The sequence below is a fragment of the Papilio machaon genome, chromosome 1 (assembly GCF_912999745.1).
Source record: "Papilio machaon chromosome 1, ilPapMach1.1, whole genome shotgun sequence".
NCBI classification, from domain to species: Eukaryota; Metazoa; Arthropoda; class Insecta; order Lepidoptera; family Papilionidae; genus Papilio; species Papilio machaon.
The window spans coordinates 7,881,228-7,935,213 of record NC_059986.1 but is presented as its reverse complement, the minus strand read 5'-3'; the positions used below and the strand labels follow the sequence as shown (position 1 = coordinate 7,935,213).

At 32.6% G+C, this 53,986-nt stretch overlaps 6 protein-coding genes and 2 non-coding genes across 8 annotated transcripts; 2 read left to right on the top strand and 6 right to left on the bottom strand.

The window, feature by feature from the left end:
• Positions 1-1,853: 1,853 nt before the first annotated feature.
• LOC106713737 (protein FAN) lies at positions 1,854-9,264 on the bottom strand. The gene is made up of 13 exons (XM_014506584.2): positions 9,043-9,264; positions 8,077-8,683; positions 7,525-7,596; positions 6,864-7,066; positions 6,417-6,660; positions 5,956-6,078; positions 5,620-5,881; positions 4,923-5,340; positions 4,141-4,229; positions 3,932-4,064; positions 3,203-3,410; positions 2,706-2,856; positions 1,854-2,025 (listed from the first exon to the last, which is right to left on the bottom strand). The coding sequence occupies exons 1-13, from the start codon at positions 9,054-9,056 to the stop codon at positions 1,925-1,927; spliced, it is 2,625 nt and encodes an 874-aa protein (XP_014362070.2). The 5' UTR covers positions 9,057-9,264; the 3' UTR covers positions 1,854-1,924.
• Positions 9,265-9,769: 505 nt separating this feature from the next.
• Positions 9,770-11,622, top strand: LOC106713691. Its single transcript, XM_045680208.1, has 6 exons — positions 9,770-10,141; positions 10,215-10,362; positions 10,562-10,696; positions 10,798-10,864; positions 11,096-11,369; positions 11,479-11,622. The coding sequence occupies exons 1-6, from the start codon at positions 9,770-9,772 to the stop codon at positions 11,620-11,622; spliced, it is 1,140 nt and encodes a 379-aa protein (XP_045536164.1).
• Positions 11,623-11,765: 143 nt separating this feature from the next.
• On the bottom strand, positions 11,766-13,211 carry LOC106713754 (proteasome subunit alpha type-7-1). Its single transcript, XM_014506604.2, has 3 exons — positions 13,010-13,211; positions 12,472-12,942; positions 11,766-12,009 (listed from the first exon to the last, which is right to left on the bottom strand). The coding sequence occupies exons 1-3, from the start codon at positions 13,109-13,111 to the stop codon at positions 11,833-11,835; spliced, it is 750 nt and encodes a 249-aa protein (XP_014362090.1). The 5' UTR covers positions 13,112-13,211; the 3' UTR covers positions 11,766-11,832.
• A 408-nt stretch (positions 13,212-13,619) lies between these two features.
• LOC106713780 (coiled-coil domain-containing protein 43) lies at positions 13,620-14,596 on the top strand. Its single transcript, XM_014506639.2, has 4 exons — positions 13,620-13,789; positions 13,860-14,078; positions 14,161-14,306; positions 14,389-14,596. The coding sequence occupies exons 1-4, from the start codon at positions 13,625-13,627 to the stop codon at positions 14,459-14,461; spliced, it is 603 nt and encodes a 200-aa protein (XP_014362125.2). The 5' UTR covers positions 13,620-13,624; the 3' UTR covers positions 14,462-14,596.
• A 6,668-nt stretch (positions 14,597-21,264) lies between these two features.
• LOC106713758 (ultraviolet-B receptor UVR8) lies at positions 21,265-22,712 on the bottom strand. The gene is made up of 3 exons (XM_014506607.2): positions 22,658-22,712; positions 21,711-22,584; positions 21,265-21,506 (listed from the first exon to the last, which is right to left on the bottom strand). The coding sequence occupies exons 1-3, from the start codon at positions 22,673-22,675 to the stop codon at positions 21,265-21,267; spliced, it is 1,134 nt and encodes a 377-aa protein (XP_014362093.2). The 5' UTR covers positions 22,676-22,712.
• Positions 22,713-26,816: 4,104 nt separating this feature from the next.
• LOC106713791 (hypodermin-B-like) lies at positions 26,817-29,776 on the bottom strand. Its single transcript, XM_014506652.2, has 5 exons — positions 29,608-29,776; positions 28,554-28,757; positions 27,919-28,148; positions 27,600-27,790; positions 26,817-27,027 (listed from the first exon to the last, which is right to left on the bottom strand). The coding sequence occupies exons 1-5, from the start codon at positions 29,669-29,671 to the stop codon at positions 26,817-26,819; spliced, it is 900 nt and encodes a 299-aa protein (XP_014362138.2). The 5' UTR covers positions 29,672-29,776.
• Positions 29,777-47,005: 17,229 nt separating this feature from the next.
• On the bottom strand, positions 47,006-47,077 carry Trnap-agg. The gene has a single exon. It is a non-coding gene; the product is annotated as a tRNA-Pro (tRNA).
• A 239-nt stretch (positions 47,078-47,316) lies between these two features.
• Positions 47,317-47,388, bottom strand: Trnap-ugg. The gene has a single exon. It is a non-coding gene; the product is annotated as a tRNA-Pro (tRNA).
• Positions 47,389-53,986: the final 6,598 nt, after the last annotated feature.

The window sequence follows — 53,986 nt, the reverse complement described above, 5'->3', positions numbered from 1 at the left end:
AAACGAGCGAGCGGCCACCTGAAATAGCGAAGCGACCGCCGCCCATAAACATCCGCAATTGCCGTTGTGCGTTGCCTATCTCTAATCGATGGAGAAAGGGACGCTCAAAATGAGAATATTGCCAATGGGCAATATTGGAATAGGAATGCCTATGCATCGCTGATCCGTCAAAACCACTTCCCCTTCCCATCCTTTCCTTATAAGAAAAGGGTGGGTAGGGAAAGAGGACTATAATTAGGCTTCCGGCACCACACTCAGTAGACCAAACGCAGAATTTCTTCCACTAAACGACTGTCTTCTGTGTGGCCGTGGTATTTCACCAGCCGAATCGGTCAATTCGTGCAACGGATTTTGTTTTGGCTGGCGTCTACCACTGTTAAAATATTACATCTTCACGAAATACTAATTTTTTTTTTTCGATATTACATACAGGCACGCCAATTTTATTTATTAGTAAAAACAGACATAGCTAAAGTTAGTTGCGTCCACAAGAAGGATGAATTTCCAGAAAACCCGAAATAGGTATTTAATTATTTGTAGTGAAAATTGTTTAATTTTTTAAATAATTCTGTTGAATTTAAATCTCTATGCAAAAATTTGGGACGAGAATAAATTCCCCAAAAATTTTTACTAGACGTCAATTTTTTAAAACTAGTATGTTTGAAGATTCTAAAATCTTTTATGGCCTTTTTTTGCGAAACAAAAGGCATTGTTATACGATACGTCGCTTGTAGTTTAGGTGCATATGGGTTGTTGTGGGGGTCGCGGCCCTGTCGATATCACCCACCCTACTCCCTTCCTAGCGCTTGTAATCATAATGTTTGACGTAGCGTGTGACGTAGGATAAAAAAATAAATGCAAGAAATACTGAAATATTTATTTATCCTTAATGAAATTAGTTAAAAATAATCGCTGTTTGGTACAAATTATGTACATAAGAAATAACTGATCCAAAATATCGAACTCTATTGCATGTATGTCGGTAAATTAATAATCTTACTAATATTATAAATGCGAATTTTTAGATGTACGGATGTTTGTTTGAAGGTATCTCCGGAACGGCTCAACAGATCTTGATGAAATTTGGCAGAGATATAAAAAATAGTCTGGAAGAACACATAGGTTACTCATTGAGACTTTTTTAATTCCGCGCGGTTGGAGTCGCGGCCAACACTTAGTTATATAAAAAAATATACTGGCGCATAATGTAATCGCTCACCTTATGCTTATACTTAGTTGATATGGGTATGGGTATACAATAATAATTATTTTAACTGATTGGAATCATTGTTTTCCGCTAATTCGTACTGCCGAAAAATTCATATAAAACATTTTCTGAAAAACAAGGACTACTTATATCTTAATATAAGTTTCGGTAGTGTAAACACAATGTATTTTATGTAGCGGTTCGTATATTTTATCAGTATTTAAAAATTATTACTTCAATAAATTAAATGAACAATATAAGTAAGGCATTCTATTTTATAACAGAATTCGCTGCCAGCAGCGACTCCGTCCGCACGTTATTAAAAAAAAAAAAAACTAGTAGCCTTTGTGTTCTACATCCATGCCAAATACACAGAACACTACAACATTCGTATTGAGTATGTTATCTCTTTCATAATAAACTGAATTAAATATATTTTAGTTTGTTTCAATTAAGAGTTTACAAAATTAGGGCGGGGCGATAATTTATATATTACAGCGCCATCTATCATTAAGCCAAAAAAACTTACCGAATTCTCTGAGGTTGCTAGTACTGTTTTGTATCCACTATAAAACTTTTTATGTTACTGGCATTAAATAAAACAAAATACAATAATAATACTTTATTGTCATTTCTAAGAAATAATTAGTTTTTATATTATATCCTTAACATTACAAGAAGATCAATAATACTATATAATAAGACCAGAGACAAACGTCAAGAACTTTTCAACAATTGCCAGACTTTTACGGTTTTGTCCTCACTGGCCGTGACCAAAGTGTTGGAATCCACGTCCAGGTAAATCCATGTGATAGAACCTGGAAATAAGACTAATCGTTGGTTTTGGAGACGAAAATCTCTGTATAAAAAATATTTTTATCTATGTTCTTTCAAAGATAATGAGAGGGATTACGATATAAGAGTTTATATAGTGATTTCAGTCCGAGAAAAAAAAACGATAATAGATTCAATACCAATATTGACACAAATAATCCAACTAAATAATAAAGGTACACAAAGTTTTATGATTTTCATACAATACTTGCATTCAAGAAAAAAAAAAATAAGGGTAAGTAAAACAGATATTTTTACTCCAATTGTACGGTCGAGTCATCTATCTTCCGGTGCATTGTAATTTGATACAACATGAGTCGAGCAGTTGTCATAGCAACATAAATCTATATATATAAAAGAAAGTCGTGTTAGTTACACTATTTATAACTCAAGATCGGTCGAACTGATTTAGCTGAAAATTTATGGGGAGGTAGCTTAGAACTAGGAGACGGCCATTGGAACTTTTTTATCTTGTGTGCATTTTTTTTATTCCGCGCGGACGGAGTCGCGGGTAAAAGCTAGTATGTCCTAAATTATAGTTCCTATGGTAGCAGTTTGCTGTATTATATACGATCCTTAGTGGGAAGTGAATTTAATTCTTTGACTGTACGTATAAAAAAGTTCAAAGAGATGGAAATGGGTAATAAAACCTATATAAATATACCAGTATGAGCTTGTAGTTGATATAATTGTGTGACGGTGAGCATGTTCCAGTGCAGCAGGCGGCCAGCGCTGTCGCCCAGCCACAGTGCACTGCCGCCAGCAGCGTTCCAGTACAGCGCTGTCGCCGCCTCGCACAGCTGCTTGTGGTACACCTGATAACATTCACGCTACTAACACAAGGGGTACACAGAGAAGAAAGATTGGATCCTTACACATATTTCTCACTTTTATAGCAATTAAATATCACATATATGGTTACGTAAATACACTGTTATATAAAAATACTTTCCTATATTTTTAGAATAAATTAAATAAAATAAAATTATAGGGCTCTTGCCTTTAAGTATTTTATTAAATAAATAACTTTGTAATTTTCCACAAGTCGATATTAAGCTTACAAAGTAAGATGAACCCTATTTTAACAGTAGTAAGTACTTAATTTCAAATAGCAAATTTATTTAATTTGCCTCTTGCATTTAAATTTAAAATAAATCCTACCGAATGGCAAACTCCTAGATCGGTGACATAAAGATGTCCATCATCAGTTGAGGTAACGATCCTATCTTTGGAGAGTACGAAGGACAGAGCTGTGAGTGGCGCAGCATGCACGCGCACTTTGCTGCTCAGTTGCCGGCTGCTCAGCTCCCAGATGAACACCTCGCCGTCACTACTGCCCGCCAGCACGTCCAGCTCTGGACCACGATATCTGGTAGTAATAACAAACAACTTTGCAATAGATGGCGTCAAAAAAAAAAAATCTCAAACCTTCAAGAAATCAAGGAACAAATTATGTCTCATCTCATGGTCAATGATAGTCACAATTATGTGGCAATTTTGTTAGAACAGAAATATTAAGACCTCATTATATTCAACTTACTAATATTATAAATGCGAAAGTTTGTATGGATGGATAGATGAATGTTTGTTTGAAGGTATCTCCGGAACGACTCAACAGATCTTTATGAAATTTAGCACACATGTATAACATAATCATGAAGAACAAATAGGCTACTTATTAAGTTTTTTTTAATTCCGCGCGGACGGAGTCGCGGGCTTCAGCTAGTAAATTAAAATTTAGTTTCCACTACATGCATTCTTAATCAAGTTAATGATGTGAAGTGTAACAAAATATGAATGTAAAGCCATTTTTTATATTTCTTTTATTTTCCGTCTATTCAGTCTGTTACCTAGAATACTGAAATTAATTTAAAAAAATATTTTACAGACCTATATGTGAGTGTGGTTATCTTTCCATCATGGTCGAACTCAGCCTTCAATCCACGCAGTGCCTGTCCTGTCTTACCCACGTTACCCCACACACGGACCACACCGTCCCAACCACCGGATATTAATAAATGTTCTGAAAAAACATTGTTACATATATTTTAATTTGAAAAAACTTATTAATAAATTACATAATTAATTTTAATTTATACCTTTCGTTATCCAAAGTAAACAGCTGACTGAATCGTCATGTGCTCGAAAACTTTCTACAATCCGTCCATATTCAACATTGTATAAATATCTGAAATAACATAATAACTCAGACAAGGCAAACATGTTTGAAACAATCTAATAATCTACTGATTATATTTGAAAAGTTATTTTTACTTCTATCTATCTATCTATTCAGCCTCGTAACGCCCACTGCTGGGCATAGGCCTACCCCAAAGATTGGCACAATGATCGGTCGAAATACTCCCGCAACCTTGACCACCGGGTTATTTTAACTTATGAAAACCTAATCATTAAGAATGGTTATAGACCATTTTATATCACACTTCGACTCTTAGGTGCTGAGTCGAAAGAAAAAAAACTTTTAGCGAGAACAATGTATGCAGTTAAATTATGCAATACTAGCTGTTTCTCGTGACTCCATCCCCAAATTTTCAAATATCCAGACTATGTTCTACATCTTTGCCAAATATCATCAAAATCCGTTGAGTCGTTAGGGAGATACCTTCAAAAAAACATATATCCATCCATCCATCTAAACATTCACATCTATATATATATACAAGAAAGTCGTGTTAGTTACACTATTTATAACTCAAGAACGGCTGAATCGATTTGACTGAAAATTGGTGGGCAGGTAGCTTAGAACCAGGAAACGGACATAGGATAATTTTTACCCCGTTTTCTATTTTTTATTCCGCGCGGACGGAGTCGCGGGTAAAAGCTAGTTTATAATATTAGTAAGATGTATAAATGAACTCACATTTCATTATCCCAGGAGCCAGCCGCTACAGTGTTATCATCAACCATCACACAAGAACTTAGAGGTGTGGAACACAACACTACACTTCGCATTTGCTTCCCTTGCAACATATCATACACTTTCAATGCCCCGTCTTTACCCACAGATATTATTCTATTTCCAACACGAACTACGCATGTCACAGCCTCTTTATGTAGTTTTATTGTATCTATACATTCTATTCTCTGTGGTTTCTGTTCATCAATACGGCTTAATGGTATTTGCATAGTTTGTTTCACTTTTCTGACGTGTGGCTTAGTGAATAGTTGCTTAGGCACTTGACCAAACTCCATTATTTGTACTTCTAGTGCATGCCTGTCGTTCATATCGTATACACATTCTAGATCGATAGAACCTTCGTAGCATACATGATGGAATACTGAAAGAATATATAACATTTTTATATATACACCAATTTTTTTTTCTACTTTCCATTGAACATAGTTTTGTTAAAAATGCCATCTGTTGATAAAAAAAATCATGAGAAGTTTTCTTCAAATTTAGCACTAAAAAAATCTTAAATTGTAGAACCCTTAACAAGAAATTTATTAGTTAAAAGTAAATTTAAAAAAAAAATTGAACAAGGCAAAATTATTTGATAATGTGAAAAAATTAATTTAACTGGTGTTTCAGTAATTAATAAAAAAAAATTAAATACCATTATTAGCTTTGACAGCATTTTCCCCTCTTTGTTTATAACCGAATATGAGATCGATCCATAAATGTAAATGTGTAGATACATAATCTGACTCGAGAGCTTCGCGTAGTGTGGACACAAAGTGTTGAGGTGAGGTGGCCCATGGTGGTAACGTCACATCTTGTACCACAGACCCATCATAGCGCTCTCCAAAATCTATCTCATACTTATTTATTAAGAAATCACCTTTATCACTTGTATCATAGAATTCTGGCACTAATTCCTACACAAAAAAAAAAAAATTATTAATTTTATCTTTTAACACATTTACAATCTATAAAATGGTTTGTTTCATACCTTAAAATCAGACATATTTCTTAAACAGTTATTGTAGACATCCTTCACTGAATTGAACATTCTATCCGGATGGTCAAATTTACCATTCTGAAGACACAACATGTACCTGGGATATTTTCTAACCTGTAACACAAACACACATACAAATAAAATTACTTCTTACTAATATTATATGGCCTATGCCCAGCAGTGGGCGTTACGTGGCTGAAAAGAATATTATAAATACGAAAGTTTAGATGGATGGATGGATTGATGGATATTTATTATTAGGTATCTCCAGAACAGCTAAATGAATCTTGCTGAAATTTGTCATAAATGCAGAATATAGTTTTAAAGTACACATAGGCTACTAATTAAGTTTTATTTTTTACTTCAAATGATTAACAGAAAAGTGGTAACCTTGGGTCTCCATTAAACAAACAAATTAAAAAAAAATGAAATGCTGTCGTAAAACTACTTACAAGATAAAACAACACAAGTCCGGGTGCGGAATAATGTGATCCATACAAAAATTTCGGTTCATTCATTTCATTGTATCTGTCTTTCAGTTTCTCCAAACGTTCCGGATTCAATGCACCCATTGGCTTGGATAAGTCGCGGAAAGTATCAGCATTGTTCAAATCCAATTTCTCTGAAGTATAATCTGCTACAACCCAAGGAAACACTGGATATTGTGTTAGATCATTTTTACTTCGATCTGCAAGACTAAAATAATATTTAGAATAACTCTATGTTCACGGAAGAATGTTTGTTGAATTTGAAATATGGCTATTTTAAATATTAATTGCTATGAAAGCTATTTTAGTGAAATTTTACAAGAAAGAGACATGAAATTTAACTATGTCAATAGTTGCTAATGCTCTTTGTTCTTTAATTTATAGATATGGATATCTTTTAACAGTACCCACCAGTTAAGATACATCAAATAATCATAATTAGAGACAATGCCATTTTGCCACTGCAGTGTCATCTCTTCAACATGTTGTCGTTCAAGTTTGACATTTGGTGATTGTTCTAGAGTTTCATATATTCTATCTCTATGCTTTTCCGACGGAAAGGTAAGATATATATGGGACATAGATCTTTCTTCTTCACCATATATTTCAAGACCCTAAAACCATACTGGCAATTTATTATACAATGATCTAAATATTTTATTTTATTGCAACATTGAATACTTATACACAAGCTTTAGCAACATAATTGATATTAATTAATAATCAATTTAAATTCAATTAAGAATAGATATAAAAAACAGCATCATACTCATGCTACATAAAAAAAACAACATATTATGTCTTTGTACAGGTTTCGGCAGTGAAAATACACTGTTAAATTTAACACAACACATTTCAAAATCATAAATAAACAAAAGTAAGCTAAGCCAACTAAATATGCATCACTAAAATTATCAAAGATTAAAACACAACAGATTTAAATTGAAAGTGGCATAATTTAGATACAGTAATGATTAATACAATACAAGAAAACATTTCTGTTTTATAATACAAATTGAAATTTTTATATATAAAACTACATAAAAATAACATAAAGTAATGTGATACATACAACTTGCCTTAATAAAAATCTCCTTTTGTACATTTTCCTCATCTCATCCAACTTCAGCTTGAATATTGGACTCTGTGAAACAAATATTTTGCATAAACCTTCTGGCTCTCATCACCATCAACCTGCTCTTATCCCTAGGAGGGTCCCACTAGGGAGGAGGGATATTATATATTCCTCCATACATCTGTATTATTCCTAGTATTTATTTCCGTCATATCAGAATTTACCCAGTTCTCACCCATATCCTCTTTCACACAGTCTATCCATACTTTCTTTGGTCTTCCATAAACCTTCTGGCTCTAATACCAAATTATTTTACCATTGTATTAAATACATTAGGAACTGAATAAGCGAGTCCAAGAGATAGCTATATTTTTCTTGCTATTAGAGGTTTCTCTCAGTCTAAGTTTCTCACTTATGTAGAATCTCTATACAGACTGGACAATGACTCTCGCTTATAAAGGTTTCTCGCTTATCCAGGTTTACATATGATGATAATCATGACAATTGTTAAAGGAGAAAGTAAGAAAATATGTTAATAAATATTCTTACACTTTCAATATTACTGAATGGCTGGAAGTATAAAGTTGTGGGAGTCAGTGCTAATTTTCCTTGATGTCTCACAAGTGGTGATATTTTTTCAGCTTGCATTTCACATATGATCTCCTCAGTGAAGTCATCCATCATGACAGGGTCAAATAACATTCTCATATAGCGTGAATGTAATATAGTAGCCACCATACTGTTGTGTTCGGGTGCATGTAATGTAGAAGCTCTCTGTAATTGTTGCATTTGACTCAAACATTCTTCCGCTGAGGCAAAATCAAAGAAGAAATAGAAATCTTGTTTTTCATATTTAAATCTATAAGGTGCAATTATATTTTCCTCTAACATTTCTGAATATTGTTTAATTGTTACTTTGATTACGTTTTTTGTTTCGCTTTCTTTTTTCTCCGCAATGCTGATGTCGGTGCAATCTTTAAAGTGTAATTTTGTAAGAGGATAAGTCCATTCTATTGGTTCAAATACAAGTGATTTAGAACAAAGTTTCAGATGACCAGTTCTAATTTCACCTACTGTTTTAGAATTTTGTGTGTTCATTATACATGAGAAATCTTCAAAATAAATCTCACCAGGTTCTAGCACCAACATAGAAAATCTGTAACAATTTAATTAAAAAAAATACAAACAGTTACTTGATTATGGAGTAAACTGATGTGAATGTATATTAATATCACTAAGTAATAAGTAAACTATAACAAAACTGTCCATTCCTGTAAAGAAAGGAAATATCAAATTCTTTGTATGTAATTTCCCTGTCTAAAATCTAAATAAGTATGACCAAAATTGGTGTCTCGAGTTAACATAATAACAAAAACACCTTCCAATTGGGTGGCGTTTAAACCTTACAATAATAAATTATATTTTGTATAATAACTGAACTTGTTTAACTACACAGCTCAGTATAGCTCCGCTATCACTAGATCTAGATGAAGAAAAATTACTATGAAACCGTACCTTGCCTTATTCATTGTGTATTATTTATATTTCTAATTTGAAGATGAAAGAGGGTTTTTAACAGAGGAAAACAATTTAATTACACTATCCAAACAAGTCAAAAATAATATTTTTATATTTTTCATTACTTTTCGAAATCTAGGTCACAAATGTACAACTACAACAAACTGGACGAACAAAGAAATGGACGGTTATAACAATATTCGCCAAAATAAACTAATTCGAATTCACACAAAAAATAATTTTGACACTGCCGTCAGTTGTCAGTTCATCTACTGTCATCTGCCAACGTCAAGATGGCAGTTAAATTTTTACCGTCACAATTTATAACTGACCAATAATTTCGCTGCTTCGAAATTAGAGCTTTTAGTTGGTTTAGTTCCGATTTAAAAACACATGTTAATGACGGTAAATTCTATGTCTATTATTAGTTCACCAGTGCGTAAATAAAGAAAATCAAACATGCACATAATATCATCACAGCTACAGCTAAAGCCCACTCAAGTCATCCCACGTATATAAATAGATGATTAAATAGATTTAGCTCCATCCTTTCATTTAAAAATAGTATTATGAATTTCAGAATTGATTTCTATGTTTTTCATTTCTCAATATAAAAAAGATAAACAACCAAAAACAAGAAAAAACCATAGATGGACCATTGGTGTGAGGTTTTAGGAAAGCGCCATTTTTAAAAGTGTTGTAAAATTCATAATTGTTAATAACTATGCAAGAAGATAAAAATGCTATTTTTCAAATGCGCTTTCCTCATAAGTTGTGGTACCTGCTTAATATGCGCACTGATGCAATACTGTGGGGTGGTAGTGGTAGAACTATTCTCCTTAATTATAGAATACTTCACAGTTATCTGCAATGCGATAACTCTATTTTTAAAACAACCAATATTTCAAGTTTTGTTAGACAACTTAACTTGTATGGCTTTCGAAAAGTTACTTCGCATTTACAAGACCCACTTTGTAATTCAAGTAATCCTTACATGCATGAATATATTCATGACTTTTTTCAATATGGCAGACCTGAATTATTAAATAAAATTACAAGAAAAGCGCTGACGTTAAAACGAAACTCAAAACCCAAGGTAATATAACTTGTTGCAAGTAGAATTGTTAAATCTTCAAGCGCTCCTCTAATATTTCTTCTATTCCTTTTAGAACATTTTTAATTGTACTGACCAAAGTGCATTCATAACTCCACTTCAAAAAGCGCGAAGGGCACTAAGAATTGCACTGAAGAAAGCTGCACAAGAACTATTTATGCAAAGCTCACCGAAACAGTTTAATGTCACAAACGAATTTGAAGGTAATAAAAATTATATCTTTTCATATATATTTACTAAAATTATAATCAGAACTAATAAGTGTTTTTAAGGCCTATATCCAATAGTCAAAATGATACAGGTTGGTGAGGAAATCTCGAGTCTAATAGTGAGCAGCAAAACATCTAAATTTCTTGCTATTTCTTGTACAGATAATAAAAAAACTTTATGTTGCGTAAAAAGGTATCCTAATATTACAAATAACATGGTGTTTTGTAGATGTACAAGATGAGTTTGGTGATGACGATAGCATCTCTGGGGACTGGTTAATACCTAATAGTGAAAACAATGATATGCAGAAAGAACAAAATTTACCAGGTTTATATCCTAATTCCCATCCTACAATAATACTTATTTACCTATTATCTATTTTCCTTTACAAAATTATTCCTAAACAACTATTCCATCTCATCCTTTAGTCCTATCAGCAGAAAAACCTCTGGAAAATAATTATATTAGTATTGGTGATGGATTCCAGAACTTTGGGTAAGGTTTAAAATTATTTTATTATTCATATTTTCATACAAGTACGAGGGTAGCCGAACAATTTACTATTAGCAAAGCGAATTAGCCTACAGCTTTTTCATTTGTTTGTTTTTTTTTTCTTAGTAAATTAAGTTAACACAAAATTCTAAAATTAGGCTTGTTTGTTTTTTTTTTATAGTAAATAGATTTTCTAATTCTAATTTATTTTTATTAATAAATGAAACTTTACAGAGATAAGTCACAAGATACATTGATGGGATTTAGTGATGACTCATGTCAGCAGAATGTTGATAATTTCCCCGGGCAGTTTCTAAACATGCCTGACCTTGATCCTGTACCATCTGAAAGTTCGGGAGTTGAGCTTTTAGCTGAATTCAATATAGGTGATGAGAATAGACATGATATTGCAACAAAAATGGTAACAAAGCCAATTGATCACCAGTTCTTAAATTGTGTGCTTCCTTCCATTAGTAATGATCAAAATGATGATGTGTCTATGACTGAGGTAAGCTTTCCATATTGGTGTTAAGAAACTTAGTCCAAATAATTATTGGTTTGTATATTTTTTTCTTAAAAATAAAAAGCAGACATCAAGTTCTTTATAAATTTTTCAGAGGCATGACGAAAATATGACCCACTATCACAGTGAATGGGATCAAATGTTTAATGATATAATCATAAATAAAAGTTCTGCACCAGAGTCTTCCTCTAATTTAAAGGAATTATATACTCAAATTTCACAAACTATCCATTTGTAAATATTGATACATTTTTAGTAGTGATACTACAAAACATTATTACTCAAAAAGTTAGTGTTAAGTAGTATAGTGTTCTTTTTTGCATCTTCAATAAAGATAATTAGGTTTTAACAACATATTCTTGTGTTTACATATAAAATTTATATTGATTAAAACTACCTTTATTAGCCATAACTTTATTTGTGGAAACATAAAAATACAGTGTTCTTACTACTTTTTCTGTTTTTTCTTTTCTGCTTCCTCCTCCTTTTCTTTTTCAATAACTGAGACATATGAGTTGATAGTGTCAATATCAAGCATCTGCATTAACTGGTTACGTCTCATTACTGCAATCTCCAAGTTCTTTTGTCCAGACTGTACAACTTCAAGAAGAGCTCTGATGGCCAGCTACAAAAGTTAAAAGTACAAATCAAACATTGATGTTAAGTTTTTTTGGCTAAGAACCCTACAATGTTCTTCAAAGCATAAAATAATTACAATAAAGTATCTAACATGTTTGAAATTAGTCATGGGTCATGCAACTTAAATTAATGACTTGCAGATCAACTCACAGTTTGCATGTGTAAAGCAGACTAGTGAATTGGCTCGCGGACCAGCTCAATTTGTAACTTCAGAATTATGATTATGCAACTCTGCTCTTCGAGTCGCATAGTTATAGTACATTGCGTTGAGCCCTGATATGCCAAATTGAGTTGTTGAGCCACAACTCAATGGCTCAAGCCTACATGAGTTGAACATTTGTATCGGTTCAGAGCTGATCTACACACATCTATTTGGAATATGTGTAATTTTTGAATGAGGCACATAATTGAATGATAAATTTACAAGTCCATTGAAAAATTCACATACCTTCACTGCACCTTTTTCTGTTGCAACTTCCTCTGCATTATAATTTTTTTCCAAAAACTCTCTTACAGTCTTTGCTGATCTCCCTGTAGCATTAGCTTTCCATTCATAATAGATTCCAGATGGTTCCGTTTGGAATAAATGAGGTTGACCATCATAATCAAAACCACCAATAAGGCACGAAATACCGAAAGGTCTACGTCCATTGCTTTGAGTATACTTTTGTTTGAGACCAGCAATATATCTCGTAATATATTCTAATGTAACAGGATCTTCAACAGTGAGCTTGTGAGATTGACATTCGATTTGTGCTCTATTTATAAGAATACGAGCGTCGGCAGTCAAGCCGGCAAAGGCCATCACTACATGTTCATCGAGCAGACAAATCTTACGAACGGTTCTTTCTTCTTGAAGTTTGGCGACAGATTTCTTTTCAACCCCTAAAACAACGACATCGTTACCACGAACACCTACCTGAAATAAGTTTTTGTTTAGACATATAACAAATAGGCAAGTCACCACCTTGTGAAGCAGAACTTACCGCTGTTGATCCTTTTCGAACAGCTTCTTGCGCATATTCTACTTGTAATAAATGACCGTCAGGCGAAAATACGGTAATGGCCCTGTCATATCTTGCAGACATCTTGAAATTTTAGTTATAAACAAATTTAAAATTATTCGTAGAGAATTGAACAATACTGAGAATCACGGCAAGCTTCAAATTGACAAATCAGAAACAGAAATGATGCCGATTCATTTCTGTCAAACTTTCAATCACATAGAGTATAGCACCACAATGTAGATAAATAGCTTAATAATGAGTTCGAAATAGTAAGTTAAAAATACATTATGTCGATCCCAATTTTCTAATAAAATTTTAAAATAAGATTAGATAGAACAAGATATTAAAAAACTACGGCATGCTTGTCGTATTACCTTAAAAAAGCAATGTAAACCAAGGTCAACTAAGCTTCTCACCCAAAGTACGAATAAAAGTATTTATAAATTAACCTTTTAACAAAAAACCTTTCGTTGGCATACGAGACGAATAACAGCAGTCAGATATAATTTAAACAAAATGACGATTTCGAATAATATGGGAAATATTAATCCAAAATAATCATAGAATAGAACTGTCAAATAGAAAATAGACAATATGGCGGCTTCAGTGAGTGAATTTGAGCCATGGTTAAGTGCAAAGTTAAAATCTTTGAAAACTGATGAAGGAGTTTTCGGCAACTATATATCTGGTATATTAGAAAGCGAGGATTCTGTAGATGAAAAGAAAGATGCCCTGGAGGGTATACTTTCCGAAATTTTGGTAAGTTTAAATAGCGGTTAGAACACGCATAAATATTTAAATTTTCTTAATTTCTACGAAAATTTAACAGGAGAGTGATATATCAGAACATATTAATGAAATAATAGAGAAATGGGAGTCATGTAAGCCTAAAGAAGTGTTGAAACCTGTGGCTAATGTAGACATCCAATTAGCTAAGCTCTTAGAATCACAGTCACTTGCAACCACTACACGGCGAGAATATACCGATGAGGAGAAAAAAATACGTGAAGCAATTTTATCTCAATACAGTCAACTTTCAGATAATGAGGTAACTATAATAATATACTACTGTTACAGGGAATAAATTCAGCCCTTCTGAATATGTCATTTGTTTTATTGCCCTGTTTCAGGAAGATCAGTGCAATGCTGAAGAACCGGAAAGCTCCGATTTGGTAAAGAACACAAATGCCCTGGATGTTGCTGCTGCTGCTAAAGAAAGAAGGGAACAAGCCAGACTTGAGGCTCAGCGTAAAAGGGAAAAAGATAGAGAAGACAGGTTGGAATTGCATAACTAGTGGATTTTTAGTAATTGTTTATAATAATCGCTCATGTAAAACATGTGTTATTAATCTTTGCAGAGAAAAACAGAAACAGCTTAAAGAAGAAAAGAAGGAAAAGCGTAAGACACAAAAAGGTGAAAGGAAGAGGTAGCCTACGAAACATGCAATGTAAAGAGCTATGTTGCTCATTATTATCATATGAAATGCTGTTAAAATATCCTAGATAACACAAACTTCAATTATGATTTTTATTATAGTATCCTTGTTTGATGTGGAAATCATCATGCAAAAACATATTTTGTTATGTAAAGCTATTTTTAGTTTTATAAAAACATAATTGTAGAATTCAATTTTTACATGTTTTATTTGTACTCTGTGCTAAGTAAAAGAATTGATGCTCAACTAACAATTTAAAAATAAATTACACTTCAGTGGCTATATTGTGTGTTAGTAGATGGATTTTTAATTTTCATTAAATTAATAATGTAAGCAAACTTAATAGATTTTCAGCATTTTATTTAAAAAGTAGTGTTTTTACATAAAAAAAGTATAATATTAAATCAACAAATCAATGTTTGCATATAATTCAGTCATTTAAAACTTCACAAAACTGTCAGTTATATTTTTTATGAGAAATTTACAATTAGTAAGGAAAAATGTAATAAATAGTAATTTATTGAAATAGTAAGCAAAATTACTGTTGATTTGCAAATCTACATTTAAATAAGTTTTAATTACTTTTAAATTACGCACATCTAAATGTTACTTTCTTTTTCATAGATTATAAATAATCTTATTTTAATAACTGACTTATTATTGTATTATGCATGCACATGCAGTTTGTTTCTTATTAAAAAAAATCATTTGTTGAAAATAGAACCTAACACAGTCTAGGATAATTTGAAGGCACATTTTATTGAAGTCATTATGTAATCCTTTTATGATAATTTTCTTATGTCATAGATTATTTTATTATGAGCTTACTAATTTTTATGGTTTGTTGAAAAATGTTTTTTTTTTTTTGTTATAAATGTAGTGAATACAGTTTGAATTATTAAACATTTAAGAGGAGTAAATAGCACATGCCAAGATTTTAAAATGATTGTATATTTGAAATTTGTGTATAAGTATTTTGGTGCTAGTTTGTATTTTTTTAATTAGACATCTCATGTTATATATGTCGGAGAAATACTTTTCTCGACGACATCATTTGCAGGAGTTCCGGACTTGGTGGGCGTCATGAGGGTGAAGTGCGGGCACAAAACACGTTTATACAGTCTTTCAAAATGTTTAATTTAATGTGAGCACGTTAAATCACTTTAAAATCACAGTTACGCGTTATTTTTAGGTTACACGTACTTAACAGTTCAATGTACATAGATAATTAATAATGAAAAGAGAAATTGTAACTTTTAAGACCGAGCAGTGAGTTCAAAGCACCAATCTTTAACACCACTAGCGAACAAACTTCAAGGATCCAACTCGATCGCATCCACACAACAACACCGAGCTCCCTCACAACTGTACCTTATATAAAGATGGCGCCTCGACCACACTCTAGCCAAGTGCTCTGCTCTTTTTGGTCATTACTTAAATTACAATCATATTGTTATTTAATCTAAGAAAAACGTAACTAATAAAGTAAAATCGAATTAAAATTAGAATCTGATAATGATTAGAAAAGCTTTTAAATTTCAATAAACATTAAACATTGCACATTATGCGTACAAAGTAATTCATTTGACTACGACGACTTGATAACTTCCTACTTACTTTAGTTTCTATTATAATTACAAATTTGTTTTCAGAAATATGTTTTAGGAATTATAACAATGTAAAAATTCGTATTAAATTCAATTAAGGTTTACAAAAGGTACAATCAACAAGCAACTCCTTCAATGACTTCCTCCGACACGGCCGTCCTGACATATCACACGGCCTCGTGTGATGTTGAAGGCCGAGCATCATCGTTGTCTGAAATAAGAAAATATTTCGGTAGAGTTCGGCTACTGTTGACTAAACAAACATATCACAACCATAAAAACCTCAGAAGTACAATAATAATAACAGTAACATCCATAGGCCACCTCGCCTTTGTAAACTTATTTCTTTCAACGGCCACCTCGCCTTTATCTCTAATAGTTTATTTTCAATGGCCACCTCGCCCTTAACTGGTTTGACTTTTAATGGCCACCTCGCCCTTAACTGTCAATTTAATGGCCACCTCGCCCTTAACTGGTTTGACTTTCAATGGCCACCTCGCCCTTAACTGGTTTGACTTTCAATGGCCACCTCGCCCTTAACTGTCAATTTAATGGCCACCTCGCCCTTAACTGTCAATTTAATGGCCACCTCGCCCTTAACTGGTTTGACTTTCAATGGCCACCACGCCTCTAACAAAACTACACCTCTATCACTGCAGTCACGAACCGTCCACTCTGAACATACGCACCTACACACGCATGTGCACACGCATCTGAATCGAGGCACCAACGTACCCCGTCGATTTTAACTCCAAATCGGGCCGCACTCGTCACTCAATCGAGGCACCTACGCACCCCGTCGATCCCTATGTAAGATGGACATCCTAAAGCAAGGGTTCCGAACCCCAAATTGCCTCCACCACCCCATATAGCCATCCCTATCCACACGGTCTAAACCTCTCTGACAAATACCAACAAACAACCCACCGCATTGATACATACATGACACAGTAACATCGCATATAAACTGTACCTCTGATACCAAGGGAAACTGTATAATCGCTCACCAACTGTTTCCCTGAATCATCGCTTACCAACCGCTTCTCAGCATCAAAACTGAATCGCAATCTCTGTCCGCCCTCTCATATTATTCAGCCAAAGTGAGTCAAACACCACCCTCCATAATGAAAACATTCCGAAGTTGACAGGAGAAAAATGTTGCTAGTTCAAATACTTAGTTCTTTTTTTTTTTTTTTTACCGAACTAATTCGCGTGCGTTCGCGACACTCCCGCCCTTAGGCAAGGGACAACATCATGAATTAATGTTAAAGTGTAATGAAACAATGTTTACAATCACAGGAATTTCTTACTGACTTTCTAATTTTACTGCTAATTTTGTTTATCAAGAACCATGTCTACTAAAATGTTTACACAACAGCTCACCTACATGGCTGTTGTGAAATTAATTCAACTAAAAATGTCCATACAACAGCACACTATGTCTTGAATTATCCAACACTTGTCAAGATTTGACCTTTGAACTTTGAATTTTTCTCTAACAATTTTGAACATACAAATATTCAACATTATTGTTCTGGTATCTTAATGAATTTATTAGATTTTACATTTGTGTTAAATCCACAGGCCTGGTAAACATGCTTTTCAATATCAACTAAAATTTTCAAATGATAAAAAAAACAATCAGAAATATTAGGTTAAAGGTAAACATATTTCTTGGAAGCATCTTGATATTTATTCTCCAGTGCAAGGTGTGCAACTGCACATTAAATGTAATGTAGTTTATTCTATCAACAAACTAAACAAATCTTTAGATTTATTTCCACTAACTAAAAGACTGTGTAAGGCAAAGCTCTCTAAATGGTTAGAAGAGTTAGATTATGAAGAAACAGAGAAAGTTCTGTACAACATACATACAAAATTCAAACACAAACGCTCATCCACTGTAATACGAACATAACATACACCTAACACATACACACACATATACACACATACACATACATCACACTGTAACTCTTAATAGCAAACCTCTGTTGAAAAATATAAACATTGTTATCATAACTAATTAAAATCATAACCACTTTGTAAAATTTGATTGTACTATGTTCAATTGTATATTTTGTGGTCTGTGGGGCGGGCGCCTGGTGATCCATCACATAGGGTATCACCCTAGTTTGGACACCAGTCCCATACCCATAGGGAAAACAATAAAGTTATTTTATTTTTATTCTATAACCACACAATTGCCTTAACAACAGATTGATATAAAGCAGTACAAATTACCAAAGAATGTATTTTTGTCTGATGATAATTTCAACGCACCTGATGAGCTTTCATTACTTTTAGGAGCTGATGTATATTTTAACATACTTTTGAATGGTAATATTAAATTGTATACTTAATGGTCCTGTCTTACAAAATACACTCTTTGGATATGTGGTGGGAGATACTGTCTCTAATAACTCATCAAGTAAAAATAAAAGTTTAGTGTCAACTTTTGCTATTTGTAATACTGAAAAACTTGAAAACATTATACAACAGTTTTGGTTGAATGAGAAAGTGCCAGAGGTATCAATGTGTAATCTGGATTAAATACCAGCAAAAGATATTTCTTTTAAACACAAACTAAAACATCATCATTAGGTGACTATACTCATTACACATGTACATTAAACTGTGACCTGTATGGTTACAAATTCGTTAAAGATATTCATTTGTACTTTAAGGCTATGATTTTCTAATAAGTAGTTAGTTAGTATAAAATGGATTGAGCTCACCATGTTTCCTATGTTATAGTCATCGTCTGATAGTCATCAACATGCTTTCTGTTTTCCTGCTTATTAAGGAGACTTACATGACAGGAGCGTCGTTTCAAGTTTAGTTTCTATTTACTCACAATTCTTCAACCAAAAGTAATTCCATGGAGTCGCTCAATATCTTCAAACATGTCTCATGTTTAGGGGTAACAAATTGAGTGATTATTCTGGTGACAGGTCTCACATCGCACATGTCCACTCGCTTCACAACGCTGGGTTGGGAGCTGCTGCCTGCTACCGGAAATGCCTTTGAGCACCGTGATGAAACGTGGCCCTCAACACCACACTTGAAACAGGTGACAGAGGTCCGTGTAGCAACGACCGTGTTGGGGCGCTCGAAGAACGGAGTTGTTTGCTGCTTGTCTTGCGGTCGGCTGGAACATTCAAAGGATTTATGACCAAACTTTCCGCAAGAGTAACATTTGGTTAATATCGAACTTAACCTAAGACGATTATTATCATGTGCGGCGCTTGTAACAGTTTTCGCTGCCTCTTGGTAACTTCTTTTGCGGTAAAAAGGCCATCAGCTCTCGCTGCATTTTAATGCGGGTAGTTATCTCCTCCGAAAATATGTGACGTTGTAGTCGCGGCTCAATTTGCCCCACATGTGCAAGTATTAGCGATACCACTATCTCTTCCTATCCCAACGTGACATAAGCAAAGTAAACAGACGACTAGCATATGCAGCGAGGCTTTCACCTTCGTGTGGTTTACTATTAAGCGTGTTTAGTATCGCCGCTGCACACGTTTCAAGCGTATCAAAGCGGGAAAGAAAAATTTCCTTAAATTCTATCCACTTCATATTAGAAAAAGCTATTTAGGAAAACCATGTTGCAGCTGAACCTCTCATGGCTTTACTAATTATACGAACTAATTGACTTCCCTGTATATCGCGGTCCGATAAGCAGATATCCGCCGTTGCTAACCAGGCACGTGCGTCGCTGTCTGCATCTTCCGGTTCAAATTTAGGCAGCGTGATGGTATTGTCTTCCATTTTCGGTGGGTTGGATAGCGCCTCCACGAGCAGCCGCATGCTGGTTTGCTGTGCCTCGAATAGTGCACGCCATCCGTCGTCTGCTGGTGTCCGTAGATCCTCATTTTGTGCCGGCACCGATCCCACTTCTGATGTCGGAGAAATACTTTTCTCGACGACATCATTTGCAGGAGTTCCGGACTTGGTGGGCGTCATGAGGGTGAAGTGCGGGCACAAAACACGTTTATACAGTCTTTCAAAATGTTTAATTTAATGTGAGCACGTTAAATCACTTTAAAATCACAGTTACGCGTTATTTTTAGGTTACACGTACTTAACAGTTCAATGTACATAGATAATTAATAATGAAAAGAGAAATTGTAACTTTTAAGACCGAGCAGTGAGTTCAAAGCACCAATCTTTAACACCACTAGCGAACAAACTTCAAGGATCCAACTCGATCGCATCCACACAACAACACCGAGCTCCCTCACAACTGTACCTTATATAAAGATGGCGCCTCGACCACACTCTAGCCAAGTGCTCTGCTCTTTTTGGTCATTACTTAAATTACAATCATATTGTTATTTAATCTAAGAAAAACGTAACTAATAAAGTAAAATCGAATTAAAATTAGAATCTGATAATGATTAGAAAAGCTTTTAAATTTCAATAAACATTAAACATTGCACATTATGCGTACAAAGTAATTCATTTGACTACGACGACTTGATAACTTCCTACTTACTTTAGTTTCTATTATAATTACAAATTTGTTTTCAGAAATATGTTTTAGGAATTATAACAATGTAAAAATTCGTATTAAATTCAATTAAGGTTTACAAAAGGTACAATCAACAAGCAACTCCTTCAATGACTTCCTCCGACATATATTTAATGCTCTGACTACATATGATATACTAATGTTAATTTGAAATTTCAAAAACAATTCGCATAATGTTGGCCTATCATGGAAGATTAGATTAATAAATATAGAGCAATATTGTGTTTTGTTTGCCTTGGCCATCAAAAGAACATTTCATCTAGGCACTTCTCTTGTGTTCTAGAGTAAATAGTAACTTTATGAAGTATAGCTTGCTATTTCTATTGTGAATAGAATAAAAAATATAATTAAAAATGTATCCCTTGTGTTTGAATTGGTAACTAATAAATACATTTATCACAATTGAGCTTTTATTTAATGACTATTTAGTTTTTAAACAGCTATGTTTTAAGTGGCCTATAGTTTTCAAGGTAATAATTTTTTTTTTTTAAATTACAACAATTAACAAAATATTAGGCAAAGAAAATATGTTTTAAACATAATTTCTTCATACTTCTATATAAATATAGATCAAATTAGTTTTGTTTAGAAAATATCGTATAATTGAAGTATTCTCATAGCTAATATTATTGTATTATATTATACTTAAGATACTAGTCATTCTTCATAATTATTTTTCTCTTGGGTTACAATAAAATTATGAGCACCTCCTGCATAAATTTGTATTATTTCATTGCCATCACAATCAAAGGGCACTAAAGTTGGACAATGTATGACTGGATCTAGGGAAATGCCTGTATTGGCATGCTCATTCCACCCCCATGCCCATAAAGTATTGTCTTCAGCCAAACATATTGTGTGCTCTGAACCTAAGGCTACATCTTTTACTCCTCTATTACCTGAAATTATTAAGTTTTTAGTATTAATATTTTTGAATTACTCAAACAATTAATGTTTATAACCACTAAAAGTGTTTTCTGTATCAAATAATTTATGATTGGTGGTAAAACTAAGTTCCTAAAAGGCTGGCAACCTATAACTTTTATGTATCTGGTAGATGGAAATTGCATTATTAAAAGCAAAAACAATAATCTTTTACTTACCTGGGAGGTTTATATTTATTAATTTTCCTGTAAATGGCTCATCAGTACCAAGTTGGGAATAATTATTACGACCCCATGTAAGAATTGTACTATCTTCAAGCAATAGCAATATGTTTGTCCATCCACTTAACAACTTTCTGACTTTCTTTTTTATGCCTATGTCAACTTTTTGTGGCTCATAAACATTTCTTAGCCAAAGTTTTGTACTGCAAAGCTGTAATAACTGGCCATGTTTATTATCACCCCATACATATAAAGCATTTTCTTTGGAAGACCAAGTAACTGTATGATTTTGCCCACAAGCAATATGAGATATTTTACCAATTTTTGTAACTTTTTGAAATCTATCTGAAAATAATATCTCCTTTCCAAGACCCAGTTGCCCATGTTTTCCACAGCCTGTGACCCATACTTCACCTTTAGAATTAATAATAGCAGTGTGCCTCAAACCCATTGAAATAGAACATGCATTTACTTGTAGCCTAAATGGTTTTTGAAGTTCAGAAAATTGTGCTTTGGGTAGTCCCAATTGTCCATTGTTATTTGAGCCCCACACAAAAAGGAAGTTTTCGTTAGAGACTGCACCACTGAAGTCCCATCCTGTAGTTATATTTGTGAATGTGATGCCGCTGAGACACCACACTCTTTTAAATGATGCAGATTCTTTTAAATTTTCGTCATCAATAGCTATTTGTTTATTTAAATTCCATCCACATGAGTAAAGTTTACCTTCGTTGTCTAGAAGAAGAGTATGGCCCCCACCACATGATAATTGTTTTATATTGTTACAAGACTCTGGTAGGTCAACCCTAGTTGGTTTTTCTACTTGTTCGTTAACGATACCAACACCTAGTTGACCGTGCGAGTTTGCTCCCTGTAATTTTATTTATTACTAGTACTATTTTGCTTTAAAGCAAGGAAAATAACAACTCGTTATGCATATTTACCCAAGCCCACAACTTCATTTTTTTGAGATTCGTAATTTAAAATTGCCCCTCTGTACTCTCTGATTACATTTTTAAAATAACTTTAAGTATTTGATCACTAAAACAAAATGTTTTATTTTATTTGTAGAAAATTTAACATTTCTTTGACAGTCATTGACATTGACGTGCCTTTGCTTTGCCCCTTTGCCGTCGCTTTGACATTTGATTTGATGTCAAAGTCAGTGTCATATGGAGTAACGTATATCAATAAAACATTCGTTCATGAACCCTCTAGAAATATACCTAACACTAAAAAAAATGCTTTTAGCTCAAGAAGTTTTTATTTCATTACGTAATAAAATTATTATGTTAATTATATATTTGTTTATTATATAAAGGTGTCCGTTAACAGTAAACAATCTGTAGAGCCTTTTTTGTGTCAGGTATAGTTATTTAGAGTTTCGAAAAAAAAATATAATTATAAAATGAATTCTTTAAGCGCAAATTCTTTAGTTTTGAAGTTTATCCACAATTGTAGACACTAAGGCCATTCGTACACAAGGCAACATAAATCGTCCAAAATAATGTTGTGTGGTTGCGTCGCGAGAATCACGTTGCGCGCGCTGCGTACACATAACGTGAATAGTCGTCGCAGGTCGTCTATTTAGTCAGTAAAACCATAACGCCTACATGTTAACTGTATAGGTTTGCTCCGACGTCTTGAAAAATCGCAGTAACTTTTCTCACAACGATCTTCACCAACAAGTTGCCAGCGATTGGGTTTTGCGATGATAGAAATCGCGGCATCGCGCGCTGTGTACGGACCTCTATGATATTGCGTAAGTTGCTTAGGGACTGAACTTGCCGGGTTTCGAAGATTTGGGTTGCCTTGTGTACGATGGGCCTTAGGACATTTCATCATTATATTCAATTTAACAAACAGTAGTCTCCTGGTGTCAATTTCGGACGCCACGTCCTTGAATATCAATTGCACCGGGGAATAGCAATTTTGCTGACAATCTTAGAGGAAGCAGGCACACTGCCTAAGATGGCAATTTCGCACGACAATTAAGCAAAGAACGGTTTCTTCATAACCCTGGTGTTATAGATTGCTACTTAATAAATTTTAGTTAGTGTTGTCCATGATATGTGTACATACGATATCTCGACACGTAAGCAGCGTAGAGTATTCGCTTCGGGGCACAGGTAATGTGGCGTGACGGCATGGCGCTGCATAATTTCTCGTCGTAATTGCTTGCAACGACGACGAGCACTTGTTCGTTAGCGAAATAGTGTTGTTAGCGCTAAAGTTAATTACGTATATTTATATCCACATTATCGTTAAAAAAAACTTATAATATAGTTGTACTTAACTGATAGGGAGAATATCTTCGTAATCAGTTCTCAAAACAGAAGTTAAATATTATTTAAATTCCCCGTCTCTTAACTCTTGTCAATTTTGTTAGTAAATACAGATAATTTATATCTAAATTATCGAAAACTATAGAAGGTTAAGTAATTAACATATCTATATTAATTACTTAACTTTCAGTATGTAATGCAGATTTATTATTGTAATAGATAACAGACAAAATATATCTTTACTACTAGATACAATGATCCCCAAAAAAATGGCAAAAATGCAAACAGCCAGACAAAATATTCCAGAAATCTTAAAAACATCGGCATCGGCTAACTTCTTGTATAAAAGGTATCTTTTACCGCGGATTCCATTTTCTTTTTTTATCATTAAATATTTCTTCTTGTTCATCTTTAAGAATCACAATAGGTAATGTGATAAAGTTTTACTCGTGAAGATAACAAGTATGTTACACGGGGGAACTTTCTTGGTTATCTTTGTGAAAATATTTGTCTTCGAGTCTTCGAGTACAACTTACTAACGAGTTTCATTTAAAAAAAAAAAATTGTTCTTTCAAACGGGGCGTTGATATTTTTTCGCTAAAGGGTTTTTCATTCTTGATTTTACAAGAACTTGATATAAAGACTTATCTAACAAATCAATCATTTAAATTTAATAGCTATAATTCGTAAGTAAGCCAGACGAAATTACAACGTAAGTTTTTTAAAGATATATTATGTAAAATTTAGTAATTCATAATTTGATAAGTTAAGATCTTAACAACTAGAATTAAATATTTTTTAAAAAGAAAACGACATAAGATATGCTGACTCGAAAACAAAATGTCAATGCCCTCACCAGACATGTTTTATTTAAAGGCCTTGCCTGAAGGTTGTGTAATATTTAGCGAGCACAGTACGATGTCTCGGCAAGCACGCTACTTTTAAATTTTTTAAATGGCTACGTAGCAAAAAACACCTTTTACTGCACGCTTTTTGTTCCTTTTGTTTTCTTTGTAATTGTGTGTGTCTATGTGATACTTGTCTAAAAAGAAATAATTTCTATATAAAAAAAAGCTTTTATCTACGGTCAATAATGTAATTTAGAAGGTTGTTTTATATTTAAACGGTTTGTGATTGTCACACATGGATATTTTTTATTATGTTTTATTCAACAACTTGATCAATAAGCTTCATTTTGACTTTTTACCAAATGCTTTCCTATTGCGATTATAATCGTCATATTCGGTGTCAGGTCTGAGAATAAAATGACGCATACAAATTACATTACGTGACAATGTGCACATATCGGAAATGCTACAAGCAAATGCAAAGGAAGATGGCTCGGAATATCCAACCGTATTTTAACACGAGTTTTCTTTTTTTTTGAGTTTTTTTCTTTTTTACATTTACTAGTTGTCGAAATTCGACCATAATTCATACTGATTTAAAATACGTTCAATTAAAGCCGCGTTCACATTTGCCTGACGTGTTGTGTCGTGATGCGTCAGAAAGGTATCGGTCTCATACAATTAATATGGTTGCGTGCACACTTCTCTGACGCAGTGTGTCGTGATGGCTTGTGTCGTGTCGCGTCAGTAGCGATCCCGGTCCGCGTCAGTTGGGTGAGGTGCGGGGGACGGCGCAGCGACACGACACAGCGGGTCGGACTAGTGTGCACGCGCACGTGTCGTGTTGTGACGCGTCAGAAGGTATGGACGACGAGCTGATCGAGTACGTACGACAATATAAAGCGATTTATGATACAAAATGTAAACAATATAAGGATCAATCTATTAAAACTAAACTATCTTTTTGTATTTACTGGATGTATCCAATATCTTCTTCTCTTTTTTTGTTTTATTAGAAGTGTTGCCAGTGCCAATAACTGCATATCTTCTTCATAATCTGAATCCGAATCGGATGATTCATGAAAAAACATTGCGAATGTGTAAACTCTCCGAGAGCTATAACGGAACTGATTAAAAATGCGTCATAACGCGTCACATAGATGTGAACAGTAGCCATCACGACAGAAAGCGTCACGACACAACACGTCAGGCAAATGTGAACGCGGCTTAAGTCCATACAACTGTTTAGAAGGATTTTTTTAATTGGTGAACTATGAATGTGTGACAAGAGTGTCACGTTTGACTGAACAAATTAAATAGGTGATAAAGTCAATAAAGTCAGTAAATTCAATAATATTTCTGCAAAATAAAATATGGATAAGGTGGCAATAGATTTAAACGAAACAGAAATTAGCTTTTCCATAGATTATTGGATTTTCTGTGGGACAAATGAATAACAAGCTCTACAAAGGTTGCTCGCTATGCATAAAGAGCGGGAATGACTTGTCTAATGCGCGCCATTAAGTCCGGTAATGACTACATTAAGCAAAAGCGTTCCACAGACCTACTGCTAAAGGCTTACCGGAAATCTTTCTATGTAGAGGCTAACATCAATTTCCTCTCTGGAATTCTAAGAAAGTCTTTTCTTATTTACATACTGTGTACAACTTTGTGTACTTAATATATGTAATTTAAGGTTAGTCCACATCACAGGAGACAGAAGAGCTGGCAGCTACCTCGGACAAAGAATTAGTCTAGCTGTTTAAAGGGGGAACGCCGCCAGTATCTTCGGAACCTTGTCTAAAGGGACTCCTTTTAATGATATATTTAACATCAAAATATTCAAATACTAAATAAAAAAGGAAATTACTTTGTGTTCGCACAATAAAGCGGTTTCATACAATTTATTACAGACATATTTCTGTTTTAATTTTATACACATTTAAACGGAAGATTATATTCATAAGAACTCAAGTTAATTGTACTGTTAATTCCATCTTAGATCTTAATAGTTTTTTGCCTCTTTTTTTACTCCGACATTGCTCGACAGCCGTTGACTCAAGTTCGATTGTCTTCGCATTGACCCATTTCCTAAAATACACGACGTCTGTATACATTGACGGAAGTGTATCTGAACCGCAGAAGTTATCTCGTCCCGTCGTTACTATTCCTACCAAGTACCTGAAAATACAAATGAAAGTATCATAAGCATTTTTTACACAAGTGCAACTATAAAGCGATTTATTAATTGCGAATTCAAATACAATGATCGCTATTTAAAATATATGATCTAAGATCGGTTGCTAATTCGAACTTTCCGGTTGAATTTAGAATTTATTAAATTTAAGAGAGAGAGAGAGAGAGAGGGCGAGAGTTTGAAATTAAGCGCACAGGTGACTAATTTTTGTAACTAAGCATGTTCCACAATCTAAGGGCGAGATTTCATAAGTCGATAACCTGGCATGTGGGGAATTGACACATACGGGCTAACGGCTAATGAAAATGATTGGTCGACGAAATGTAAGCGTCGTGCGGGGATCCAGTTTACGTGTACAATGCGCGGTAAGGAAAAGCTCAACGCCAAAGATTATCGCCCAACTCTTGCGGGCGCTATCGACTAATGAAAAACGGTTCTTGCGAGCGCTATGGCGTGCGAGAGTTCATGCATGAACAAGAAATCTCTTGCACCTCGCAAGCTATATAACGACCGAGTTATCGATTAATGAACCGCGCCCTTATTTGTAATATTTTACCTTTTCCAAATAATACCAGAACCTGAATCGCCAAAGCAATCGCTAGTCCAACCTTGGCCGATCAAGCAAAACATGTGATTTGGTACCTCCATAACCTCTCGAAAAGACTGACTTTCATTACATGTTTTTGTTTTCACGTAGTACATTCGGGTCGCCTTAAGTTTTTTGGATGGGCTGGCTGGATTCACATTCTGTAAATAATTAATAATTAACGTAATATTTAATTTACTTTAATATTCTAAAAAGTACCCTAACACTCATTCAATTCTCGATTGATATTTTGTAGTAAAGATTTTTCTATATTATTTAATTTACTTACCGTAACAGTTCCGAAGCCAGCTAAAGTGAAACTATATTTAGTGTTTCTAAAATTACTGTTTTCCGCTATCTCAACTTTTCTGACCGTAGGACCAAATCTTATTTTACGTGATAGCAAAATTAAGCCAATATCATAAAAATAAAAGTTCACATCATCTGGGCCCCGATACCGCTCGTGGATGACAACTTTACACACGTTGTATTTTACACCTTGGCTTAATACATCGGATCCTGGAATTAGTACCATATCTGACAACATATTATCTTCTCTTACATTATCTTTGAAAATTTAGAGAAGTACGAGTAATGTTACGAGATCTTAGGTAGTGGAATCTTACGGTATGTATGTTCATGTGCTTTTTAATTTATCTGAGTACATTGTTTGTTTTTACTAGTCGACAAAATCCGTTGCTGGATAGTCGCTATAAGGATAAGTCCGAGATAATACGGTGAATTCCCGCAACTATTCATCATGCTGCGTCGACAAAGAAAAACTGTAGAATTTAATACTAAAGAATAGCAAACCACCTCAGTATTTGGAGCAGAATGCAGCCAAGGTCTCTTACTATCTAGGAAACATAGAGACCAGTGAAATCTTTTATATTGGTAACATTAGCACAGATTATATTCATATACCAAGATAAACGAAAAGATCCTTTGCATCCACATTTCTCTCCATTTCGTTTAGGTATAAGCAGTGAGCCGCTGTTATTACTACCCGGTCGCTAATGACTGAGCCACCGCAGGTAGTGTAGAGGGTGAGGACCTGGGCCACGTGCGGGTACATCACTATGGGTACTTCCAATCCCCCCACCACATGACCTGTGAATCTGGACCTCTCTGTAAAAATAACAATACTATTTGCGTGATATATTGAAGACTAGCTGTCGCTCGCAACTCCGTCCGTGTGGGATTAAAAAATACTTAATTAGTAGCCTATGCGTTCTTCCAGACTACATTCTACATCTGTGCCAAATTTCAACGTGATTCGTTGTGCCTTTCTAGAGATGCGTTCAAACAAACATCCTTCCGCATTTATAATATTAGTAATATTGAAGAATATTTCATAGAACTTAATAAAGTAAATTCAACAAAATTGGCTTGTAAGTCTGTACTACGATAGGTTTTTTTTTTATAAAAGATTTTATTATTTTTACGGTAAAAATATACAATACTAGGTTAAGTAAAGTTTCAAAATAACAATGTTTAATAAAAACTATTTTTCGTACAAAATACACATACATTTGTAAGAAAGAGAATAGTTGCGCAATTTGGGGCCGCGTCGCTGTCATTAATTGCCCTTTTGTACCATCTGGATTCTTTTAAACATTCTTTTTTTTTATGATACCACTATTGGTAGAAAGAAGCTAGTGTAGAAAGATAATTAGATAGTAGAAATATAATTTTAATTAAATACATTTTTATACAATAAAAAAGATAGTTTTTTACATATTCGCTATAATAGTGAAATAACCACTTAGTCCAGTCTTCCGCATTTATAGACGCTAGGTGAGAACCTCTGTCAATTAAATGTAGTCAAACGCACAGAAAGAGGATATTACACATTTTTGTTCAAAATTCTCTTCCCCTTCCTATTTTTGCGTTAGTAAGATAGCTCTTATTGATTTTACAAATAAAATAGAAGGATAAGGATAACTAAGAATAAGAAGATAAGGATTTTTTTTATTACCTCCACCATGTCGAAAACTATGAATTACGTTTATTGTAAGCGAAAGCAGCAACAATTGTTTCATTAGCGCGAGTTCTTGCCAATAGGATTACAAAAAGATTAATTTTTCGCATTATTCTTTTTAATTACGAATTACGAAGACTAGCAAAAATATCTAGCAGTTACCCGCGACTTCGTCCGCGCGGAATTAAAAAAATCTAGTAATAAATATAGCCTATTTCACCAGGGGATACTGTAGCTTCCCAAAAGTGAATTTTTCAAATCGATTTATTAGTTTCGGAGACTATACAATTCAAAGAAACAAACAAACAATCAAATCTTTCCTCTTTGTTATATTAGTGTAGATTACATCGCCCCACAGTTTTTAACAGTAAATGATTTTTGATTGATTACAAAAAGAATAACATGGTACCAACACAGTATACTGTATTTATTTGAAAATTGTAATATTTTCCGTAGTAGTATAATTGGGTACGAAACATGTACCGTTTTTGTTGCTACGTTTTTTGTTTCCGTTGAAGTTTGTTGTAAATTGGATGGCTCTCGCTTGCTGCTGCTTTTGTTGCTGCTTTAATGAAGACCAGCTATTGTTTTGTACAACTTCAACAATTTGCAATTCAATGAGGATCGTTGCTTCTCGTCGACTAATTAATAGCTTGTGCATTGTCTATACTTTTGTTGCCTTCATAAAAGAAATCTTATTGGGAAGCTCCTTAACAAATACTTCAAGAGAAAACAACTTTTATTTTTAACATTTCAATGCTTTCATGTTATTCGACTAATTAAAATATATTGTAAAATATACTAACATTAAGATTTTTTCACCAAAGGAAACTTCAACTGGAAACGTTCCTTAAAGTATATTTGGGTTAAATTTTCCTTAATCTAGTTTAGCGTTGGCTTAAAATGTACATTTGAGAATATCGAAGCAGCCGTGGCCGACGCGGAGAGGCTTTATAGCGATGAATATTTATCCCGCAGAAGCTATATTTATAACTGTTGCCTTGAAAAAGATGAAAATACATTTCGTATTAAAGATTTCGGTTGTTCAGTTGTCGCGAAAAAACACCTCGTTTATTTTTTTTAATAAAATGATCGCTCGATCAATAGCTGTATCTAATCCAGTATATAGTTCAAGAAAACATTTCTTAAAAGAGTAGCTATGTAAGACTATAACAAGGTTTAATAAAAGTAAGAAAATACCCGACAAAAGTCGCAATGTTTTCCCTCCGAGTATTCGACATGTCGTAACGTAATTTGTATCCGTCATAGCTGTCCCGTCATCAATTGCAATGCCAGTGCGGACGAAAGCCGGTAAATTGGAAAAGCCAACACACGCTTCGATTATATAATTTCATCTTCCAATAATGCTGTTTTGTACAATAACTATTTTTTTTTTCATAGAAATTCGAAAAAGAAGACGAATAATTATTGTACTAATACGTAAAGCGATCAAATGTACCAATTTTGATGAAGAAGATGCAGAGAAGTTCATAAAACTATTTGTACTACTACTAAAAAAAATGTTTACAAATTATAGTTTATTTTCGATCAAGGGGTAACCATTTATAAATTATAAATAGTAAACATGTATCGATCTGGGTCTTATTATAGTTGTTTTAGTAACTTACACATAGACTAAAAAAAAGTAAAAAAAAAACACATTAACCTATTCTATTAAATTGACACAATCTCGTAGAAAAAATACTTTATCGTGTAAAAGTGTGACAGGTTTTCGACAAAGTGATAAAGAGAGGAACGAAACGTATGTCCGGATGAATGTTCGTTCAGACGAGCTTCATTCGCCTGATCGCTGCAATATCCGAGACACTTTAATTCGAATGATCGCATCGATAAATGGTCATGAAGAGAACTCAAAGTGATTAAGTGAGAACGTTGATTGAGCACTTGCTGAAGCATTGTAATTTATACTTATTGCCTTTTAATTATACATATTAATAACGTTTATAAATGGGCAGTCAAATACAACAATAAGTTTTAAAATCCCTGTTTTCTGGTATATTATCGAGAGAGTGTTTAGAAAAAGAGAAAGAGATAAAGCAATTTGGCACATCATTTAACTTGTAAATTTCAAAGGTTTTAATTAAAAGCTGCGAAAGATAAAAAGATTTAAACATTTGCATTAATGTTTAATTCCTTTTAAAAATACAAAGAATACAAAATCGGGATTCTAGAGAACATAACCAACAAAACGCAAATAATAACAAAGTACTATGATACTTGCGAAGAGAAGAGAGGCCGGAATGATCCGATAATTGAGTTTACGTCGCCGTGCGATGCACTGATCTGTAGATCTAATATCAGCTAACGATATTTGAGCCTCTTGCATTAAGCCTGTATGTCTCCACGCACGTAATATTGCTTAGTCTATATCAGCTCTTTATTTTAAACTAGCTTTTACCCGCGACTCCGTCCGCGCGGAATAAAAAATAGAAAACGGGGTAAAAATTATCCTATGTCCGTTTCCTAGTTCTAAGCTACCTGCCTACCAATTTTTCAGTAAAATCGATTCAGCCGTTCTTGAGTTATAAATAGTGTAACTAACACGACTTTCTTTTATATATATAGATGATTCACTCATAGTGTACCTAACGTTTCTTGTGCGTATGTTGTATATGTATGTGTGTAATCATTGTAACCTCCTGTGTTGACAGATTATGAAGAATTTAGTGTCATAGACAGGTCATTGATTTAAAATTTGATGTTTTAAATTTTATATTGTTACACTTGAAGAATGTATTATAAATTGGCTGAGTGCGGTATTTTTATGTTGCTGAGAATTTATAGCGACAGCAAAGGTAATTGCGTTCGGTATGCGGTATGCCGATAGCTAAACGTGATATCCTCTAGAGAAAATTCCGATACCGGCTTACGTTAAGCCCGGAATGCTTATGTAAAGTTAGAAAATTGTTTATTTTATACGAGCTGTTGTATTTAAAAATTGCTAAGAAGGGAAATTTTACCTAACGTTAAGTTGCCGTGTCTTTGAAAAATCTGCATTGTGTTTCTTTATGTTAATTACTATACTCACTTCTATATTGCGAATATGACGAAAATAAAACAAACTAAAGCCACTTTTTTAATTTTATCGACCAGATAAGGGACGAGTTGTTTGATAATGATAATGTCTTTCAGTTCGGAGGTAACATGAATTGGCAAAAAAGAAAATAAAAAATACTTGTCAGGAGATACCGCATGTTATAAACATTAACCGCTTTTTCCGAGATTCGCTTTTAAAGTTCGACTCCTATTTTCGTTTATCCGATACCGGTAATAAGATTTGCGCGGGCTTCAACCGTTTTCCGTAGATTACGTCGATTTGCATCAGGATATTGGGTAAAAATCTTTCAGTCGATGCACGTACATATATATAAGTATTGTACTATTTATAACGTTCCAATTTATATTAATACTAAATATCATAACATATTATATAACAAAATATTAATTTGCTTTCAAACACACAGCGTGATTTTTTTAATGTTGAAATAATTTACATAAAATTATGTTAGTACGTCTCTTAATATATTACTGATATGACTTGAACTCATTTCTGATTCGTTAATTAATGTTAGGTTTAGGCATACTTTGATTTGAATTTCAAATTATGATATTATTTTAACATACATATTTCAGACTAATTACTACGTTAGCTAATAATAAATTAATCGTACTCATTCCATAATACATGGATTGTAAACTTGTTTAATTCGCTTATCTTTACTTCCTAAGTACATAAGTATAAAACCTGAAAACTTTTCCCTATTTATTTTCAAGGCTTAAGTAAATGGAGGCTTCCGGCGTGCATTTCATTTTATGAATACAAATGTTATGTTACGTTCGGTTTGTGCAGCCTCTATTCAAGTGAGCCGAGAACGTTAAGCCTCTTAACTTGAATAAGCTTATTTCTGAATTGTCGGCGAATACCTACAGAAAAAGCAATTCTTGTGAGTATCAAAACATATTCTTTATATTTTATTGTTATAATAGGTAGCTAATCAGTTTGTGCCCTGGATTATTTACATCAGTTTTTAAGGTAATATGTTATTGATGTGAAAGAAACTGGATTTCTATTGTACTAGTAAATTCCATTAATCTTTGTATCTAATTTATTGACCATGAATTACTTAAATTCCCACGCAGCTCAAAATACATCGATCTTTTAGCTGTAATTTCGTACTAATAATTTCCGTTTCAATCACAAAAAAACTGCAATCATAAACCATACAGCATATAACATAGGTATACATGGGCAGGTCTGTCGAGCGCTGGTAAAGTGCTCTGGTAATTGGGTTTACGGCGTACGGAGCACAGATCAGTGAACGGTGCACGACCTAACGAAATTCTCTCAGTCAATTTGCTCCTCCGCTACAGAACACTGATTCATTAAACAGAAACATAAAGTTTTTTTATTTAAACCGTTAAAACTCGTTGGTAATTTCGTGACCATTATAATTAAAATGAAATCTAAATGTAGCGGAAAGGTCAACAGGTGTCCAACCTCATTTTTCCTGTATATTCGGACAGGGAGTAACATTTAAAATAAAAGAGCAAAATATTTTAACCGGCAATAATTTGGGAAAGTAATGGTCTTGCGGTTCACTAGTTTCACCATTCGACGCAGACGAAATCCGGGGTCCAGCTAGTAGTTGTGTATATTGTAAATTACTCTTTGAGATAGGTCATATTTAGACGTATTGCGAAAGACATATACCGCTTTGCGGAAATTAAGTTTCCTTTCAGATGAGGGAACCCTTTTAGGTATTCTCTTTATTCGGCAAACTTTTAACTGGACGGTAAATTAAGTAGTATCGTGGGTACAATCAACTTTAGGTTAGATAGATTAAGAAGCAAAAAATATTGTAATGTAGAAAATTATTTGCTCAAATAATTTTTCGTGAAGCAAAAAATACTTATGTAAGATAATGTTTTAGGACTCTGACAAATAGATAAGGTATTATTCACTAAGCCTGTCCTATCGCATGTTTTATTTATTGTATTTTTTTACAAAGAAAAACTTAATTATTTGAAAAAAAAAATTGGTTTATTTTAAATTTTGGTTTAACTAATCATTACTTTCTTTTCATTTTCCAATTAGAAAATAAGAAAACAAATCGCGTTTGATTATTAATAAAATATATTGAAATGCTTATACTGGTTAGATAAGTTACACGTTTCATGATTTTATCATCCGATATTTAACCATTTTACAGCCCGACTCGGGTAAAATGGCTCATATAAATGTATAATACCAACACCTGTGTACGTTATAAAACTCAGTACAAATTACATTCACGTGTATGGTAATAAATGGCTATAACTTTTGCAGTATCATTTTTACAACGAAAGTGAAATTTATCATTTAATAATACTTCTTTTTTATAATACAACTAGCGATAGCCCGCGATTCTGTCTGCGCGGAATAAGAATCTTAGTAGAATACGTGTTCTTCCAGATTATGTTCTAAATCTATGCCAAATTTCATTGAGTTTCGTTGAGCCGTTCTTGAGATACTTTCAAACAAACATCCATCCATCCATCAATGCATCGATCCATCTAAACTTTCGGATTTATAATATTAGTATGATGTATAATATTCGTGTTCAAATATATTTTCACTTAAGTATTATACATAACTATGTCATGTGATATAAAATTAAGTCGACGATATTCAATAGCGGAGTGACATTACTCATATAAGGCACATCTTGCGTCACAAAAGCGAGAGACATCGAGATAAAGCCGCGTAGAGCCTTACAGCGCGAACCCTGAAGCCTTCTAAATCGTCTGGTAAGCGTCGCATTGTGTGTGTCGTTATATGAGCGTTGTCTCCATACGGTTATTATAACTTAACATTTTTTTATTAAAAACGAGTAAATTTCGTATGATTTAATAACTTTAATGCTTTTTCCTTATTAAAAAAAACAATCTGTGAAGCAGAAATTCTAAAAATAATAATGCCAAAATGCTTTATCTAAAAAAACATATAATAGACGCGAAGTAGTTAACATAGTTTTTATACGAGCTTCATATGTCTAAGTCTCCTTTCGGTCAGCGAAATATCGGCGGTGATAATGCACTTGCAAAAGGCAGTGATGTATCCGCCTGGTTTTTATCCCGACCATCCCATTTGTTTCGCGCCCACTTACGATATAGAGGCTTTTGTTTTTCAACCACACATCTAACTGAAATACGACGTGCTTTTTATTCTTGATTCTATTGTTTTACAAACTTTATTGCAACCATTAGATATATTAGGAAATTAAAACCTATCAATGAATAAGTTATCAATAAACAATAAAGTTGCATTTATTTGTTTTCAATTCGCTATCTACTAGTATTGCGAATTTACTCAATGATTTCAATAATTTAACTAATTGTGTAAATAATTTAGTATATTATATTTCATACTAAATTATATAGTATTTTTGTAAATAATTAAGAATTGGCCTAAATGTGTAAATTATACATGATTTAATATGTCATAGTTCATAGGTTCATAAGTAATATAATACTGCGCAAACATATCTAATAAATTACAGTTGCGCCAAACATGTTTACGTGCTGTTAGCAAACTTCCTCGGCGCCGGGCGACCTCTTGCTACAATCTTAAACATCATAGTTAGCATTAGTTTACCGATTTGCGAATTCCAAATAATATGTAACTACTGAAAAATAATTACTTAAAACGCATTAAAAAATTGTCGGCCATCTTTTTAACATTCTTTATAACCGTGGGGACAAATGAACTACGTAGCGATTACTATTATCTGATTTTGTTTCTTGTTAATAGCGAAGGAGGTAGCGACTCTGCTGCCGTAAATTTTATTCAAAACCATATGGTCATCTCTTCTTTTTTGTTTCGGAGATTCGAAAATATCTTCATCTACTTCAATCATCAATAAATTACATACCTAGTTATGTCCTATTTGTTTTCATTAAGCGTACAAGCATACCGTGATTTTTGCGCGTTTTATGTTTGGTTTTAATTGCATATGCACGTATCGGCAAGGAAACATGGCATTTAGATTAGTTGTTAGGGTAGTTGCAGTTATTTATTTATTTTTACAAATAAGCCTAAGTTACGATAATCATCCATTATTAGAATTTAGTGATAGAAAATCAGCTACTTTAGGTGAAAGAAAAAGTAAGTAAGGTGGTTTGGAAGACAATTTTGAAATTGATTTTGAAAAAATCACAATTTTTCATTGGTTAAGTGCAACAAGATTTGAAAAAGAAGTAAATTACGTTGTTACACTCGCTTATAGTCGGCCACTGACAATGTAATGTTTGATTCCAATTCTTTTTTTCAGAATATTCTCTTACACATTGTGGTTACTCTGGAATATGTATGAAAGCATCAGCCTGTCCGTGGCACAAAGTGATTCGTGAAGTAAATGATGAATGTTTAGAAATGAATAATAATTTTGTTTGTTGTGAAATAGCCCGGCTTCGTACACCCGTAGATTTGTTTACGGCTTATTAACTGATTTAAAAAAGGAAAGATATTTTTTAGGAAAACCTTTTTCTATAAAACACTTACAAGTAAACCTTTACATTTCACCATATTTTGGTGCTATGATTATGGTATATTTTAAAAAATATTTTAATATTTACACCATACAAATGCCATTTAATAAAATTTTAATTAAATAATGAATTTCATATTTATTAAACGCCACCAGCATCAAACAATTACAACGTTTTGCGCAAGAATTTGAAAAATGCGTGAACTTTTTCGGCTGTTATTGCTGTTTTTGGAATGTGTTTAACAAAAGCGGTATTTTGTAAATTTTAATTGCTCTCGACTCAATAACGTCAGTGTTTTCGTTTTAAGCAGACTCTTGTTTATAAAATGAATCTATGCTTGTAATTTTAAACGTAGATATAATATTTAATTGATTTTTCTTTTAAATATATTGCATTCTTTTAATATGAACCTAAAATGTTTAAACAAAAAAATAACAATTTTTCTTTGAAAAAGAGTCTCAGACAGCGTCTTTTTTTAAGTTGAACTCTTGAAACTTTTTGAGACATCTTAAGTTGCATGGTTAATTCACCAACAAGCGTTACAGACCGTGAAATGCAACGAAAAAAGCTCTGCTTACAAATAATTGTTGAGCAGTAAAAAAATCATCTTAACAAAGATACAAAAACATACTCACTCAAGAAAACAATAACTGTGCATTCAGATATTTGATTTTATCGCTTGGTGATTGATGAAATTTGAAATGTTAATTAAAAACTCTAGAACTTTTAATTGCGTTTCCTGCAAAAAAATTACTGAGTTCTTTCTTTAAACATGTACTACATTAAAAACGAAGGATTAATTATATGTAAATAATAAACGATGCCCAAATTGTGTATGTTACAAGTAGCGCACCGTTACGGAAGCTATTAAATAACGTCGGATATTACATTTCTGGCTCCAGTTAAATCCGGCGATGTTCGACTACGTATAATAAGTTATATTCTACGTAACATTATCTACTTCCTTATAATTTCCTTAGTCTCAAACATCTTTATGAACAACATACGCGTTATACCCTTTCTCATAATGTAACAACTAAGCAGTTGTATAGTTTTTAATCATTTTATATCTAGTTAAAGATTTAATAATTATAATAGAAAATAGACTGCCATAGACCAAAATCTATTTTATCTATTTTATCTATTTTATCTAGTCTATTTTAGAGTATAATCTTATCTTACTAATATTATAAATGCGAATGTTTAGATAGATGGATGGATGGTATCTCCGGAACGGCTAATGGATCGAACATAATCTGGAAGAACACATAGGCTACTTATTTTTTTTTAATGGCACGCGGACAGAATCGTGGGTGATAACTAGTTTTATTTTGAAAACCCAAATCGATATTGTAGATTCTTATACTTTGTACAACGTGAAATTTTCGAGAAAATAACTTATTCAAGTAAAAAGAAACTTCTATTACGGTAATGTGGTTGATTCTTTGTGTATGAAACATTGGCTATTATGTTGCGCAAGTAAAAACAATAGCGAATTTATTCGCAGTTTAGTTTTTATACAAAAAATTAATTGTTACTTCGAGGCCGTTTGGTTGGCTTTGTTCTATCGGTTTCAATTACTAGTAGTTATTAGAATATTTTGAATCTCTCTGGTCACTTTTATTCAGAAAATTTATGTTATCACTATTAAAATTGGAAATTATTAAGAGGAAGGATTAAAATATACTTTTACTAGCACACATACGGTTGTTTTTGATACTTAATCATCTGTTTTTGTTTATTTTTATATTATTCGGTGGCAAATGAACAACCGGCCACCTGAAATTGCCGAAATAGTGAAACGACCGCCGCTCATAGACATTCGCAGTTACAGATGCGTGGCCTACCTTTATTCATTGGAGTTCAGGACACAGAAAGAGGATATTTTCCCTTCCTATGCGTCGCCTCCTTCGCTAAATTCTCTTCCCCTTCCCACCATTTTCTCATAAGAATAGAACATGGACTCAAGTAAGGCCTCCGGCACGCACACTCATTAGACAGAATTGCCATTCGTGCACTCAACAAATATTTTTGTTTCATCTACCACTGGTAAATATATATTTTTTTATTTATCCTTATTGAGTTTATACTTACTGTATTCCCTAGTGACAAGTAAACAACACAGAATTGCCCGCATTATGGATATTTCGTCATCATTTTATTTAATCAATTGAAATAACAATAAATGGAATTGGCTGTAAAGTGTCTCCTTAATAAAAGCTCAGGAGGCGAGCTTTAATTGCGTCTAAAGTTCGCGTACCTGCTTCGGTTTTGAGGTTAATAACGCAGCTTTGTCAGGTTGAACAATGACACACAAACTGGGACACGCCTCTAGCACCTCATTAGTAATGTCGGAGTTCGTGCGTCGTGATGACATTATTTTGTTCTAGAATAAGCCAGTTTTATTTATATAGTACAATTTAATGTACATTGGTTGTGCCAGTTTCGGGCATATGTGCATTAATAATAACCAACTTGACATTAATGAGTTGTTTATATCACGACAATAGACTTTATATGTAGTTTTTTTCTCTGCACTATATGAAAATATGCGTCATATGAAATACAAATGCGAAAGTAAAATGTGCTTTGAATTAAAACAACATTAAATAAGTAATGTTTTTTTTTTAAACAGGATAAAAGTAATACATTTAAAGCCACATCAAAAATAAAACAACCTTATCATAATCTTTATTGATATTACAATACTTTTCATCTAATTTACTACACTTATACTACACAAAAGTGAAATTTATATAATTTTGACAAGAACTTAATAAATTAACACCGACCTACTTATAAATTTTACTATTATGATTTATAAATTTCATAAAATATGTTTTAGCTTATGTATGTATATATATATATATATATTTTTTTTTACCAATATTATTATTTACCAATATATATTGGTAAATAAACAGGCAATACACGCCAGAAGGCAATAACTCGCATCATTGAAATAAGAAATGCCTCCATTTTCCTCTGAGCATCGCTCTTTTTATCGGATATTCGTTAGGCTATTTGAATTCCTTTGCGCCTTTGTCTGTGATTTTTAAACTATCTGGGAGATTTTCACTTTTCTCTGTACTAACGACGCAATTTTGTAGACGGCACCTTATTTCTTGTCAAAAATTCTAAATCGGTTTTTAATTTATTATCTACTATGTAAAACAATATTTTACTTTTAAATATTTTCGGAGCTCTGTTAATTATCGTTTATAGTCTCTGATTGCTGCATTTAAATATACTTATATTAATAATAATAATTACTATTTCACCATTTCCATTCTTCAATATTGATAATGAAGAACATATTACAAACAGTTAAATACAAATATGTTAGATTTAAGATCATATGGAGTCCGTTCACGTCTCAAATCCTCTTGAACTCGCTATAATGTTAAACGTTTATGGACGTGACCTGATCTTGTGATATTAATACAATATACTCGTAATTCTCTTATCTGAGACCAATTGGTCTAAATTAGAAAATCATCTTTTATGAGGATGATGGTTTCATAGATTCTGCTACAATTGTAAATGACAAAGATATGATTATTGGCTGAGAAATTTAACAAATATTTTGTTGGTAGTTTAAGTTTATCCAGTGTATACCACCTTTAGTGATAGAAAATCGATATAAGTTAGCGCCAATATATCTTAAGTAAGATTAGCCGTTTTGTGGCCACTTGAAACAAGCAACATTCATTAACTTAGTTCTAACTTACTTAACAAAGAATTGCACTCTAAGTTTTCTTAAAATATGTATTTATACAAACATTTTCAAAAGCATAATAAGAAAGTTACTATTAAAATTAGAAGTAATTACGTCTTCCAATCAGTTTTTTAATTTTAATTTTTAAAATGATTATATGATGCTTCGATTTTCAGTACTACTTTATTTTTTCATTAATCCTAACAATGCGTTCCAATCTTACAAATATTATAAACTAGCTTTTACCCGCGACTCCGTCCGCGCGGAATAAAAAAATAAATAGAAAACGGGGTAAAAATTATCCTATGTCCGTTTCCTGGTTCTAAGCTACCTGCCCACCAATTTTCAGTCAAATCGATTCAGCCGTTCTTGAGTTATAAATGGTGTAACTAACACAACTTTCTTTTATATATATAGATGCAAAAGTTTAGATAGAAGAATAGATGGATGGATGTTGGAAGAACCCATAGATTACTTATTACATTTTTTCTTATTCAGCGCGGACGGAATCGCGGACTACGGCTAGTTTAAAATGCATTTACTTATATTATGTAGAAACATTAATTCGTTACTAGCGGTAACCTGCCATTATCAAACCGCAGAGTCGCATTAGCGCTTATTACAATCAATTCTACTTCGACGATGAATAATTCAGGCGCTTTCGGATCAATCACGGCTGATTGACGTAAGCGATAATTAACATTCGGATATACGACAGCACCGGCTCTGGGAATTCGTGTAACTATATAGTTATATGAAAAAAATAATCTAGTTATAAAAATGTAAAGTGGAAATAATGGCGGAAGTCCAAAATGTAATAAATGTTATTTTTTATCGTCCATTCTTAAATCTTTGTTTTGAGTAATAATTGATTATTCATTTAGAGCTTTTTATATGACTTGTCCTTGCAGGTCATCACGAAATACGGATAAACGTGGGCTCATTAAACTTCAGCCTTCACTTTGAACTTTCAAATGAATTCCCAGCTAAAGTCAAAGTTTTAGTTGAATCCACAAGCATTCACGGCAAGTTTGCTGGAGAGCAATTGAGGTTTTGTCGATTACAGAGCGCATAAGGTTCGTACGAGAAGACTTCTTTTAATTTTGGTTTAGCCATAGCTTGATCGATAGCTTGTTTCATATTAAAAAGTATATATTAAAGAATAAAGTTAAATCGGGTTTTCTTCACCGTTGTCTTGTTAATATTTATTCATTTTTGATGTTATCGGTATGAATTACTTATTAGAACAAATGTGCTTATCAAATTAGACTTATCGTTGGTTTCTTAGACTTAAATCGTTATATAAAACATTTCGTTATCCCTCTAAGTATTTTTGACAAAACAGAAATAACAATATGTTTTAAATGGGGATTTTGTTTTCAGAAATCAACGATTAGTGGAATAAAATTTCTGAACATTTTTTATTTTTTATTTCATAAAACAATGTTCGTTAAATAAATAAATAAAAATTTTAAGAATATTTTATTCAATGAAAATTAATTTCTTTCAAAGCACTTTGAGTGTAAAATATGTTCTTTATAACAGTTGTTTAAAAAATAAAACGAAGGAAAACACAGGAAAGATAGATAATATTTGTTTTTATGATGCCGGACGCAAAAAAAGGCTTTATAATAATGGTAACTAAGTTATTATCTCTACAAAGAATTAATCTTGACTTAAATTAGAATTTTTCTTTAAGAAATTTCCAACATCGTTGTTATTATTTTGCTTTGAACAAGACATGCTGTGATTCCTTCAGTTCAACTGATGACAAATACTTAAATGATAAAATAATTTAAAAATAAATTATTATTTTTCAAAATATGTAAGAATCCAATATTAAAATACCAGTATAAAACTATATTGTTAATTTTTTTTAAAGAGATAGAGCAGGCTGATAATATGTTTTCAAATGACTAGGTATATGAGTGGAAACTCACAATTTTGTTGCTGTCAGATGTTTAACGTTTTTCATTATTTAAAATAATTGAAAAAGTGAAATATAGTAATGGCCGCCATATTGGAATTTGACGTTTCTCCGCTTACGTCATTTCGGTGTTGCATAGAAACATAAATACGTAACACCGTAACAGACCCCGAATTATATTAAATTTCATAAATACGGACCGCAAAATTTATTTTATGTTTGTTGCAGAATGAGTACTGTTTTATGGAATAAACGTGAACTTTTATCCGCACTTCGCCCGTTGCGTTCTAGAAAAATTTAATAAAGGTGAAAGCAGTATTTATCGCTTCTGTTTTCTTTTGTGTTATGGAAAGTAAAATGTAAATTGTATACAAATCAAAAGTGAAGCTTATTACGATCTTTAGCATGTTTCGTTAAAAATACTTCACTCCTGTTTTACTATCTTTACTTTATTTCTAATTTTATTTTACCCTTGTAAAAATGTTTTAGTTAATCATGTATAAATAAGCTATTGTATTTTGTATCGTTTATTTGTAAAATTTTACAAAAAATAAAAATTTTGAAACATCAAAATAAATTTAAAAATTTATGGAACGTTTGTTACGGGGAATTCACCGCTTTTATAGTGAGATGATAGCAATTTACTGAAATACAAAGGCAGAGGTTTAATTAATCTGAGATTAAAATATCTTTCAAGATTATTTAATTCCGCGATTTCTATGCAAAATTTTCTTTATTTGTTTTGATTAACGTAATCAGATCTCGCTCTCAGTTTTATTATTCAATGAAATTAAATAAGGGGGAATATTAAGTTACAAATAAAAACGACTTTTTACAATTACACAATATTTTTAATAAGCTTAATTGTGTTTTGTAAAAATTCTGCCTCGTTAGAACGTCCTCAACTTGTTTTATTTCTAGTTTATTTGTTTGCGTAAGTATTTTATTTCAAATACGTAATCATGCTTAATCTTACTAATATTATAAATGCGAATGTTTAGATGGATGTATGAATTGATGTTTGTTTGAAGGCAATTTGTAACCGAGTCTATTGTCATATCGTATAATTACTTTAAAGTAGAATTTTATAGTATCTTTTATAAATTGTAATCTTTCATTGTAGACAAAGCGTACAGTAACTGACATTAAAGTGAGAGAGAATCTAGCGAACTTAAAACCGTTTGACAAAAACTAAAATCTAGTACAAAATTTGCAAACAGGTCACCTAGTTAAAGAAGGAAAATTGCGTCGAAATTAATTCCAAACTTGTGAAGTTTATCTTTTTGAAGTGTTAGCGCAAAAATTATGCACATGAAGTGTAATTATACCCTATTAATTTTTTTCCCGACTGAGAGAAGTGTGATATGTTTCACGGGTATTTAGGTTTTTACGTATGCGTGTTTATATGCCAACAACATTTTAGCTGAATTCTAAACGATTGAATTTTGGCGAATGAGGAACTAATTATCAGAATGTCGTAGCGGTATGTCAGGCTTATTTTTTTTCTATTAATAACTAGTTTAACGAACAACGTTGAGGCATAAACTTTGAAACACGATGCGCCTGCCTAAATCAAATAGCAAAGGCTCTCAGCAATTTGATTTTGGGACAGTTTTACACAAATAGTGTATTGATTTGAAATGGATATCAAATTAAGCAAGCTATATGATATGTGTACACCGCTTACTAGGTTTATTAACTTGGAATTTGCCTTGTCCGCGTTAATTAAAATAAAACTTTTGAATTATCAAACATGCTTAAATAGCCAAACAAAATAACTCCTTTAAAATCTCTATGAAATGAATTTTTGATTTTAAAATTTAAACTCTGTTAGCAAGCATTTCAATTTAATTACATCTAAGTATGATAAACATTTTCATTAAAACCGTTTTTGAAAGCCATTCAGCGCGTTCTAAAACTTTATAATACTGTTGTAATTTTTCATAAATTGTTCAAAAAATATATAAAATTTAACTAATACTAACTAACTAACTAATACAACATACAAATTAAATACTGCAACAGCACATTTAAGATTTATAGGGGCAATGATTATCAATTTTTTTTTTCACGTTTCTTAAAATCATTTTTTTATCTCAGATGTCTTTGTAAGATAGAATAAATTATTCTTTATATAAATAAATTAAATCCGCATTAGAATCCATACAGTAAATTGATCTGAGAAACTTTTGCAATTCATCGCTTAGATTAGAGATTAGAACTTTTAAGATTGATGAGATTCTTTCGGTCGGGCAAAAGTTGTTCAATCTTTTCTTACTACGTGCTCTTTCATATAAAAACTTTCAGAACAAAAATCTTTTCATATTATCGAGATTGTTTAATGTAATGAAAGTAAAGTATTGATAATTTCTACCAATAAATACTTTGCCGCAAAATTTATTAAAAGACATAAGGTATAACCTACCTATACATGTAATGTCTAATACCTACAACGTAATTTAGTGGTCTTGAGTTGAATTAAATTTTAAGTTAGAAGCAATGGTCATATGAATCATAACAATAGCGTGGCATACTTAGTAACTGAAACATACTCCAGTATACTACGAAATATAAATTAATATTTACTTAATCTACATTCTACACTAGCACGTTCGCGAAGCTACGAGTTAAAGATCGTGCTCAGAGTTAAGTAATTACGTGCCTTGAATACGGAAAATGGAAAGAATAAAGGGCTCATGAGTTAATTGTTAATATTACACTGTGGGGTCAAGTACTGTAAATAAATCGCCATGCAAACTCCAACTAAAATGCACGATCGCTGTGTTAACAAATTGAGAAAGATAAAACAGATTACTATGATAAAAAAAACGATAAAAACTTGAATACTGAAACCATATAAGTTATAATATTTAAATCCCTATTTTGAATCAAAGCGCTGGATTTTACAAGTGTATAAACGTGTGGTTGTAAATATTATAATATTGTTATAACCAATCTGTACCAATCAATGGTATGCTTAAAGAAGTCGTAATAATTGTAAATTTCAATAGGCTTTGTAATTCTGTACATTGTAAAATTAAATTTATGATTTAAAATATTTATCTTTTCGGTTTTTGTTGTAGAAAATTAACATGTAAAAGTTTTTAATTTTAGTTTGAGGTGCAACTAAAATTAAACAGCGCGCTCGCAATTAGCGGCCTTACAAGCCTTCAGCGCCAAGTAAATCGCAACTTCGCCACCCGCGGGGCTCGACGTAAACACGTACTTATTAAAAACTTTAATTTACTTTTAATGTTTTATTTAGAAAACAATTTTCAAAAGAAAAACATTTTTAAATTTTTTAAAAACAAAACTGTCGCGTCCAGCTGAAGAAATAGCTTTAAGATTTTATCATTAACTCTATACATTATTTTTAAATCTTATTCTTCGATCAATCTTGTTTTATTTATAAGGAACTAACTGTCGCCGGCGACTATGTCGCGGAATTAAAAAAAAATAACTTAACAAAAGTAGCCTATGAGTTCTTCCAAACTATGTTCTACATATGTGCCAAATTTCATCAAGATCCGTTGTGCCGTTCCAGAGATATCTTCAAATAAACATACATCCACCTATCCATCTAAGCACTCGCATTTATAATATTAATAAGATTATAAAATCTATTAGTAGTGGAACGACTATAAAATATACACATTTTAATTTTTGGTCTAATAATAAAAAAAACATTGTTATGTTTTCTTCAGGCAAAAACAGTTTCTATAATTAGGGGTTATGTACCCGAGCGAAAACGAACATATTTAGTCGAAGAGTTAACGGAATACGTGCTTTGAATATGTAATGAGGAATATTTGAGACAAATTATAAACATCGGGTACAGTTTATCGTGGCTTTGCTCAACACCCGTGTTGCATTAACACAAGGCTGTATCCTAATATAAAGGTTAGATATATTATTAGTAACTCTAGGGTTACGAGAGTCTAGGAGACTAGGTTCCCACTTTCTTGTCGAAAGGTTTATTGTCAGAGAGGGCCTAGTTGTTGTTAATCATGACTGACTTCCTGATACGATACGTAGTATATATTTTCTGTTATATGTTATCATGCACGATTTAAAATTTATAATAATGTACTTAATATATAAAAATGTTGTATTTTTTTCTCCTTATGCTGTAGCACATGAAAATGTATTCAGAACAAAATTAAGGTATTTTAATGAATTTTATTTTGCAGAAGTAAAAAATTGGGCTCGTCCGGGATTTGAACCCGGGACCTCTCGCACCCTAAGCGAAAATCATACCCCTAGACCAACGAGCCGGCTGACAAATAAGTTTAAAATGTTGGTCAATTCTTATTACTTTGTACCTAGTAGTGAAAGTTTAAGTTCAAGTTTTTTTTTTTTAAAGAAGAAAACCGACACAATCGACGATACTGTAAGGCCGTCTAGGTAATTATGTTTTTTTTTAAATAGACAATTTGATCAGTTGTTCATACATACGTTTTCATATGGTTTTTGTATGGATATTTTATTTTGATTTTTAAAAAGAAAAAAAGTTGGGCTCGTCCGGGATTTGAACCCGGGACCTCTCGCACCCAAAGCGAGAATCATACCCCTAGACCAACGAGCCGCTTACGATAATTCTTAAAAAAATATACTTGTATATGAACTGTATTAGATAACCAATCTATTTGCTACGTCATCAACTAACCGGTATTTGATCATTCCACATTTGACTTACTACAATAAACACGTTAATTTTACAAACGCGTTCATATGTGACTTTTATTTCAGTAAGTTAAGTCGGTGTTTTATTTTTTATTGATATTATTGTATTATGTATAGAAAATGGCTTCACTCCATTGAGAAATTTATATTTTAATAATTTTGAAAATACATGAATTTATGGCTCGGGGATGTAAGAATATTAGGTGTTGTGAATGACCTGTGCTATATCTGGCAGAAATTGTCTTGCCATCAAAGGTGCTGCTATTTATTTTATATCTTTAAGTTTAAACAGTAGCAGAGGTCGCAACAACAAAATCTATTGGACGACCTCGCCGACTCGATCGGTGAAATACCACGACTACACCGAAGACAAGCGCGCCCAATCCCGTGCCTATTAAATGGGGTTGTCTACAAGGAGCGGCCGTTTCGCTATTTTGGCGAATTAAGAAAGCCTGTTTGTTGTTTGTTGGTTTGTCACCTGATTCTATAAGAAATTATGAACTTTCTTCTAATTTGATTGATTTATTTTCATAGTTCTACTGTTCTTTTTTTGGCATTAACATTTCATAGCAATTCTAAGGATATAGATAAAAATCTTAGGGAATAAATATAGATGAAAGGATAATCGCGAAACTGGTCAAGCTTTTGCAATATTTAAATTGACTAGTCACGCCGGCCACGAGTCACAAGTATTCCGTCTTATTGTATACTAGTTATTTATTGATAAAGTAAAAATATCGCGCGATACTTGTGTGGCGCCTTTATTAGCAGGTTGAACATTTTTACGAGCGAACGCGTTCAGAATATGTTATATAAATATTTGATATCGAATAGGTTCCGCTCGTAAAACTGTTGCGAACGACTCGATACAAAATAATACAAAAGGCAAATTTCTAAGATGATACAGTTGACTTATGACTTACTTATATGTTTTAGCCTCCAAAATTAAAAAAATAGTTATTTCTGTAATTATATTTTTGAAACACTAAATTATTATTAGATCTATTCGATTCACATTATGCTGTTATAAAAACTGATAAAGATGAAGTCCCTACTTTAATTTGAAAGAAAAAGGAAACACAAGAATTTCAATGTTACACAGAACAATTTTCTAACGTTATTTACTAAATAGTTATGAGATTTTCTTCTTCAAGGAAATTCTCCTTGCCTCGGCTCGCGACCTCGTGCTCGCATCAAGTGTAATCTCGTTATCACCTAAGTACATATTGCCGTCGATTTTGGGATCCAATCTAATTTAGTAAGCAGTAAGGAAAATAACATTTCCCTCTAAGTTTTGTATCTTTATCGAATTATGAACGTGAAATTGTCGAAATTAGTTGAAGATATTTTTTGTTCATATAACATTTCGTAATTGCCTTGAAATGAGTTCTCTTTTCTTGACTACATACAGGTCTAGTTGATCAGTTTTACAAGATCTAATCTAAGATGCGTTTTATTGTTTTCAGTAAACATTCTACAATGCAATTTCGACTGTTGTTTTTACAATTTAAAACGTCGTTATGCTTTAAATTAAAAATGTAATAAATTCCCATCTCCAAAGGCACAAGCCCGGAGAGTAAATATAATCGCTGCTTTGCTTTTTTAAGAGGGTCAAATTAATTTTAAAAACCTCGGTGTTGCAATTTATGCAGCAATTACTGGCGCGACCCATTTACCATTTGATTTTAACGTCTCTTCATTAAATTAGTTTAACGTTAACACAAACATGACTTCGTATAAAATTTTAAGTTTACAATTAAAAATTCTATTTTTTTTTCAAACATATTCAAATTAAGATAGCTTTGTAAAAGTTTTCCTTATATTGTGGTAGTTTCTGAGCAACAAAGCAGTTTCAAATAAATAAATATAGAAATGTTTGTCAAAATAAACTTGTTGGCTTCTTTTGTACGAACAACAATGGATGTATTGTGTTAGTTTGCACAACAAACTAACACATTTGTTAACGTAAGCGGAAATACTCAAAATAATTCAAGAAACAGCAAAAGCATTTTGCTAACTTCTTTACTTTTAAAATAGAAGTTGTAGCTTTAGTCACGTTTTCTTATTAATTTCTAAGTTGTTTATTTCTCTTAAAGCAATTAAAAATAAAATGCAACAGAAATGTTCTCTGAGGATTGGGATTTTAATTTTTAATATACAAAATATTGGAAATATTAATAATTAAATTATAATATCAACTAAAGTATGAGAAAGTCAGAATATCAATTACCTATTAACATTTTAATATGAAAGAGATTTTAAATTACATTAAAATATTTTGATGAGGCCATGTTATTACATTAGTAGCATTTACTTCAACGGAAGAAGATGAAAAGAATTTAAATAAATTCATTGGTACTGACACCTGGGTCTGAGCTGAGATTGCTTTGTGTTAAAATGAACGACATGTATTTTTCTTTTGTAAGCTTTACTTATGTTTACAATTAATTTTTCAGATTACGCAGCTGCAACAACTGTGATTTCGTTTCGTACACGATATCTTCGCAAAGAAATGACTGAAGGTTCGTATAAAATATTTCTTTTTAAAGTTTTCCAATATTTCATCTGTCAAAAGCGGTTTTCAATTTGAGCGAATCCTTGGGCCAGAATCGAATTTAAGTAGCGGGTGCATTGGGTTGCATGTTACTTTCTTGACTTAACCAATCCATTCAACATATGTCAAACAAGATCATTGATCTTCACCATCGAAAATTCTGTAATCACACAAATATTAGAAATGCGATAGTTTGGATGTTTTTCACTGAGTATCTCTAATACGGTTTAACGAATTTCGATATTTGCCACAGATGTAGAACATATCCTGAAAGAACACATAGGCTACTTGTTTAGTTGTTATTTTTTTAATTCCCCGCGCACGAAGTCGCCGGAAAAAGCTAGTAATTTACAGTCGAGATACGATCTTTTGCATTTGTTTTGATGGTGTATTTTTAAAATTAAAAAAGTCAATTTTTACCAAAGTAAAACTTTAGCCAAGTTAAGCATAAACTATACACCCACAAAGATGGAATTGATGCCAAATTTAATATGATATATTTGTTTCTTAGATCGTAGAGCTATCTAAAAATATTACATACTAGCTTTTACCCGCGACTCCGTCCGCGCGGAAAAAAAATAGAAAACCGGGTAAAAATTATCCTATGTCCTATTCCTGGTTCTAAGCTACCTGCCCACCAATTTTCAGTCAAATCGATTCAGCCGTTCTTGAGTTATAAATGGCGTAACTAACACAACTTTCTTTTATATATATAGATTAAAAATATATTAAGTCTAGGTTTGATTGGTTATATCATCAATAATTCGGATAATATGGCAATAAAAACGCTAGTAGGTGAGAAGGGGCAATAAATCGGAGGGCCGACTCGTGATCCAGGGCGGCGCAGCTGCCGGAATAACTAATGCCTTGTTACTGAGATCGCAGGTGATTGCTTACCCATCTATATTACTGCTGTTAAATAAACGACAGATACATTATTTATAACGATACGATAGGCAGCGAGTTTCAAACTAATTCTAAATTACAAAATCTCGTCCAATATACTTTAATTGACTGTATTGTGAATACAAATTTATTTTTACACAGCTGTCACACATTTTTTAGTAAAGTTGATCGATGAGTTAGTCCTACAATTGGTTTTTGTTAAGTGGATAAAATACTTCTCTTTTTGATATAACTTTTACCGAGTTGTATATTTCAAAACTGGTGCGAATTAATTTAATTGTCGGGCATAAAGAATAAGTAACTTTCTTGTCATCCCTGGACGTGGACGTGGACGAGTTGATGATGATGAACTTACTTGTTAAAACAAAAGAATCTTGAGAAAACTATTGTTACGTAACTAAAAGAAACGTAGTAATAACGCAACATAACACAAACGTAATTCGCAGGCGCCCTGATTTAGTTTCGCCACCGCGACAGCTTAGTGCTTAATTTGTCCCATAATTGAGTTGACGCCTCGCATCCCCCCCGCTAACCCGCCAGCTATCTCATTTCATTTTCCCGCTCAGTTGTGACATGAATTTACGTTTTAAATTTTCAGTTGCCGTCAAGCGCGTCAGCAAAAAATAATACAGATGCATTTAGTTAATAAAAAACGAATAAGAACTTAACAAATACTGCATTCTTATAGTCTACTAGCTGTCGACCGCGACTCCGTCCGCGCGCAGTTAAAAAAAAAATGGGGGGGGGGATTATGAAAAATAGATGTTGGCCGATTCTCAGACCTACTGAATATGCTCACAAAATTTCATGAGAATCGGTCAAGCCGTTTCGGAGGAGTATGGCAACGAAAACTGTGAAACGAGAATTTTATATATAATATTAGATGTTACATATCATAGAACAGTGCATATATAGTAATATCGTAGTTTTGTATTAATGCAAAGGGTAAAAATGATTCAATTTCGTAGGCACGCAGCTATCTTGGCAATATTGGAATTTTCTCGTGGCGATATCATGCTCGGAGCACGGCGTCGGCGTACCGAACTCAATTAGCTTTGTCGTTCGGTTATCTTGACTCTACGACAGATTATTCCTATGCTACTCGTGTTTTCAATGTTGCCAATCAATATGATTGCAAATCTAGTAAGGTATCTCCTTTGTCTTGATTTGCTTAAAGATAAAGATCCGTGAGGAAATTTTTATTTTGTTAGAAATTTTCATGATAATAAATATGTCTGACTAAATGATAAAATTATTCTGTAGAAATAATAAAAATCTTAAACCAGAAATAGAATTGTAATCCTTAAAAGCTTAAAGTACGAAAGTTTCATCGTTATACGCTTATATGTGGTGGCTTAATGCAAGGAGAAAGTTTTAAAACTCTGACAAGATGTGAGCGCTACTTTTTCAAAGGAGTTTTAATGACAAGTACTCAAATGAATCGTCGCACAGATTGCACAAAATGTTCACGAAAATGTATGAAAATAGGGTATGACGTTTATCTTATCAGCTACAGGCGAATACGCATTAAAAAAAAAAATTACACTTAGCCATTTACATATTATAATGTATAACGTAGAGATAATATTTTGATCCAGATAAAGTGTTTCTTCTTCTCCTTTATTTAAATTTAATTTTAGTTTACTTGCTTGCAAACGAACTTGTTATTTTACTTAATTAAATTGTACGCTAAATAATATGCATTACGCGAAAATATCAGAGAAAAAAGCATTTTTTTGGAAATGAGGACGCAAGTCGGGACAACGGATTAAGGAATTTAGATTATGATTTTTATGGCTCTCGTAAGAGTTTTTAACTTGGGTGCGTGGCAGTAAGATAGTGTGTTCACATGGTTCATCAGTTTTTATTTAAAGAGCACACTCTTTGCGTGACTAAGAGCAATAACCCTCACAGCACGCCTATAATAATTCACCCTGATTTCAGATAAACGCAATGTATTTACAAGCTTGTTTAACATTAATCAGCTTTTCTAGGAGCGGCATGTTTTAATGTTTTCTTAGATAATTACATTTTAGTTTTATAGCACTAACTTGAAACCAGTTTCCCGATATTTGGTTTAAGCAGTGTTTCCCAAGGTGGGGCGTACGCCCCACCTGGGAGTCATTTGGATTTAGAGGGGGGCAATTCGGAGATTTAAAAACTTAAGACTACATCCTTACAATGATAGCCAGTGCTAAAAAGTACATAAAAACGTTTTAGAGACAAAAATCCGTTGCATTTATATGTGTTTTCATGTTTAAAAATTTTATATGAAATTGATCTAGTCAGCCAAAAGTAGTATTTAATTATTTCTCTAACATTGTAAATTTAGGCCTCGAGAGAAATTTATTTCTAAACAAAATTTATAAAGGGGCAATAGTCATGTTCATCTTGAAAAATGGGACATGGATCCAAAACATTGGGAAACACTGGTTTAAAGTAATCCAGAAGATAATACGTATTTTAATCATTGTACGGATTATGGGGCGATGTGGTCAAACTTCAAACAAGAAAAGATTCTAAAAATGATTCTCAAAATTTTATGTATATGTACGAATTTGAAATAAATATATATGAGTATATTATCATCTAGCGAGATAAAAATCTACGCTACTTGAATCTCATCAAACGAGGCAGAGCACTTATTTTACTTTACATTTCCATAATATAATATTTTCATCCGACATTGAGTAACGCTGCTTCGAGTTATTTAATAACGGAAAAAATTATAAACGTACTTGAAAGAGAGCTCCAAAACCAATTATGAAAATAATGAAATACTATACGGTTGAGATTTATTGGAGCATTATATAGAATTAATTTTTAATAATTGTAAACATATTCCTTTGTATAGAAGTTATTATTTCAGAGTCTGAAGCAAATGGAATACATACCTACTTAATCATAATACAAAACACAATTTTTGTATTAATTCAGAAATACCCCCTGAAGTTTCATAGGAGTTAAGGAAATAATTAAATTATTACTTCATAAAAAAATATTTAATCAAGTTAGAAATAGGCGATAATTGCTTGATAGG

Excerpts from the sequence above, each read along its gene's own strand:
- LOC106713737 (XM_014506584.2), bottom strand. Across the intron at positions 4,230-4,922 it reads GGCTCCTGGGATAATGAAAT|ATATTTATACAATGTTGAAT; the intron begins GTGAGTTCATTT and ends ATGTTATTTCAG. Across the intron at positions 2,026-2,705 it reads TCAACTACAAGCTCATACTG|GTTCTATCACATGGATTTAC; the intron begins GTATATTTATAT and ends TCTTATTTCCAG.
- LOC106713780 (XM_014506639.2), top strand. The coding sequence starts at position 13,625 with ATGGCGGCTTCAGTGAGTGAATTTGAGCCATGGTTAAGTGCAAAGTTA. Across the intron at positions 13,790-13,859 it reads GTATACTTTCCGAAATTTTG|GAGAGTGATATATCAGAACA; the intron begins GTAAGTTTAAAT and ends AAAATTTAACAG. Across the intron at positions 14,307-14,388 it reads GAAAAAGATAGAGAAGACAG|AGAAAAACAGAAACAGCTTA; the intron begins GTTGGAATTGCA and ends TAATCTTTGCAG.
- LOC106713758 (XM_014506607.2), bottom strand. Across the intron at positions 21,507-21,710 it reads AATAAATATAAACCTCCCAG|GTAATAGAGGAGTAAAAGAT; the intron begins GTAAGTAAAAGA and ends TAATAATTTCAG.
- LOC106713791 (XM_014506652.2), bottom strand. The coding sequence starts at position 29,671 with ATGAAACAATTGTTGCTGCTTTCGCTTACAATAAACGTAATTCATAGT. Across the intron at positions 28,149-28,553 it reads GGATCTTTTCGTTTATCTTG|GATCCGATGTATTAAGCCAA; the intron begins GTATATGAATAT and ends TACTAATTCCAG. Across the intron at positions 27,791-27,918 it reads CTGGCTTCGGAACTGTTACG|AATGTGAATCCAGCCAGCCC; the intron begins GTAAGTAAATTA and ends AATTATTTACAG.
- LOC106713754 (XM_014506604.2), bottom strand. The coding sequence starts at position 13,111 with ATGTCTGCAAGATATGACAGGGCCATTACCGTATTTTCGCCTGACGGT. Across the intron at positions 12,943-13,009 it reads TTCGAAAAGGATCAACAGCG|GTAGGTGTTCGTGGTAACGA; the intron begins GTAAGTTCTGCT and ends AACTTATTTCAG. Across the intron at positions 12,010-12,471 it reads CAGAAAAAGGTGCAGTGAAG|CTGGCCATCAGAGCTCTTCT; the intron begins GTATGTGAATTT and ends TAACTTTTGTAG.
- LOC106713691 (XM_045680208.1), top strand. The coding sequence starts at position 9,770 with ATGCAAGAAGATAAAAATGCTATTTTTCAAATGCGCTTTCCTCATAAG. Across the intron at positions 10,142-10,214 it reads AACGAAACTCAAAACCCAAG|AACATTTTTAATTGTACTGA; the intron begins GTAATATAACTT and ends TATTCCTTTTAG. Across the intron at positions 10,697-10,797 it reads GAAAGAACAAAATTTACCAG|TCCTATCAGCAGAAAAACCT; the intron begins GTTTATATCCTA and ends CTCATCCTTTAG.